We start from the raw sequence: 72,089 nt of genomic DNA, 5'->3' as shown, positions 1-72,089 counted from the left end.
GTATCTCCAAAGGGGTGTCAGATTTTGACAAGAACATAAAGAAATAATTTTTAAAACCTCTTTTTTCAATCTACTTTGGTGTCCTAAAGAATAGGAAGGCCAAAAGCTGTAGTTGATAAGTTTGTCAGCAGCCCCTAAAATGCAATCCATATTGCCCTGCCCTGAGAGGAGGTGGGGAAGTGCTGTCTGAGCTGCTAATAGGGGCCAAATAGTCCCTGAAGGTGCAGCTCTGCAAGCCCCACTGAGACCTGAAGAGCATCAGTGTCACCAGGAGCAGAGGGAGAGGGCAGCAGCCACATGTCCTGTAGGTAGGAGTCCTGTCCCTGGAAGCAGGAGTTTCCCTGCTCGACCTGTCAAGGCAGGGTGCTAAGGCACAGAACAGTCTTTGAGTTGTCCTAAAACCTTGACTCATCCTCCAGAGTTCCTGAAGTCAGATCATTTTGCACGTTTAGGCAGCAAGAAGAGGGGTTTCATAGTGCTCCTTGAATTTTTTATAACCTTCCAGCTATACTCGGCTATGTCATGGTTTCTACGGAATAAAGCGAAGAGGGGAAGGTAAAGATTTTGATAAATAACCTGGGCTTTGCATGTGGATTGTTTTGGGAGTGGTCTTTGGCCATTTGCCTAGAGGTCATTCGTTTTTAATAAACCAGCAAAGGCTCGGGACATATTTATGACTGCGTTCTTACAATCCCTGACGTCGTGTAAGCCCTTTTGTTTCAAAAGGTGCACCTTGGGAAGAAGGTGCCGGCGTAGTGGGAGGTGGTGAAGGGTGACCAGCACTTGCTCCGCTCCCTGTCTGCCCGGCTTTGTGGATCCAAAATGAGCTGTAGCAGGAAAACTCCCTAAATTACCAGTGGTTTTTGCGGACAGACTGTTACCTTTAGAGCAGGCTGGGATCGTTCCCATAACGTGTTAGGATGCTTTTATAGGACCTGTGCCCCCCAGCTCTCTGGGTTGGAAGCTGATGTCTCATGAAGCTCCTCACAGTGTCTTGTTTTGTTTCTGGGAGTTTGAAGCTCGGGGCGTGAAGACCGTGACCAGTGGCCCAAGGGATTCCCTGGGCTGCAGCCGCAGCAGGAACCAGTTGTTTTCTTTTGACAGGCTGCGGGGGCCCTGAAGGCAGCTCAAATCCGCCAGTTGACTACAAGCTACAAACCACAACCCCTCTCCACTCTTTTAGAGCATGTACCTGGCAGGAATATAAGCCCTGCAGACCCTAGCTGTGCTTTCCCAACACTTCTCTTGCATTTCACAGTTTGTTTGTTTGTTGGTTTTTTTTTAACCCAGGATTTGCCTGAAGGAGCTTGCTTGTATTTTGGATTCCCTAGAGGTGATGGCGGCAGCTCCATCTGCAGATTTCCCCTCCGGGAGTACCTAGAGGGAGAAATTTTCAGAGGGGTAGGAGATCTTTCATACTCCTTTAAAGTAACTTGGGTACCATCAGAAGTCTGCAGTCTGTTGTCCCACCCTACAACTGTTAAGAAATTGTGCATGAACCAGGTTAGGAACTTATGGAAAGGATGTTTTATCCCTGAAGCTGTCTGTGAGATTGCTGTTTTCATGTCCAAGAACACTTCCTAAAAAGCATGGCTAGAAGGAATTTTAGAGGAATTTGAGCTGGAAGAAGACTATTTCTTCACTTTGTTCTGTGAAAAATACTAGACCCCAATGGTCTGTTTTGTCATCCCAGTAGAATCGTAGAATCATTTAGGTTGGAAAGGACCTTTAAGATCATTGAGTCCAGCCATTAACCTAACACTGCCAAGTCCCCACTAAACCACGTCCCTAAGCATCACATCTACACATCTTTTAAATATCTCCAAGCATGGTGACTCCACCACTTCCCTGGGCAGTGTGTTCCTATGCTTGACAACCCTTTCAGTGAAGAAATTTTTCCTAATACAGAATCTAAACCTCCTCTGGCGCAACGTGAGGCCATTTTCTCTTGTCCTATTGCTTGTTATTTGGAAGGACAGACCGACATCCACCTCACTACAACCTCCTTTCAGGTAGTTGTAGAGAGCAATAAGGTCTCCCCTCAGCCTTCCCTTCTCCAGGCTAGACAACCCTAGTTCCTTCAGCCATTCCTCATAAGACTTGTGCTCCAGACTTTCTTTTCTCCAGCTTCGTTGCTCTTCTTTGGACATGCTCCAGCACCTCAACGTCTTTCTTGTAGTGAGGGACCCAAAACTGAACACAGTATTTGCGGTGCAGCCCCACCAGTGCTGAGTACAGGGGACAATCACTTCCCCAGTCCTGCTGACCACACTATTTCTGATACAAGCTGGGATGCTGTTGGCCTTCTTGGCCACCTGGACACACTGCTGGCTCATACTTAGGCAGCTGTCAGTCAACATCCCCATGTCCTTTTCTGCCAGACAGCTTTCCAGTAGGTTCAAGGAGAGCAAGGCTGAGCAAGTTGCTAGCACAGAGCCCGTCACCACACTACTGCTTAAAAACCCCTTCTTTTTCCAAAACATGCAGGAAAAGTCTTGAAGCTCCTATGAGAGGTAGATAAGTATTACGGAGATGTGTTCTTGCAGTGATATAGTGAATAGATGCTGTAAACTAAGGACCTCCTCTCTCTCATCCTCCCGTTTTAGGTAGATTCAAACCTTGTTGAAGAACACAAAAAATAATAATAAAACATCCCAACCGTACATGCCACATATAAAGGTGATTTGTAAAGCCTAACACTTGTTTATGGATATGGCCAGACGCTATGGATCCTCCTACATCTGATGTCTGACCTCTCAACCTCTGTGGAAGACTGAGAGTTTTCTGTAGGCTGTCTAATAGACAGCAATGTCCCCCAAACGCAGCAGTCCAAGACCTGAGTCAGCAACTGTTTTCCTGCTCTACCAAAGGCTCTACTTAGCCTACACCACCAGGCCGGAGGATAGTTGTTATTGCACTATGGTGGCTAGTAGGATGTCTCTTCAATCTGCTCCATGATAAATTCATACAAGGGATGGATGACCCCCACCTCAACTGTGGTGCATGATGCCTTTTACTCTAAAACTCTTATAAAACTACTGAAGAGATCTAAACACAGCTGAACATCTCGAATGGATGGTGGATGCTTCACATTCAACCTACTTCATCTTATAGTTAAGCCCTACTGAGATCAGTAGAACATGTATCCTGCAAGAGGACAGAGGGGCAAAATGTGACATAGCCCTTATTGAGGGATTTACCATGTCCATTTCAGCAGGAGAAGAGAAAAAGACATTTGCTTATTGTTTGGGGCTTCATCATAAACAGATAGGTCTGAAAACCATTTTCCCAGTGCTGCACAGCTACAAACACAATATTATTTCTAGAAACCACCCATGGCCTCTGTGTTGAAAGATGCAGAGGGGCCTCAGCATGAGGAATGTCAAATTCTCGTGTTCCAGACTGCGGTTTCCTTACACCTTTCCATTTTGGCATAAGTTTGCAAAGCCACTCTCCATTTTTAATATTTAAAGGTTAGCTGACGCACTAAGCATATTCTTGGGAAATGGTGTATCTGCAATTCCAACAGGCATAGCTGAAAGTGGGGAAAGCAACGCGGTTGTATATCTCACAACAAATGGGGCGACAAGCCTCGTGAGCCAGGAAATCCATTTTTGCCTCGCCTAGGGAGGAAGTCTTACTTTTTGCTTCAAACTATAAAGGTGCTGGTTAAAATTAGATGATTCATGTTGATTCACTACAGGTTTAAAAACAAAAAGCTTCTCTGACCAAATTCTTAGTGGGCAGGAGAGGCTTCTTTGTTAAAAACAACAAAAAAATAAAAACAAAAAGCACAACACACATACACATTCACACACGCTTAAAAGTTACTGTTTTTTCCCTGGAAAATGTGGTTTCTCTAATTGAGGGTTGTAAAAAAGCAAAAAACCTTTTCAAGCATCCCACTCGATTAGTCATTCCAGGGTGGGTCAGTCTTATCATATCACGTGATGTCCAGTAATGGTGATGCAATAAAACAGATGCTGTCCGAATTTTGTGCCATCAGACAGCAGCAAAACTATGCGTATCAAACCACCGTCCTTTTCTAGAAATTCCAAAACATCCCGTCTTTTCCAGGCCCTGTGCTTAATAGTCTCTGCCTTCCCAGACAAACTAAATACGTGATCATTTCTTCTGGGGCAGCACATGACAAGAAGGAGGCCCAGACTACTGGGAATACAGCTGGATTGAAATCCTCCTTGTGTACAGAGGGGTACTCCACTTTCTCAGAAGAAGAGGTGGGAAAAAATAGGATTTCCATAAATCGATTACAGTATGGCAATCTATACTGTCTGGCAACCAGCACTGTATGTAAAATTTCCTACTGAGGCAGGATCAACCCACTTGGTGTTTCCGAGACACTGTATTATCCCTAGAACTTTTTACCCAAGGAAAGAAGGATGATGACAAAGTGGTATTAATTCTGTTTCTATTTTGTGTTTTTCTCATCTAACTGGCAAGTGGATACATAGAAAGGAAAGGTAATGTGCTGCAGTGTCAAAGTCAATAGCTAATTTATTTAAACATATTTTTATTAAGTAGCCCTCTACGATAGTGAATGTGACTTTGAGTGACTAGTTATAATCAAGTTTTATCCAATAAATGAGTGGAAGCCTGATAAAAGTGTCACACCTCATGATTTTATTGCCACAAAGTGAGATAGTGTCAGCAACATATGAAAAAATATAAGGATGCAGTCAGAATGACTAGCACCAAGCATAACGATCCCTATAAATCAGACTGCCCAAATAAGTGATAAGGGATAATTTTTTATGTTGAACCTGTTTTTACTTGAAAAAGTGCCAATATTTCTGCTAGAATGCGAAGCCTGGAAGTTATTCATGACTGAAACTTTTCTTCGTTCTCCAGCTGCCAACAACAAATTCACAGCAACGCTGTTGTCTCCCTTTAAACACTTTCTTGAGATACGTGTCCTGCCAAGTTGTGGATGAGTTTTCTACCTTTTAAGTGAAGTTCTCTAATGACTTCTGAAGCTGCTTTGGTAATTTAAGTGTATCTTCATGAGATTTTCCCTAGTGGGAAAATATGTTCCATCTCTATAAAATGTGTAGTCATGCTTTTTATAGCTAAATAAGTGGTACCAGAGACTAATTTGACTGTGTAATTAGAGCCTGAAGCAGGGTTTTCAAAATACAAATCCAGCTGTGGTGAAAAGACAGGACGTGATGGCAGTGGCCACGTGGCAAGTGCAATTGAGCGAAGAGCCCGTTACCATCGGCTTGCTGCTGATCAGAACTGGTGTACCCAGAGAAGAGACAGCCAGGGTCAATGGCTGCCTCCCTAAATAAAGCTTTGGAAAGGCACGTCACTATTAATGCTAGAAGTTTGCTTAACCACTGTAGCACGTACACATCAGAGAAGTCAACTGAGCTAAACACAACTGTGGCAGAGCTGAATCTTCCCAGGACTCACCCTCCATGCTTGAGTAGCTTCTCAGTCTTTTTGCTATGGGCAGCGATGGTGACCCTGTGAGACTGAGGTGTCAGAAGCTTGCTGTGAGACAGCTCTGTGCCCTCCAGCATCTGATGAAGCCAGAGTGTGGTTTGTGGGAAACAATTCAGGAATACAAGACATTTTGAAGGTTCTCCAAGTGCTGGCCCAGGAGGAGGGCTTGGGACTTAGACTGGAAAAGGCCTGGGGTAAAATCCAGCAGTGACTGGTGGAGTTAACAACTTGGGGAAGTTGAGATTGGGGCAATATAGTGTTTGGCCTGAGTAAGGGAAATAGGGAAACAAACTTCTGTCAGGTTTTCAGTGAAGTAGCTGAGGAATCCTAATTTGCAACAGACTGACAGTGAAGTGTGTTTAAGGACTGAGGACTGGTGGAGGAAGCCATAACAAAACCATTGCTTTTCACAAGACAACACCTTTCCAAGGTGTTCAAGTTTTCCCAGAATCCAATATTCAAAAAAGCCTCAGCAAGGCTTGCAAAAGACCTACAATGTCACCGTTTGTACCCTTGGCCTGCTGCTGGCTTTCATGCTCATTCCTTTCTCCATCAGCATGACTTAGAGCAGCTGATGTGTGAAGACTGAGTCTGACCTAGTTACAGTCTTGAGGTGCTTTGAGAGGCATGCCCAGACTGGATACCTGGGAAAGGACTGTCAATATTGAGTCTCCTTGGCCAATATCTCAAAATGGAAAATGTCCTTCAGTCTCTGCAACCATGTGCTCCCAGGTCCTCCTTAAAAGACACTTCCCATCCCCTGCATGATGCATGATGCTCTAGCATGGCCACTTGGAGCAACTGAGCAGAAAACAGAAGTTTTCTGAGCTAGGACTGAGCTAGGATGGAGAGATGCAAATGGCATTTGGAAAAGGAAGAGCAGGAGCTGAGACTTGTTGATTGAAGACTGAGAGAGAGTGGAAATATGAAGATAACTTCCCTCCAAACAAGAAATTTGAACTAAATATATCAATTCCCCTTATACAACAGATGGAGGTAACTTATTGCAGTCAGAAATGAACACTCAATCCTTAGGCGTTTACAGGAATGTGAGAGGCTCAAAAGCTCCATAATATTTTAGTCTACAGCCTTCACTGGAGACAGCACAGACATGCAATGGTGTGATGCTTAATTTGGGAAGGGGTTTGCATTTTATTTGAGAGAAAAAGTCTAGGGGTATTGTAAATGCATCGTGTGGTAGTGATGTGCATTGTCTTTTACTCGTACGCTGCGTGTTTAAGCAAGGGCCGCTCTGCATGCACCTTGTTAGGTTTAGCTTTCTGATTGCAAGGCTGAATACAATGAAGGAGTAATTCTGGAGTAATTTATTTTAGATGCTGCCATGTTAAATGGTTAAATAAATTATCAGCTTCAGAACTGGTCATGTAGCACATGAGGTCAGCAATGTCAATGCTGGTTTTACTTGGTTCTCTGTGATATTTAGTAATTTTTGAACTTTCCTGCCTGAAACGTTATGCGTGCAAAGAACTTTAGGAGAAGTTCTGGAATATAGAAACATTCTGTTGGGTAATTTGGCAGAGAACAATAGTACTGTGAGGGAAAAAAATGCTTTTCTAGGCTTGAAAGTAGCCATCGTTAACAGGTCTCTAATCTTGCACAGATCTGTCACTTGGGCAATGTAGCCATAAAATTGAGTTCCGAACATTTGAATTCTGATATTTCCATTTCTTAATAACTCAAAGTGCTTGCCAAATGTAAGGAAACTTAAATTCCAAAGATGCTGTGATGCTGTGTCAGAGAAATAAATCATTTTTCAATAGATGATGTCTAGGAACAATGCCTGCAGTAATCTCAGTGGGAGGCTCTGAAGGCATATTTTTGATAACTGAAGGCAGACACCAACTTATTTCACATAGGTCTTCAGCATCATTAAGTTTTCCAATGCCTGGTACCTACTTGGAAGTAACCACGGCTGTTTCATCTTGCTTTCTGTATTTGCAGTGTGGGATTATCTACCTAGCTTCATCTCCAGCTCTCAGTTGCAAGGCTTGTTAGTGGCTGACACTTGTCAATTTATATGTTTGGAGGATGTTAGCCAGTGAGCTGGTCATGGATTAAATCACCCATCCGTGTCTTCTGTGTGCAAGGACTCACAGGGTCCCTCAGGCAGGAAGGGACCTCAGGAGGTCTCTGGTCAGAGCTGAGATCAGACGATGTTGCACAAGGCTGTGTCCACCTGGCTCTTGAAAGCCTCCAAGGTGGTGACCTCTTCCTGGTAACCTGCTCGTGCAGCCCAGGAGGCTACACTGAGGTACCACACTGGGTGACCCTGCTAGGCTCGTTTGGCCTGAGGAGCCAAGCTAGATGGTGCCATGCAGCTGAACACTTGGACAGTGTTTGAGCACAAACATTCAGACTTCCCTCATCTTTGGGTCATGAGACCTCTGGTCTCATATCATTGTTACTGTTTACTTCCCTGTGGAAAGATGTCTTGTGGAGGGTGAGCCGAGAGCTACGGATTTTCCCTATTGACCTAAGGAGTTGTATTTAAGATGGGAAAGGCATAGGAGTGTGCTAACACACCATGGTCATGATAGTAGCATCGCACATATGAAGCCTGTGTGGGAGAAGAAGAGATTTCACAGAGCCAAAAATAAACCCAACTTCTATTATCCATCTGCTAGAAGTGGCTTGTCCTTAAGTTTTCCACTCTTAAAGCTGTGGACTTGGACAGGCAACGGAGGAAATCTTCCCTTCCCAGAAATTTTAACCAAGCTGGATGAATTTCTGGGAGAGAGCTTAAGTGGCTGACACTGATGGGAAAGATAATCAGTGCTAGAGTGAATACTTTGCTTCACTGACTCAGATGTTGCTCAGTTAATGTTACGTCCAGCACTTGCAAGATCCCGGCACAACCCTTGTGGCTTTCCCCATTGGTTTCCTACAATGAATACCAGTTCCTGGTAGGATCAAAGTGGAAGCAGAAGAAGAGAGGCATACACTGACAGAAGCAAGTCATCTGGGCCCCCACAACTAAGCTTGTGCTCCGTGATAAAATACAGTGAAGGAGTATGGGCTAAATGATCAGAGGAGGCAGTGAGGTCTTCAGTTCTGGAAGCTGCAGACAAAGTAGGCATGAATAAATTCAAGCTGGAAAGCAGAAGGTGTCTAACTGTTAGAGTAGGGAGATCTTGCAACACGCTATTCACAGGAGCTGCAGGAGGCAAACCAACGTGATTATTTTTAAGATGGAGCAACTCTGTGCTTGTGAAAAGGAAGTGTGGTAATAAAAGGACCTGGCCTCACTGCTCCAAGAAATCCTACTGCTCTCTTGGTCTGTAGGAAAAGTGATGGTAAGAAAGCTGCTTATTCATGTAGGGGGAAAAAAAGTAATTTTTCTATATTCTGGACATGTATTATAATGGAATCCTGCAATGTGAGTGAGTGAGGCAACATTCATAGCTTCAAATGCAGAGTACTCCATCAAAACAAGGAATGCTGCCTCTCTATTTTTGAATTTGACTTGTGGTTAATGAAGCCTGGGGAACATTTCCTTTGCCCAATTAAGCGTCAGTTATAACCAAATGTTTGAAGATAAGTGTCATGTTTCTGGGTTCGTTGTTTTTTGCAAAAAATCCCAACAACAAAACCTTTCAAAAACAGATGCATTGCCTTTATCTGCTATTGAATAAGCAAGTCTTGGATTTTGGGGTTTCGGCTTTCATGAGCTGTTTGTGCTGCAATAGCTACCAGCATCTAAGACACATCAGGTGGTTTCATTTTGGCTCATGCATATGTATAAAATCCACAAATGTTAAAAATGTGACTGCCAGAGCACTTACCCTCTCCTCTCTCACTGCTAGCCCTGGCCCACTTTAAGTTGTGCTGCAATAACCTCTCTATATTTTCGTGTGAGTGTTCAACAAAAACTCCTTTATGTCTGGCTGACCTTCCACTGTGAGTGGTCTTCTGCAGCCACTGAGCTAAAAATTGGTGATAGGTTACTTACTGTCAGGGTACACTGTTGGGAACTCAATTTATTTCCAATCTGAAATACCAGTGCAGGTAGTCCTTCTACAGAAGGTCTACCTGGTTACTGTTCAGCACAGCTATTAGTTACCTTTCTCTGCTCTTAGTTGTCCACCAAGTTGATTTAATTTCCAACTGTTAAAGACTTTGTGGGCAAAGTAAAAGCAGTAGGTGTCATATATCTTAACCATGTTTCTTATAATACTCATAAATAAGCTAGGGAAGCATGGTCAAGATGAAACGAATATTCCGGGGGGGCCATAGCTTCTAGAAAATCATACCATCTGCGAATGGGGCTTAATCTGAGTTTGATACTGTGCAATATTTTCATGAGTGACCTGATGATAGAATAAAGTATTGCATCAAATTTGCAAATGACATCAAGCTGGGAAGGAGGGTGAGGTTAAAACTCAAAGAAATCTTGCCAAATTGGAAACAAAACAAAACACTTTTCAAAAAGGACAAGTGCGGGGTGTGCAAACACTGACGAGTAACAACTGGTTAGGCAGCACGTCAGTAGGAAAGGGACTACAAGCTGAATGTGAGTCAACAAAGCTGTAGAGCTACAACAAAAGCAAAACTGAGCTGCATAAACAAGAAGACGACCTGTAAGATATATGGATGGAAAACCCCAACCATTATGTTACCACACAGCCGCAGCTGAAGCTCTGTGTCTAGCTGGGGGGACTGCACATTAAGAAGCACACAACTACTTGGAAAGAGTCCAGAGAAGAGTAGCAACAAAGAGCAGAAGCCTAGAAAATGCAGTCTTGCAGGAAAGATTGAATTTACTTGTGTTTCTCCTGAAGAAGGGATGGCTAAGCAGGGACATCACAGGTTTCTAAACAGTGAAACACTGCTGCAGTGGTGAATTTTGATACCAATAGGGTAAGATAAATGACTGTGGGCTAAACATCAGGTAGAACACTCCTAGGAGCATGGGAAGCAAAGCATGGGATAAACGATCAGAGGAGGCAGTGAGGTCTTCAGTTCTGGAGGCTGCTAGGAGCAGATTGGCTGAATGCTGACTAGGAATGATGCAGATAGAGCTGACCCAGCCATGGGGCAGCAGAGATGGGTTAGACAGCCTGCCAAGGTACCATGCAGCCCTGCCAGCTGGAAATCACTGACCTGGTAAAACAACACTGGGAAGTATGGAGGAGAGCGCGAAGCAATTTTAAAAAAGAGCCTGTACCACTTCAAAGAAACTACAGTTTCACATCTCTTTCTTGTACCTGCCTGGAAACGCTGGGCAGTTGTGCTGTGGGAAGATGAAGCTGCATGATGCTGCTTGAAAGCAATTGCCGGAAAGCAAAGGTTTGATACTTACCATCCAATGGCAGCAATAAAAAGTTTCTGTGTTAGTGTCTGGTTTAGTGTCTCTCTTCTCACCATTGTAATAGAACCAGGAAAGCATTTATCCCACATCTCAGGTTGCAGCATTTGACCTTAAGATAAAAAGAGAAGCAGAAAGAGGAGATATGGACTTCAGTTTGAGTTGGCTTATGTCTCAGAGTACATGCAAAACAAGGCATCTATGCCAAAAGGGCCCTGAACTACCTGGAAATCAGGTCCCTTCATAACTTTGGAGGCTGTCATCAAGCATTACCACTACATTGGATGTATTCAGTGTGCTTGAGATCCTTTCAGGTACCATTCAGGCCTCTCCTAACAACAACATCCGTCTGGGGGTTATGGGGAAAAAAATGCAGGATGAAAACTAGCCCTGTGGAACATCGGGTCAACGGATTCAGGTACTCATAGCTAGACGTGGTCCCGGTACCAGTTTTCACTGTTGCTATTCCCAAAGGTTTTGTTAGGCAGGGCTCTCATGGTGTGAAAGGACTGAAAAGGGGACATTTTCATTAGTAAATCCCAGTAATACATCTTCTAGGCCATGTTTCTGTGACATGTAACATGTAGTGAAACACTGTCTCTCAAAAAAGCAAATGTGCACAACCACATAACAGGGCCAGTGCTTATGGTGAAACAGCTTTTGATAATGCCTTGGGATAAAGCAGTATCTAAAAACTGTGGGGAGTTGATGTGAAGAATAACATGTCTAATAGCTTTTGGTTAAAAGTACTCCGGTGCTACAAGTATCCGTTATTTTTTATAATATTTTGATGGTTTGATACACATGAGATGTTTCACTGAGGACTGGAATTGTGCCTTTGTTGAAAATTTACTATGAACATCTACTTATCAAGGTTTTACAAGGAGTAGCTCTGAAGTTTAACCTCCATAATGCCTATGAAAAGTCCTGAAAAGGCAGAACCCGATCTGAGTGTCATCAAAAGTTGCATAAAGACATTGCAACATGGAGGGGTGGAGGTTAATCACAGAACGATATTGTCTTGGGGTCTTCCTTGTCCATTGCACCACAGCAGGCTACTGCAACACGGATGAAAGAGATTTCCTGCCTCTCACTAGTTTCAGTCTCAGCAAAATCAGCAAACAAAATTCTGCAGGGAAGGTATTGCTGAAGTGGTCAAGATACTAATGATCTAACAGATTTATAGAGCTGCATAAGCAGGTTTTTACATAAGATTTCTGGGCTGAGAAGGCATGCAAACCCCTGGAATGCTTTCATTGCAACCAGATGGTACACAAGACAGTGGAAATGTCAAGTGGGAAACCATTAAGAGAAAGAGGTCAAATATCAGACACTGAGGTGGTAACATCTGGATGTTTGGTAAGCCCCTGTAGGAAGAAATTCAGAGGTCTCTCAGAGGGAGTGCTTCATTTTCAAGGTAAAGAAGATGACAGAGAAACTCCTTCATTTCTTACACTAGCAAAATCAAGCAAGTTTTTGTTACCTGAATAATGGTTCTTGTCATGATCAGCACCTTCTGCATTCGAGTGTTGAAATTTTCCATCTGATTGATGATTAACAGAGTAAGGCTGACAAATCTGTCTTTCAGCTCCATAACACACTGTACCTCCTAGACCTTACTATGGTGATCTCTCCTTTCTCCCTGCTTCGTTTTAGAGTAGCAAATGCAGAAAACAGTGTTCGCTGTAGTGCCAGAACCGAGTTTAATGAATTTACAACTGCTAATGGAAAGAAACCTTACTTCACAGATTTCTGTGATCAGAAATATGAGATGATGTGAATAATTCTGGTTGCCCATTTGCCCCAGCTTATGTTGCTTGACAACCACCTGGACAACACTCGCTCAGTGCTTGGAACTTGAGAACATTGTCACATATTACATGACAATTGCTGTTGACTTCATTCTCCTCACACCAAGGCATAATGAAAATTATTTCATCAGCTTGAAGTTTGACAGTGATTAGACCGAGTGTCAGACCGACAAAAACCGGAAACACAATGACCAGAAGTGTGTAGTCTTCCAGGCACATCTGGCACACTTCTATTTCATGCAACTTTTTGAATTTGCTGCAATGCAGTTCCTCTGGGGAACTCTCTACATATGAAAGACATACTTTTTTGTTGGTAACTTGAGATAAATCCAAATATTTTCAAAGAATATTGTCTTTTTTTCAAATGGGATGCTAAACCAGAGACCACTCACCTAATCTGTCGTGGTAGATTTGGGAAGCCAAGGGAAGCCTGTGTCAATCAGGTCTCTGAGGTCCCAAATTATATTTAGTTTCCTAACTTCATGCTGAGCCAAATAGGAAATCAGTTGCCTAAATAATTGCTCTTCTTTTCTTTCGGTAAAATCTCCAGGCTTTTTAACAACCACATTCTAGGTAATGGAAAGATTACAAAAACATCCTTTCATATTAACACACAAACCCGTCTGCAGATGGCCTGCTACTAATTATTTGGATAGCGGTAGCACTATCAGACAGCAAGTCCTTTGTTGCAATGTCAGTTAAAATAACTTCCCTCTCCCAACCAATCCAAATGTACTGATCAAAAGAAATAAATATATCTCTGAGGAATATTTCTGATGCCTCACTTGGATATGCTACATTTCTCAACAGGTATCTGAAGGTGAAGTCCTTAATGTATCAGATAGAAATGAATAGAAAGAGACAGAACGAGACAGAACGATAGAAGGAGACCAGTTTCTTTAAGTAACTGGGAAGAGAAGGGTCAAGGGAGGAAACATTTTGTTGTCTTGAAGTTGGTTTGAAGCAGTTTTTGAAACGTTTTATGCTTTAATAATATGGCTGGAGGAGTGGGGAGTTTTCACCTAGAATAAAACTGGAAGAATGATTCACTGCATGTCTGCAACTGTTCCTTGATCCCAGTTAAGTTCGACACCACTAACACCTATGAGTCAGCGGAGGCTCCTTGGGATGGGCTTTGCCTGCCCTGTTTTGAGCCTGTTACAGTCGGATCTTTACCCAAGGCTGGAAATTGCCTTCCAGCATTGGCTGTGTCAGTTTTTCCTACCCACTATCAAATACCACCAGCCTCCACTAAGAGCAGGGATCTATTACTACATCTCATGATCTCTGTGATGCAGCTGTAATAGTCTATACTTTACCGTTTGTGTTCGGACCTCAATACTGTTTATCGTCTCTCTGTAGCCAAGATAACAGATGTTCCCATAGGGACTTGGTGACACGATGTTGAAGATCAACATCTGGACTGGTCAACATAAAAAAACATCCTAAAAAAGGATGGCTGTGATAAGCAGCAGCCAAGCCATGGGAAGGATTTGCATCTTCTGCTTGAGTATCCCCCACGCTCCTTGGATTTTCATGTGCTCTGTGCTTAGGTTTAGCAATTCTGCTTCAAAAAAAGATTTGATGTAATTTTGGTATTTGACTAAGTAGAAAATAAGGGAGCTCTTCCATATATGATGCCATGTTTTTCACGTCTTACAATACGTCTTTGTCTTGTTTGGTTCCAAGATTACTCAGCCTCTGAGCTGCTCCAGCTTTTTATCTTGACTTGGCCTGTAACTCCCTAGACAACTGTTACAACATTTAAATTTTTGGCTAATGAACAGGCTTCTATCCTCTGGAGCCATTTTCGAAAAAATGTGATGAGCAAATGGTAATGGGAATACTTGGAAGCACATATGATTGATGTTCTTGCTACATTTATCCAGAAGTAGAATATTTTACAGTAGTTATCATTATTTCTTTTAGTTCTATACCTAAACTTAGTTGCTTGTTTAATTAATTAATTAATTAATTTATTTATTTATTTATATTTTTATTGGGTGGGTGTGATGGTGTTATTAATGAATGTCTTACTAAACAGTCTTCTCTATCCTGCAGTAGGATGTACTGCTGGCTGTTTTGCAAAACTAAATTTCTGAGAACCATTTTTCTCCAGATTTAAGTATCGGCCACCACCTCCCATTAAAAATCTTTTATATACACAACACACGGGCTCCTTCTTAAAAGATAAACATTAGAGGAAAATATTAGCAAATAATTCAACAAATGTGGAAGAAAGATCAGTTTAAGCCATTTGCCAATAGTCATAGCAAGGCAGCAACAGGTCTGGAACAGAAGATAGATTTTTTTATGTGAAAGCAAGTGTGGATGTGTCTTCCAGATTTCACTTCAAAGTATTCATTGCAATGTGAACTGTTGGGCAGTTAGTCCAGATAAGAAAAACAAGTTTTCAAATAAGTCCCAATGTCATAGTGCTTGCTCTGCACTTATGGATTGTAGCAAACTACCACCTAAACTAAGATGAGCTTTGTCAGTACAGAGTAAGGTGTCTGGGAGGCATTTGGCAGATGCTTAAGCAGCTCTGCAAAGCCCTTCAGAGGGAAGATTGTCTGCTAAATATTTTCACTTTGCAAAAGGTGATGAGTAATTTTCCATGTCAGTCAGTCTGAGTAAGCAAGCTCCACGGTGATATCAGCTGGAAAAGCAACGATTAAGGGGTTATTTAACATCCATGTCAATCACATAAAGTCATCATTGCTGTTGGTGATCACAGGTTTCCCATATAGAGGAATGATTTTGTTTCTTATCTGTTAGCTTCGGACAGAATTACTGCATAGGACTTCACTTGCATCTGATGCTTTTCCTGAAGTGGAAAGCAGCAGAGGATTCAGGCCAAGGCTTGGTACCAAAGGCTACATGCCCATGTGCCAGGAACTGAAATACTCATCTGTCGAATGCTTTGTCATATTGGGTTTTGTTCATAAAGCCTTTAACGGGTTTGTAATTATCTTGGTCTCTGCCTCTTCCTGGGCCATGGGGTTTATAGTCATGGTCAGAGCTGGATTCTTGTTCACTGATAGATGATACAGTTTTCTTTTGGAGACAGGGAAAAATCCATTGGCATTTGGCTGTCTGGATTTCCTGACGGTACAGGGCAATTCTGTTGCATCTGACTTCAGGCTATGCACTAATTTTTTAGCTGCTGTTTCTGTATTTATTATTGACTGGACAAAACCAGAGTTTCTAGAATAGATTTTTTTTTTTTAAATCAGCAGAAAAAAACATGGTTTTGAAATGCTTATGGAAAAGCTTTATATTTGTCTTTGTTGCTTTTAATTGGCTTCAAAATTTGCAATATCTCAAAGCCTGACATTGAGCACATCCTGCCTGAGCTTGCACTGTCCTTGAACTTCCGGCATGTCTTCAAAAATGAGGGAAAAGTACATTGGTTCCTACAGTCATGCAACAATTCAAACAATTTTTTTGTTTTTTAAATAACAAACATACTGTTATTTAAAAAAATGGTACAGGAATTATTCCCATCTTGTCTTGTCCCCACATGTAGATGTAACACTCTTAGCTTAAATTCTCTTTACCAGCCTCCAGAATTCTAACTCTGAAAGGTTATATCTTTACCAAAGCATGGTCTTACAAGAAAAATTGTGGTCAAATTCAGAAAAACAGTTCCTGTACTGCAGTCTGAGGTTTTCAGACTTTTTCAGGCCTGGCCACCCGTCTCTCTACTCCTCTAGACCTTTGAGAGGAAAAGATTGGAGCACATCTTGGGATAAGGTCTTTTAACCTTTAAGGTAATTTTGCCAGTGCTGTAATTACTGTTCTTTAAGGTTGCACTGTGAGATAATTTATTTGCAGGAAGTTTTGGATGTCTCCATGTTAAAATATTGGTTTTGTTATAACAAAAGACCTCATGCGATTGTTAAACTCGCAGAAAAAAAAAAGATTCAACAAACTGGTTTGTTTTCAAAGAGTACGTAAAAATAAAGTTAAAATATTATCAAAGGGCTATTTGGTAGGAATTCAAAAATACTTCTGCCAAGAAAAATACTTTTGGAACCTGATGGCAAGGTCAATATTTGAAGTTTTTATTCTTTAACTTTCTTAACAAAGTCTTCTCAGTACAAACAAAGATACCCTATCATTAGCCATCCACTCGGACAGTCTTGCTGGATTTTCTCTCTCATAACTCTGAAGAATGATCATAAGTCTTCATGAAGGAAGACAAAATCTTAATATGCCAAAAATGATACAAGTGAGCTGGAGGTGAAACATTTATTCCATCAAAGGGTCCTGTTTTAAAAATAAATGGCCTTTTCAATGACGCACAAGAATTTCCCTCCAGACCGGTCTTGAGAAATGTAGTGGCTTCATCTCTGTCGTGGTTTAGGTTGGAGACCTCTTGGTAAATAGTAAGTTTTTTTAGTTTTCATTCAATTATTCCTTCAGATGCAGTCTAATATCTGTAGTAGTCCTTCTAGGGCAACGATAATATCACAGTAAGTGCTCTATCTTCAGTGCAGAAGAAACAGATTTTAGGAAAGGACATTCAGTGACATCTGACTTTTGCTGCCATCTGACCTGCGACTATTTTTCCCTCCAGAGTGGGACAGCAAAAGGATTTGTATTTTATCAGTCAGTAAATCTCCTTTTAATTCTGTTGGCAGATACAATCCTTGAAGACATCTCCGGAGGGCTGAGGGCACGCACGTCACTGCCAGCCCTTTGTGGCCAGGGTACAGGCCAGCAGAGGAGGGGAAAGTGAGATCCTTCACAGAGTCATTAGAAAGTGCACGTCGTCAGGGCTGCTCAGCACCTCCCTCTTCTTTCAAAATGATGTGTTACTTGAATAGCGGTGGTACTGGTGCGGTGGACACTTTCTGCATGGACCAGCATCGTTCTTCCCATCTGTTATGGACTTTCTCCATCTAGGTCTTCTAAAAGGATGCTAAATGCCCAAAGGTTTTATTGCAAATCTGTGAATACCTGTCTGCAGCCATGGCACCAAGCTGCATAAATACTGCCGCTGTACCAAAGGGTTTAAGTGCTTGTTAGAAAATATCACTATTTATTCTAAGCACAAGGACAAATATTCAGAGGAAGCCTAAGCATGAGCCTTAAGGTGCTGAGGAGTAGCTCTTGGTTTCTTGTCTGCTTGGGGACAGCTGAGCTACCCTGGCCGGGAAGGTTGGGGCTAGAGTTTATTGCCTTGTATTGCACAGTATGGCAATTTGTGTCTGGCAGTGGCCCCGCAGCCATGGCAGACTCGGTGGGGCACAGACCCACTGCAGCCCGGGGAGAAGCCTACGCTGGAGCAGAGATGGCTGAGCCTGAGGGAGCGCGTAGGGAATGAGGCTCACGACAAAGCAGTGGCATCTGAAGTCTGTGGCAAAACCCACAGTGGGGCAGGTGGTAGCTCCCAAAGAACCCTAAGCAATCTGATGGGTCAGGATTGCATCCCGCGGGAAGGACTTATGTTGGAGCAGTCCCGTGAGGAGGGGATCCACTGGAGCAGGGAAAAAGAGTGTCAGGAGTCCTCTTCATTTGGGAAAGGAGCGACAGAAACAACGTGTGATGAACTGAGCTGCAGTTCCCCATTCCCCGTCCCCCTGCACCACTGGGGAGGAGGTAGAGCCGGGAAGAAGGGAGGGGTGGGAAGAAGGTGTTTTTAGTATCTGGCTTTGTTCCTTGTTGTCCTCTCAAGTAACTGTTAATAAATTAAATTGATTTGTCCCCAAGTCGAGTCTGTTTTGCCTGGGGCCATGGTCGGTGGGTGCTGCAAGGCTGGGGAGGGACTTTTTACAAGAGTGTCCACTGACAGGACAAGGAGAAATGGGTTTAAGTTGAAGGAGAACAGATTTAGATTAGATCCTAGGAAGAAATTCTTCGGTACGAGGGTGGTGAGACTTTGGAATAAATTGCCCAGAGAAGTTGTGGATGCCCCCTCCCTGGGGGTGTTCATGGCCAGGTTGGACAGAGCCTTGAGCAGCCTGGTCTAGTTGGGAGGCGTCCCTGCCCATGACAGGGAGGTTGGATAAGATGATCTCTAAGGTCCCTTCCAGCCTATGCCGTTCTATGATTCCATGATTCTCATGTCACCCCTCAGGCTTCGGTTCCATTTCTCTCCCCTCACCGCACTGCGGGAGAAGCGAGTGGCTGAGCGGTGGCTGAGCTGCGGCTGGGCTGACCACAGAAGCCGGGCACATGGAGCAGGCAAAGGAGATGGGTGGCTGCTGGCCTCCACCCCCTGAGGTCTGGCTAGAGAGCAGATGGAGCTAGGCTCTCCGAGGGGCCCAGGGAAAGGCCAGGAGGCAACAGCTGGGATTTGCAGCAAGGGAAATGCTGGTTGGACATAAGAGGGAAAAAAAGATCTCTGGGAGAGTGGTGCAGCCCTGGGAGAGGGAAAGCTCTGTACTTGGAGATGATTTCTTTGGAGGAGCTCAAGACACAGCTGGGCATGGTCCTGAGCAACCTGACTTTGGAGATAGCCCTGCACTGAGCTACCAGCAGTCACTTCCAGCCTCAGCTATCCCATGGGTCAATGACTCTCAAGTAAGATATCCAGATACAGTAAAGGTGTAAAGACCAAATAAAACGTTCTCACACCCTTCAAAAGGAGAAGGTGAAAGAAGAGAAATGGCTCCAGAAGAAAGGTTTGGAAAAGAAATCTTGTTCTGATTCTCAGGTTACAGAAAATACTTCTGCAAAGTTCTCTCATGGATGTGCTTTTTTCAACATGCAGTGAGAAATCAGTTGTCTTCTGAAAGGTTTTGGTTGAAATCCTTGAGTCGGCAGCAAGCTTGACAATAGTCAAGCAGCTGAAAGCTGTTGCTATCTAGGCAATACAGACTCTGGAAGCCACCTCCTCTTCCAATTGCTTATGATATCGCAGATTTCGTTTTCGTTTAAGAGAAAGTTCTTGCTAGAAAACATTCACTGTGTCTGTAACAATGATATTATAATAAGTTTAAATGAGTGTAATTTTCTAAAATCCTCAAAAATGTTCTGCTATATTTTTTCTCTGCAAACTTTTTCCAAGAGTAGATCTGCCTTTACTGCTTTTGTGTGTTCTCTCCCTGAGAAAAAAGTAATTGTACTGAGACAGGAGGAAATAAAGCCACTCATAAGTCAAGTGATGAACTTCTTAAAGCTGAAAATACTCTGAAAAGAAAACAGGTAAATCGCTTCCTAAACTGTCGTATAAACAAAACTACCACCATCTGTAAATCTCATGTTAACATAAGGCTTTATGAACATCAGATGAGACCTTCTAGTCCTCTGCTAGATACACAAACATATTCAGTTTTCTGGATTTGAAGTCCCACCTAGAAAGGAAGATCATGCTTGGTAAAATGATAATTTAAATGCAAATTAAAACTCTTTATGAAGGAGTCCATGAGTAATGACTTTTTAAACTGCTTAGGTTTAAAATTCCTCAGCAACAGTGGTTAAAATGTTTCAAGTGCTAAATTACAAGTTAGCTTCCCAAACTAATTCAAGTGGATGGTACAGTAGATTGCAAACCAAAGTTTGCATCTTTTCCTTGAGAGACTGGTCCAAAGCCAGTTTAAGCTAACTGGGACCTTTCCAGTGAATTCGCTTTGGACTTTGGAAGACAAACGACATGTAAGTGCTTATGTCTTTTTAATCCCCTTCTGCTCCCGTGCAGGATATGCAAAGAAAGGGGAAACCAATGAGTGGATACAAGCTCCTGAGCATTGGGTCTCAGGTGCAGTAGTGACACGTGCTAAATATCCCATTTCAGTGCTGTGACAAATAGTCCACACAACCTGCAGCCAAGCATTGACAGCCACCTCTGTTACTGGATGTATGGTCCACCATTTCAGGCTGCAAATCTTACAGGGGCATTGGGTTATCCTCTGCAAGAGCAAAGTCCTTCCTTGGATCTGCCTCAAGGCTTCTGCAACCCCTTCACCTCCCTGATTAACATTCCTGCAGGAGACATCTGTGATGTGCCCAGGGTTTAGCTTCTCTTACTGGTAGCTCTAGGTGTCCATGTACTGGGTCTGAGCTCTTTGCTTGGCATGATCCCACTGCTAAACCTGACCTCAATATTTCCAAGTGCGTAAAATATAGTTGTACATCTTACCATGAAGCATGAGATTCTTAGCTCTGTCTCATTTAGCCACATGCAATGTGCTTTGAAGCCAAAAGGCTACCTGAAACTGAAAGATATTTTTGATGCTCACCTGCCTCATAGGTAGTAGTATTATATGGCAATCAGCCAGTTTTGCAATTCTTTTCTTTCTGCATCAACACAAATCAATTTTTGCACAGGTTAAATCCCAAGGCATAAAGGGAAGCAGGACAGAAGCTCTGGAGAAGCCAGCTTATTCATCCTGCTGCTTTTGGGAGCGGGGAGGAGAGGCAGAAGTGGGGTCTGCTGCTATTGGGAGGCATTATCCCCATCCACAGCTCAGGCACTGCAACTCCCACCCCCTGTTCAGCCCTTTGTATTTACACAGCATTTTACAACTGCGCGGAGTGGGGTTGTGTGTGCTTTAGGTGGCAGGGGCTGAACTTGGTGAAGTGAAGAATTTGCAATGTTTCCTGCCAAAACTGCTGTGTCCGCTAATCACGACGGCCTTGTAGTGTTTAAAAATGCATTACATTTTTAAATGGTTTTGCAGAGCTAGAGGCTACCGGATCCCAAGCGTTTCAGAAAAAAAAAAATAAAAGAAAAAGAAAAGAAATAATGCTTTGAAACACTGGACATCTGCATCCTATAATGGCAAAAATACAAGCTTGAAACTGCTCTCCTGTCTGCTCTAGCTCCAAGTAATGATGCACAGACCTGTAACAGTGAGAGTGTTTCCCAACAGATTTCTGGGGATTCAGATGAAGTTCGGTGGCAATCTTGGCGATAGATGCTCTGACGTAGTTGAAGAATTGATGAAAACGCCTGCTGTGAAACGATCAGCGAGCCTGGCCGGGCTCCTTTCACCAGAAACACTGGCACAGCCAAAGCCTGAGCCCTCCCCGCCGCCCGGTGCCGGGCTAATTGCTGCTCGCCTCGCATGACAAACTTCTCCCTTCTTTCTTAATGCAAAACTGCTGATTTGGCTCCCTTTCTCCACTTCGTTCCGAAGTTTAAACCCAGGGCTGGATGCAGTCCTTCCGAGGTTGCCGGCGTGCACGCTCGCTCTCAGCAAGATTTTGGTACAGTACCATCTGATTTGTGTGTATGATCTCTAAATACTAAATGTGAGTCCTAGCTCATTCTGAGATCTTTTGTTTTGTTACTGTAGTTAAAATTTTTATTGTAGAAGCCTGGGCCTAGTACCTCAGCTGCCATGCAATGAATGTTTATGGTGAACTTCCCTTCCTCAGCCTCCAGACTTACCCATTGCCTAAAAAGTCCACATCTTTACAGAAAAATGCCTGTGGGCAGACCTGGAGAAAAACTGTGAGTGTAAAGCGACATATACAATGAAAAATACATAGCTGACAAGGTGAAACTACAACACTTTGCTTTAAACAACTCTTTTCTATCTTAGCTGCTGGAGAGGTGGAGGTGCTACAACTAGCTACAGCCTAGTTTTGCCTAATATAAGGGACTAAGATGTGGGGCAGACGAGAGTTTAATTTGGAAAAGTGAGGCTGTGACTTTACTGGGACTGGAAAGCTGGTCATAATCAAGATGTTTTCTGGGCAAATACCTCTTATGAATTTCCTGTCCTTGGGTAAAACTCCAAATCTAGATAAAAACTGCACTACTACCTCCACTACACCATGAGGCTTTGGGCAATCTGGTGTAGTGGAGGGTGTCCCTGCCCATGGCAGGGGGGTTGGAACTAGATGATCTTTGAGGTCCCTTCCAACCCAAACCATTCTATGATTCTATGATTCTATGAAAAAGCTCCTCACTGCTTCAAGAAGCCTGCGTGTTTGCCTGTGGAGGTTGGGCTGGGTTTCAGGACCTCCTCCTGGTTGCTCACCCTACTCGAGGGAGCCACGTGGCAAATACCTTTCTGCTGCAGGGCAGGATCCAGACCTCACTGCACAGAGACCAGTCCTCAACAGTGCTTCCTTGCTTCAATATCAGCTATCTGTCAGTCTTTGGAGCAGGCCTTCCAGGAAGATAAAAGCACTCCACGCACCAAAGAAAAATCTATAATCATCGACACCGGGCACACGGACAGAGGAATGCTGTCTGGGCAAAATACAAAAGGCAGCAATAAAACATCCTGCTGCTGTGAAGCATTCCCATCCAGCCTCATGGAAAGCAGCCTAGAGCCAGAGAAGCCTGCCTGCGAAGGAGGTGGAAAATTTCACAAAATGAGGAAAACTTGCATCTATGCGAAGAATCTGGGTTCTCCCTCCCGAGCATCGCAACGGGCGATAGCCCTGCCCGCGGCGCGGGGCCTCGTCTCGGCCCACCGACAGGGACCTTACAGTGTCTTGCAGCATCTCCATCGCTCCACCGCACCAGACAAGCCTAGGGAAAGCAAACTCCCTGCGGGAAATTTTGTCCCCATCGGCAAGCAGGAGTGTCCGACCATGAGTTGCAAAGAAACAATTGCATATCTGCTGGCAAGCTCACGTGCTTTAATTTTAGGGGGTTTAAGCCACTCTCATTATATCTGGGAGCGTTCCTCTTGAAGTTTGAATGCTTGGAGCTGGCAAAACAGCCTCAGTGGATGATATTTGGCGCTTCATGTATTTTCCGTGCAAGGTGAGCCAAGAAGCCCGGGGCGGCTGGGGCTGGCCAAGTCCTCCTCCCTGTCGTGCAGACTCGTGATGTGCCAAGGAAGCCACACGAGTGGCTGCACGAAGGCGGGAAGGTGAAAGGAGGGAGAGAAAACCTTGGCTGCTCGTTTCACCGCTCTTCAAATGGCTCTTAACCTCCAGGAAGAGAAACTACAAACCTCACCCTGCATCCTGGCTAACAGGAGACCTTTCTACTCCAGCCCAACACATGATGGTCCTTTATTTGGATGCAGCTTCTCTCCCACCCCCTCACTGTCGGTGATGAAAACCCCTGGATTTGTCCCAGAAGCAGTGTACCTGACTGTGGAAAAGGACAACTGTCTGCTGTGGAAAGAGCAGCAGATTGGGCTGTGGTTACTGACCCTGTCTGCGGCTGCGGGCTCTGCCGATGGAGGAGCCTATGTCCAGCCCTCGCTGATGCTCCCGCCTTCCAGAGGTGGCTGGCAGATGTTGCGGATGTCTTTGGCTGCCCTGAGTGTCCCTCGTTCAAGGCCCTGCACAGAATTCTCTCCTCTGTCAAGAGGTTTTTAAAAAAAAAAATATTTAAAAAGCAGTTTGGAAAATACGTTGCTTAAAATCAACCCCCATTTAAAAAAATTAATTCAAGATGTTGTCACTTCCCAGGCCAGGAGACATCGGGAGCACAATGCAGGAAGCCTGTCCAGCCCCTGCACTCTCCTTGGACAGGGAGAAGTTACTGTAGCGTGAGATAAAAAAGATTTCAAGCACCCAGACAAAATTTTCCTTTCACTCTGTGCAGTGTATGTGTAACCCAGTCTGTGCCCTGCACTGGCCAGGGGGATGGAAAAGAAATTCATGGTCCTTTTTCAGTTATACCTCTATGAACGCACCTGGTTTTGGACAAATCACACAGAGCAGCATATACCCACGCTGTGACAAAGCCTATTTCTGCCATGTTGCCAGTCGAATGTGGCTAACGAGGATGCCATGGACCCACTTCAGCCCCTCCGGGCCGCTCCCAGCTCAGGGCTGGGCAAGCTCCAGGCCAATTCCTGGTGTACCAGCGGCGAGCAAAGCCCTGCAGTAGCATCACACCTGCCCGCATGGCCAAGCAGTGCTGCAGAAGACCTGTCGGTGTCCGACAGCGTGGCAAAGAACGATGGAAAACGTTGGTGGAGAAACGCAGCAGCACAGTGCGAAGAGCAGATCCAACCATCGGCCTGTCAGGTAGAGGAGCAGCAGGATGCTGATGCCAAGTAATGCCAGGGGACAGTAAGCCAAGCATGAGAGACGTAGGAGTAATTAAATCTTTTGAGTGAGCAAGAATACTGCTCCGTGTGTTTGTTTGTTAGGTTGTGATACACACTGAGACGGAAAGATGCCTGTTTGCACGCTGTTATCCTGTTACCACAATATCTGTCTTCCAGCATGACAGTGCAATTACATTCATGATTTATTTTAGAAGAGGGAGAGGAGGAACAGCTTTTTTTCTTTACCACTTGAGGACCAGATCCAAATGTCTTTAAAGAGCCAACAGGCATCTTTGCAGTGTTTTCGTTAGGTTTCAGAACTTGCTCTGACTGCAGTAGAACAAACTGGCATTATTACATAGGCAGGTAAATCTTCCATCACCTTTAATTAGCAGTAAGTTGCAGTGTGAGAGAGACACAACTCAGATTTGGGAGTTGATATATTGTTTAATAACTGTCTGGCAACACTGGGAGGTATGTGATTTTGGATGACTCCCTAGAGCTGAACATCCCAGAGAGAGGAGAAATATAAATGGGCATCTGCTGTGCATAAAGTGTTGCTTCCAAGAGCCTCTTCTTTTCCTTCTCTTCTTTTGTTTCTTGTTCCTCATTCCCTTAGCCTGCCCAGCCTCTCCTTTTTCTCTTTTATTCTGTGGTTTTTATTTCAGTGACCCAATGCTCAGTGTGTAGCCTACGTACCTCAAGGTGAACTTTTTTATTATATGGTTTAAGGCAACTCAAATTTGATCTTTCTCAATTTTTTAGCATTGCAGCTCTTTTCAGTGTCTTGTAAGTCAAAATATATAGTAGTGTAGTGTGAAATAAAGGCTTATAAGACACAAGCAAAGAAGTACAAATTCCATTCTCAGCACATATTTTAGTAGACAGAACCACTTGTTCATTAACTTAAGGAATTGTATAATTTAATAACTTGTAATTGTCTATATCTGTAAGTAGAACTTACAGAATTATTTTTTCTCAATACAATCTGTATGCATTTCTGAAGAATAACAAAAATGTAGTTTACAGAGTCTGAAACATTTTAAAATAACTTTTGTATATAGAATATTACAGCATTGAAGCTGGATCTCCCAGGATCCTCTGCAGAAAGGACTGTATTTCCTACTTTTAATGTTACCAAAGTCTTGAATCTAATTTTTGAAAGTGAATGTCAGAAGTTAGGTTTCAAATGAATTTGCTGGCATTTGAAATATTAATGTGTTGGGTTTTTTTCAGGGGTGAACATTTAAGAAACCACAGTCTTTCATATTATCTTACAAGTGCTTAAGTATGAATTTAAGAAACTGAATTTTGAAAGTTGGGTGACATCTTCTTGGCTTCATTTAACAATTTTTAAAAAGACTGTTGCCTGTAAACCAAACTTAAGAGCCAAACCTATACAATGACAAGGTTTAATTTCTTAAAGTGATTTGAACAAACAGAGGTATTTTCCCCTCTCACTTAAAGACAATACGTTGTGGAGATCAGCAAATACATGATATTTGCCTCTTAAGGTTTTGGTAGAAAACAATTGTTTTCTTGTTGAAGTAAAAAAAGTCCTTTGTTATCTTCATTTGTCGGAATATTTGCTCCATATTTAAGTAAATGAAAAGCCTGGCTACAGACTAAGAAGTTTGAATTTCTGTTCAGATAACAATGACAATAATATCCTGAGAAATTAGTTATATGATAAAGAAGGATTACAGAAAAATGCTTAAAGGCCTAGGAAATGAATGACTTCACAGTGTAAGATTTGTATCACTACCCAAAGGGAAAATCATAGCAACTCTTGTTTAAAATATGCAATATGAGGCAATAATACTTGCACAAAAAAAAAAAAATATTCAAGTTTGGGTGCCTAGATCTGGGAACTTTGGGCAATTTCCTTTAACAACAGTGGAAAACAGAGACAAGCTTCACATTGTCCAAGGCAGGTGTCAACAGTTACCTGTGTTGCAGCTGGATTGAAGAGATTAATATTTTAGTCGATGCAGGTTATAAATGAGCATTTTGAGAGATTAATTGGTCTCCTCCTTGAGCAGACTTCTCACTCAGGTCACATAGCTCACTCCATAAAGTACCTTTTTTAATTCATTGCCTCTAAGGGGAACTGAGACTGCTCAGTCACGTGTAGAGCTTTCAATGGTGGTATCTAAGGTTGGGTATAACGAATCCCACCAAAACTGTATAGATTGCACATGTAGCTTTGAGAATATCAGAGTGTTTTTTAATTGAGAAATCTGAATCTATGATCTTTTTTTTTTTCTCTAGATACTAAACTTAAAAATTCCTGCTGAACTGAAATATTTGTTTATTATCATTAGAGATACATGAAATGAGTCAGGAAGTCTCTGACCCAAATGCCTAATTGCTTACATAGGTTTTCTCCAGAAGACAGAAGTAAATATAATTGGGCTTTAAGTTATTTTTCGAAGTATGTGTTACTTTCCATATTAAATGTAAGGAGAATTTCTAATCAGTTACGTATGTCTGCTACCTGTGGCTGCTTTGCCCTCTCTTTCATAGGCACATCTGTGCTGTGCATTTCTCGCCTCAAAATCGAAATAACTCCTATTCAAAGTTTATTCCTAAATTGAAAATATGGGCAAAGAAGGTCAGAAAAGAAGAGGTTAAGCATAATTTCTAACACTTCAAATCCATTCAATCCATAAACAGCAAGGTGATTGGGTTTCTTAATTGCTTACCAGGACTGTAAAACTGTTAGTAAGGAGCCTCCAATGCTGGAAACTTGAAGATTATTAAGGATTATGACTGTCAATCAGAACTTAGATGTTAGAAATGGGGGTACAAAACAGGCCAAAGCTGTGTTGGCTCTGAAGAAGTAAGGGTTAGGAGCAAGACTCACTGAGTTTGTGCCAGAGAAATTCTCGTTTGAACAAATCATTCCACGAAATCCACTGTACCTTGTCTGTGTGCCAGCAGCTTTCACAAAGGCAAGGCATCACAGTGGGACATTTTCCTGCTCGCCCCATGCAGTCCGATGCTGAGCACCAAGTAAAAGCAAACATGCCACATTTCAGATCTCCAGTTCAGACTGAGGCATTGCATGCTGGGTGCAAAAACAGGGAGAAAAAAAGGATAGTTATGCCCAGGAAGGTGAAGATTGCTCTGTAGTTACCTTGATGGTCTTTGGTTAGCCTTTGGGCTTGAGTTGGAAGGTTCCTATTTGCAATTGTCTGGTTAGGGTTTGGGTCTTGTTTTGAGCTCATCATTCACCTTGAACAGATGCGTAGCTCAGTATCGTGATTTCCTGATGTTAGCACAGCATTATGCACTGGGTTTTTCAGTAGCTTATCTCAGTTTTGCTGTTCTGGTTGAGGTCTTCCACTGGCATCCTTACAGACATCCCTGTGGGCTGAGCTTGGGTCCTCTCAAGGCATTTGCTCCGTGTGGAACTCGTTTTCCAGGCTATTAACAGAGGATGCCACAAACTACATTGTCTGGAAACCTCAAGCAACAGGGTCCTCTTGGATTCACATGCATGCCTGTATGTGCACTACGACTTGGGAGGCTAAACGTTACCTTTTCTGTTTGTTGGGTCGGGACTATCTTTTGTGGTGTTCCAGGTGCACGGAGGTTAGATCTGTGGGGTCTGCGTGCCAAATGGGACACGCGGGCAACGTCACAGAGCCTGTGAGTGATGCTGAGGAGCACTGAGCTGAGCACGAGTGAAGAAAATACATTGGTGCAGAGCAGCTTGCGTGGCTTCTGAGCCTTGACCTTATGAAACGTGCTTACTGGCAGAAGGCTGCCGTTTGCTTCCGCTTTCCTGTTCTCTGGAGCCGTGTCTTGGATGGCAGTGAGTGCCACCCCTGTGTGGTCTGGCGTGTGCTCGTTAGTGGCTGCTGAGCTCCCGACAGCCTCCTGCCAGGAGTTCTTTAATTGCAGGATCAGAAGCCCCGCCTGTGCGCTGCGCCAGCGTGTGGTTTCCAGGTCTTTGATGGCGTGTGTTTATGCAACGGCGGACCGCGCTGGTGTCCACCGCTTACGTGATAACATCCTGCTTTCATCACGCCGGAGAAGGGCCGATGTTATGAGGTCACTTCACTGGTGTCATGTCACACGTCCCCCGGGGTTGTCGCACGGACAGAGCATCAAAGTTGAGGGGATTCATGTTTTGTCTCAGAGGGAGCTCCCCAGGGTCCCATGCCCAGAAAGGGCTGTTTGCCTGGATTTCCAGGAGAGCAAATGGTAGGTAAGAGTCAGCAGCTCACTTGGCATCAGCCAGTGGAGCTCTGCTGGATGCTGTGGACTGATACCAGTTTGCGCCATGTGAGGATCTGGCACACAGTCTTCTGGGCCTCCTGATTGCTGTGAGTCATCCACGTTCCAACTGAAAAATAACCCCATTTTAAGACAGTTTAAAAACATAAAATTAGTGCTTAGTCTCTTGACTGCTAGCATCAAACCTGGCCAAGGCAGCTATCTGTAATTCTAGGATGTCTTGAGAAGATTTATAGACCTCATGCAAACACGCTTTTCCATCTCCCTGGTGATTTAGCCTTCTTCCACTTACTTTTTAACTTCAGACCATCTTTAGATCCTGTGGAAACAACACCAAAGCTAAACAGAGAATGAGAATGAGCTCACACCATCTGCAAAGACTTCTCTCCTGGAAATGCCGTGTTTAACTTAGGAAGACCCCTACCAGGGCAGCAAGAGTTCAAACGAAAAGCTTTCTGTAATAAATGTATTTTAAGGGTGTATACAGTGATACGGAGCGTCACACTCGCTGATGTCCTCGCCAGGATTTTCTACAAAGGAACATCAAAATAGAAACGAGTTTCATGAGCAGAGGTCAACCTTTTTTAATGTTAGACTGAAACAAAGCTTTATAAGAGAAGAAAAATAGAGGAATACGATTGGAAAAACTTAATATAATGATCACAGCAGTGGTGGAAACTTCCAAACATGGTGTTATAACCATTTCGTGTAAGATGAACAGTCTTCTTGACAATAGTTCCTATGCAAATAACCACAGCAATAATGATTAGTGCTTCTCATGTTGACATGGTACATATATGTAAAACATGCATCTATAATATAATACGCTGTTAAGAGTGAGGGGTGAGGTGTTCTCAACTGCCATCCAAGAAGAGATCAAGCATTTTAGTACCATAAAAGGAACGTTTGCAATAGACATGTGAGTGCTTCACAATAGTCAAAAAATGGAAGCAGTGGGATGGAGTAACTGGAAAAACAAAGTGGCATGAGAGAGCTTGGAGCAGAGGCCAGCTATAGGGTGGGTAGAGAAAGAGGGACTGTAGACAGGAAAATACAAGCTTAAACTTCAACAGATGGCAGCTGAGCTCTGCAGCTACTGCAGATAACTTGACATAAAATAGTAGGAACTGTAGAGCCAACATGCCTGTGCTCTTCTGAGAACTGCATAAGCTTAGGACAACAATTATTCTTCTTAGAGTTTTCCAGTCTTCCAGAAAGATATTTCACAAGGGAAAATCAAAAACCACAACGAGCAATGAATAAAGAGCCCAGATTATTTCCATATTGGACCTGGAACTGAAGATATTTGATAGAGTTTTTCATGATGCTACTTCATGCCCATCTGCAGATTACAGAGCCCTTGAGGCTTCTGCTACTGAGCATTGCATTGTCAAGCTTGAATTGTCTGCTTGTCTGCTGGCAAGGCCAGAAAGACATGTGGCTGAAAGTCTGATCTGAAGCTGAATACTTTATTTCTGCTATCTGATGCTAAGCAATGGGTGAGACTGACTTCTCACGATGTATCAATGAAATAAAAAAATGGTTTCCTTGGAGTCCTCTTCCAAGAAAATAAAAAAATGAACTCCCTGGATTAATCTTCCAAGATCTGTCTGATATGAGGAAGTTTGAAAGTCCAGCTAAATTGTCCTCAGCTCCGTATTTGCATGAACTCACAGAGAGTTTAGGCTTCTACTTTTCTAAAAAAATGAGATAATGCAGTAGTCCAGGTGCTATTCACAGAAGGCTGTATTACAAGTATATTACTGTTACAACCCAATGAACAAGAGCTGTATTCCTGAAGGCATTCTCAAACTCCCTTTTTTAGCCCAGTTAGCCAATTGTGCTACTCCAGCAAGCATGTTGATGGAACCAGGTGTTTCTATGCAATAGAGGTCCTTGCTGCCTGGAAGCTATCCAACATTACTCCCATTGACAAGAAGGCCATGAGGGAGACCCAGGAAACTACAGACCTGTTAGTCTAACTTCAGTACCTGGAAAAATTATGGACAATATCATACTGGGTGCTATTGAAAGGTATTTGAAGGACAGTCAATATGGGTTCACAAAGGGAAAATCCTGTTTAACTGATTTGACATCCTTCTACAATAAGGTCACCCTGCTAGTGGATGAAGGGAAGGCAGTGGATGTAGTTTTTCTAGATTTTAGTAAGTTTTTGATTCAGTCAGTATCTTTCTGGACAAGTGTGAAGTGAGCAGGTAGATGGTGTGCTGGGCGAAGAAGTGGCTGCAGGGCAGGGCTCAAAGGGTTGTAGTGATGGGGCTCCATCTGGCCGGCGACCAGTCACCAGCAGTGTTCCTCGAGGCTCAATGCTAGGGCCAGTCCTGTTCAATATTTTTAACAATGATCCTGGGTCTTCTTTTTTTTCCCTTTTTAAAGATGGGGGCTATGTTTCCCCTTTTCCACTTGGTGGGAATGACTTCTCAAATATGATGTATAGTGGCTCAGCAACTTCATCCGCCAGTTTCCTCTGATGCACCTCATCAGGTCCCATGGACTTGTGCACCTTCAGGTTCCTTAGATGGTCTCAGACCTGATCTTCTACAGTGGGCAGTTCTTCATCCTCCAATCCCTGCCTTTGCCTTCCATGACTTGGGCTGTGCGGCTGGAGCTCTTGCCAGTGAAGACTGAGGCAAAGAAGTCATTGAATACCTCAGCCTTATCCTGGGTAGCCAGGTCTCCCATTTCCTTCCGGAGAGGGCCTATGTTTTCCCTAGATCTCTTTTTATCACTGACATATCTATAGAAGTTTTTGTTGTTGCCCTTGATGACCCTGACCAGATTTAACTCTATCAGGGCTTTAGCTTTCCTAACCTGATATCTGGTTGCTCAGACAATTTCTCTGTGCTCTTCCCAGGCTGCCTGACCTTGCTTCCATCCTCTGTAGGTCTCCTTTTTGTGTCTGAGTTGGTCCAGGAGCTCCTTGTTCATCCATGCAGGCCTCCTGGTGTTCCTCCCTGACTTCCTCTTTGTTGGGATGCACCACTCCTAGTCCTGTAGGAGGTGATCCTGGAATATTATCCAGCTTTCTTGGGCCCCTCTTCCCGCCAAGGCTTCATACCATTGTACTCTACCAAGGAGATCCCTGAAGAGGCCGAAGTCCGCTCTCCTGAAATCCAGGGTAGTGAGCTTGCTGAGCACCCTCCTTGCTTTTTTCTGAATGCCAAAATATAATATCTTAAACTCCACCATTTCATGGTCACTCCAGCCAAGACTGCCCTTAAGCATCACGTTCCCCACCAGCCCCTCCTTGTTGATGAGAACAAGGTCCAGCAAGGCACATCTCCTCCTTGGTTTCTCTGCCACTTGGAGAAGGAAATTATCATCCATGCATTCCAGGAACCTCTTGGATTGCCTATGTCCTGCTGTGTTGTCCCTCCAACAGATATCGGGGTGGTTGAAGTCCCCCATGAGGACCAGGGCTCCTGAACGTGAGGCTGCTCCTATCTGTCTGTAGAGGGCCTCATCCATTCGGTTTTCCTGGTCAGGTGGCCTGAACCAGACCTCCACTACTATGTCCCCTGTCCCTGCCCTCCCTTTAATCCTGACCCATAAGCTCTCAGTTGGCTCCTCCTCCATCGCCAGGTGCAGCTCCATGCACTCTGGCTGGGCTTTGACATAGAGAAATCCTGAAAACATGTAACTGATACAGAAAAAACAAAAACTAACTACAGAATGTGAACCTTTGCCAGAAAGAGGAAAGCAGATCAGTGACCGATGCACAAAGGCAGCTCTTTCTAGAGCAGACTCCAGAGTTTGAAGCATGTGATTTTCTCCCTTTTTTTGGTAATCAGTTTTTTTTCACATGAATTTCTATTTTGGCATTCGGAAAAAGCAAATGCCGAACATTCCCACACCTAGGTTATAATGATTTTTTCTCTTTTGTTTCTAAATTACTGTTTCTGTTGAGCCTTTGAGAAGAAAGGACTATAACCAATGTCCTGTAGCACTGAGGATGCAGAACCTCAGCTAAGGTGGCAGCGTGAGCACAGGTGAGGCAGTCACTGATTCCTGAAGAGCGAGGATGAGGATGAGTACTGATTGCGCACAGATGAAGAGGCACGTGGTGTTTTCACCGGTGTGACAAACACCCTTTTGCCTCCCAAAACTGGCTGCGCTGTGCTCCTTGGCCAGGGAGGCAGGAAAAGCGCTCTGGTGCTGCCCTGCGCTTGTCGTGCACGGAGAGAGCTGGGAAGTGGCAGCTCCAGATGGGGCAGCAAGCCTGGGGCCCTGCCCAGCACGGGCTGTTTTGCACCAGCAAGAACCCCTGGGGAAACGCAGCCCAGGGAAGAGAAGAGCCCGCTCCTGCTCCAAGCTTGCCCCGGGCAAGAGAGGCCGAGAGAGCCCGGCACGATGGTGCCTGGGAGACGATGCAAGAGCTGCTGCAAGCAGCGAGTGGCACAGCCCGAGGAGCCCCGGCACGGGCCGTGCTCGATGCGACAGAGGACGAGAAGCGACTCCCGGGTCCACCCCGGCCCACCTTGGGAGTCTAAGAAGCTTCCTCCCCCCGGAAGCAAGGCACGAGGGCTTCCTCCGTGGAGCAGGAGCAGCAGCCCCTGGCCCAAAATTGGCCAAAGCAGCCCCGGCAAGGGGCCATGCTCCGTGCTGCAGAGGAAGGCAAAAAACCCCCGGGGACACTTGCTGGCCCAGTGTGGGGGAAAAAAGCCTTCCTCCCCCCCGGATGCGGGGCACGAGAGGGCATCTTCGTGGTGCATGAGCAGCAGGTGGTGACCCAGCCAAAAGCGACAAGGGACGGGGGAGCCCTGACAAGTGGTCGTGCTCGATGCTGCAGAGGAAGGCAAAAAACCCCCGGGGACCAGGGCCAATCTGCCCCGGGGGAAAATTCCTTCCTGACCCCAACACTGGCGATCGGCTGTTCCCTGAGCATGGGAGCAAGACCTGCCTCCTCCTCTCTCAGGCTGCTCACGCCTCCCAGGAGATGCCCAAGCCCTGTTCTCCCTCAACCTGGAGCCATCTCTGGGACTTGCGAGAGTGGCCAGATGCCCCAACCTGATCGACCTCAGGAGCAAGATGCCTCGCCGTGCCTGGCAGGATGCTAGCGGGTGCTCCAAAGCCCTGGGACTCCTTGCAACTTCTTTGCATTCCACTGAACTGCTGCTGCCCCTGGCTGTGCAGGGGAAGAGGATGGCGAGCTCTGCAGTGCTCCTCAGGAAGGCGTTCCCTTGGTCTTCATGGCTGTCTGGCTGAAAAAGCCTGACAGCCTCGGGCACCTCCAGGAGTAGTTGGTGGTTGTCTCCTCCAGCAGCCCTGTGCAGCTTCTGGTCATCTTCTCCCAGACCTCTGCGAGTAATTCCACCAGCTCGTCCAGGACTTCCTCTGGGACGCCTTCAGGCTGCCCTTGTGCCGGCTCTGGAGCTCTGGCAGCAGGAGACGGGAGGGCGCTCCCTTTTATAGTGCCCCGGGGCATTGTGAGTGCTGCGTTGCCGGGTGCTGGCACTGTGACATGGGGTGATGGAGCCCAGCCCCCGTGTGCAGCCCACCCACCCAGCACCCCCCAGCCCAAGGCCCCTGGGAATTCAGTATTTTGAGTACTGAAAGAGTAAGGAAGGCAGTGTTCTTGTTTTGTACATTTGTGCTAAAACTTCTATGTACGTTCAGGTGAAAAAGGGCATTTAGATCATATACATTTATTTGGTTTTGATGCCAGAGGTGGAAGAAAGATGACTTTTAAAATGAATTCTGCAGGCATTTAGTGAAGCAGAGTGTTGTTGCTGGTGATGGTGAGATGGGCAAGGAGCTGGCTGGCCAGGTGGCCGTCCGACACCAAAAGGCAACTGCCTCTCTTTGATTGTCCCTCCGTGCCTGTGAGAGAGCTGCAAAGAAGGACCCAAGATTTTGCTTTTTATACACTCACCTGAAACCACCCCAGAGCGCTGGTGTGATGAAATCACCGTTGACGTTATTCTGATACAAAGGGACTTTGTTGTGTTGGTTTTTTTTTAATTAATGGAAGAAACTACGGAAAACAATCTTCTAGCACACACTTTGTGATTATCAGTTTGCAAAACTTGTGTTGTGCAGAAGCCTGCCAGGCTATTTCTATCCCGCCAAAGAATCTCCACACTTTGGTGCAAGCTCAGTGTGACGAGGCCCTCGCCTGTATCCAAATGTGGGTCTGATGGATCAGCAGGCAGCATGAGGCAGGAGACAAATTCCCTTGCTGTGAGTGCCCCCTGTCCAGAGGGCTTTTAGGCAAAGGACTGTCAGTAGGAAGGATTTCGGACTAGAGAATATTTTTAAGCTGAAACCAACGTTTTGAGTTAGGCCTGAAAACGAACTGGGAGCCAGTGCATTTTAAGACCGTATTTTTCTCTTTGCAAAGGGAAACGAAGGCTGAACTAGCACATCCTGAAACAATTAGCTGTAGCTGTACTAATTGCATTCCCGTACTGTGCTGTATCTAGCAGCAATCCAGACTGGAAGTAACAAATTCCTAGATAATTGCACGGACTGCCACATCAAAAACAACAGGTCATGTCTTTTAGCCAATGTAGATGGAAATTTTTTTGGAAGTGCAGGTGTTACTTGGCTTTTTTCTTTCTTTAACAATTTCTTGGCTTTCCTTTTCTTTTTTAACTATGGCCATCGATGGCTAGATCTGGGGTTTGTATCTCATCCCAGATGTTTTCCTATGAACGCCTGTTCCGCAGCAAGGTGCTTCAGCATGAGGGTTCTCAGTACAAAGCCAGGGCTGTTCACAGCGATTCTGCTCGCACCCTCGGGCTCAGGTGGCCCAAAGTTCATTGTCGCACCTGAGACACCTGACCGACACGTGCCACAGATGTCTTCCTCCTCCAGAGCCCTCTGACAGCCGCGTTTCAGGCAGCTGCTGTGGAAATAACGGAGGAAGCTTTGAAGAGGTGTTGTGCTTGGCTGCTCTTGCCTGGTGCTTTTGGCTGGCTGGGGCACAACTCGCCGTGGAGGCAATATGCAACATTTCCTTCTGCTCTTAAGAAAGATGCTCCAGGGAGGGAGATTCATCAGCAAGCACCACGTCTGACGTCATGCGAACGCCGCTCTGAAGTAGACAGCACCAGCCCCGTTCAAGCACAGTAGCACTTTGCTTCCTGTGGCTCCGTTTTCCCGATTGCCCGTTTCACTAGCCCACCTCGGGTGGCTCGTGTGATGGGAAAGGCAGCAGATGCATGGGAACATGTCCTTCCTTGCTTCGTTGTGGGCTTCTCCCTCTGATTATTTTTCCTTGTGTTTCCCAGGGCGACCATCTGTCCTTTCCCTCCACATCTGTAAGAGTGAGACTGTTGGAACAAATAATCCTAAGGACAATATCATTCTGGCAGTGTGAGCTAGCACAAGGTGGAAATTAAATGGAAGGGAGTTGGGCACTTTCAGTGTCCAAATTCAGCAGTTCAGTTAACAAAGAAAACTTTTCTTGGAAAGGAAAGAACAGGGTCAAAAGTGTTGACTGTTGATTTCCACCAGCTAGAGATGATGTGATGTTCCGGGGTGATCTTATTGCAGCCTTCCAGTACTTAAATGGGGCCTACAGGAAAGCTGGAGAGGGGCTTTTTACAAGGGCATGTAGCGATAAGACAAGGGGCAATGGCTTTAAACTGAAAGAGGGCAGATTTAGATTAGATATAAGGAAGAAATTTTTCACTCTGAGGGTGGTGAGGCACTGGAACAGGTTGCCCAGAGAAGCTGTGGATGCCCCATCCCTGGAAGTGTTCAAGGCCAGGTTGGATGAGGCTTTGGGCAACTTGGTGTAGTGGAGGGTGTCCCTGCCCATGGCAGGGGGGTTGGAACTGGATGATCTTTGAGGTCCCTTCCAACCCAAACCATTCTGTGATTCTATGATTTCGCACTCAATCTGTCCACTTCAGCGGGAGGTGCAAGTGTTTGGTACATCCTTGAAGTGAGCCTGAAAGGTCAAATCCACCAAAGCCTCCTTCCCAAGGAGGAGGTGAAGGCCCACCCAAAGCCTCCTTCCCTCCGTGGGGCACCCAAAAGCCATGTGCTGGTCCCCGGGGGCCATCGGGCACTGAGTGAGCAGCATCCACATGAGCAAGCCCTGCGGGTGCTCTGCCAGGCTGGTCAGGGCTTTCAGGGGTTTGTATTGCCTGAAAAGAAATGCTGATGTTTAGAAACCTTGAAATTTGGATTTGGTCCCCCATGTCTTTTCTGTAAACCCGTAAAACAGGCAGAGGAGGAGCAGGCAAAGATGGTTCTCTGTCATCTTCCTTTTTTTTTAGTGTTTTTTTTCCCTTATTTTATTTGGGGTATGGTTGACTGGTTTCTACCACACTGTTGCCATACTTTAATTTTGCTGTGGCTCACTTCTTTTTTCACCTTGCTCTTTCATTGCTGTTTTTCTGCTATTCTCACCTACATGAATCATGAACCTTACAGCTTTCTTGAACAGGATTACCAGCCTAGGCTGTCCCAGCAGACTGGAAATGGGGAAAAATGTCATCAGTTGGGTAGCCTTTCTCCCATGGAGAGGGACACTGCCTGTTGCTCGTAGGCAGCCCTGTGTTCAAGCAAGCCCATTCGACTAAAAAGAATCCAGGACAGATCCTGTGCTGGCATAAACCATCATCTTTCTTTGGAAATCTGCAGAGTACCAAGCATACATGCCAGCAGAGAAACCGCGTCCCTTTGACAGGAGAAGGTTTGGAGGAAGAAGCAATATCTTTCATTAGCTCAGTCGGTATGGTTGGAAAAAGTAGCAAACTTTAGGCAAGAGCCCCTCATCAAGCCCACAACGGAAGCAGCATCTTTCAAAGCTGAATGTCAGTTGAGAGTAGTTATTCAGAGTTCAGTCCTTCTGAGAAGTTGCATTATTTATTTGCTTTAAAGTAGAAGTTCTAAGGCTGAAAAACTTCAGCTTAAAGCTACAGATTCTTTTATAGATATAGTTTTTGTTTCCCTACAAGTCTTTGGAACGTTCCACATACCATTTCTTTAATTCAAAAGTCAACATTTTCTCTTGAGAACTAAGTTTTTCATTTTTTTTTGTGTAGAAGCATGCTGGGAGAAAACATCTCTTTTTCTCTCCCTCTACGAAGCAACTGCTCAAGAGTGAGCTATGGTCATGCGTATCGGATTTAGCAAACACAATGCAGGCTGCCCAGCACAGGTCCTGATTTTCCTTTGGAGAGGTGTGGGATATTCCTTGGGGTGAAGCTTCTACAGCCTCTCCAGAGCCCTCTCCCCAGAGGCTTAACGCTGTCATGGTACTTGGCAGTCACTTTGGCCACCAGTGACAGGATTTCTGCCGTCACTCCTCAATACTTTCAGTATTTTCCTCATTACTTTCAGTATTTTCCTCATTACTTTCAGTATTTTCACCAGCTGTGCTCTTACCAGTGCCAGCTGCTGCCAGGACCAAGAATGTCAATGCAAGTTGCTGAGTATGAGATATTGCAGTGATATTCAAGGGCTGCTACCTGGTACCAGGAGGGTGGTAAAAAACCCCAAGCTCAGCATCCCTGTGACAAATGGCCCCATCAAACTAACAGCAGCAGCTCTTGTATAAAGACAAAAGGAACCAGCTGAAGCAACCACATCAAAAATGAATTCTGAAACGACTCAGCGGTGGGAAGAGAGGAAGGACTTTTCCCACGCCTCTGCAAGCCCCACAGGAAAGTGGAGAAGACCTGCCAGACCTGTGCTTGGGGACAGCAAGGTCCCTGCTAGACCCTTGCTTGCCCTGGGGAGCGGTGGCTGGAGAGGGGACAGTGGGGACAGGCTGAGGAGCACTGTCTGTCCACTGCCGGATGGGGCAGGTGGGGTGGGCACAAGCCCCTGCCAGCCAGGCCAGGACAGCAGCAGCGGGGATGATGAGAGTGGGTATGCTTTCTCCACCAAAACCGAGTCCCTGCCCTGGCCTTAAGGATAATTTTAGTGCAGAGGGTAAAACCCAACCCTCTCCCTTAGCTTTACACGGGCTGTAACGCAGAGCTGGCAACTCAGCTGCTGCTGTTTCAGGAACGTCAGAGCTGTTTATCAGCGCTGGGCAAGCGTGGGAAAAACCCTGGCAGGAGTGGGACAAGCCCAGCAGGCTTTCCTTCCCTCTCCTTTCCTTTTGCTCACCAGCGTCAACGAAGCCCAAGCGGAGTCCAATTAATGGTGACGACCGCGCGCTGACCGCACGAGCAACAACCCCACGCACTGAGCGAGTTACACCCATGGGTACAACACACACACGTCGTTTTATTACACGTCGTAAGGCAGAGGCTGGGAACCCTCCATGACATTCGTGCAGCGATGCCCACAGGCCCAGAGCTGTCACCATCGGGAAGACAAGAGCAGGTGGAACGCAGAATTATTGTTCTCCCTTTGCACAGCGGGAAAGGAAGGAGCCTGGAGCAGGTTCCCATGGACAGAGTGGTGGGAAGAGTAATGCTTCTGTCCTCCAACGTGCTCAGCCTCCACTCAGAGGCAACAGGCAGCAGCCCTCCCAAAAGGCACGTCCATGGCTGCGGCTAAACAGACAGGTCACCACTCATTCATGCGCCCAAAACGGGCACTGCTGGGCTATTGGTCCTTACTTCAAACAAAATGCCATACTGGAACTATGTGCATCATTTCCTGCAGCAGGCAGTCGCAGGCTCTGTGCTGAAACAGCCGCATCGAACCACATGGATCTTTACCCTGGAGCACGGTAAACCAGTAAGCACGTCTGGAAATTCACCCCAGCAGCTTTGCAGCAGCACCTCGTCATTCTTACTCTACATATCTGTCGCTGTTTTCTGGGACTACTCGTTGGATCACAAACTTTCCTCCCCCTCCCCTTGCAAAGCAGTAAATGTTTTGTAAGTCAGAAGTGTTTAAAGAGCCTTCCAAGCTCGCCTCATTTGTTGCTACACCTAAGTGCAGATGTGAAGATTCAATCTATACGTGCCCAAGTCCATACTGGACCCCTGGAAGGGTAGCTGAGACAGACCTCACAATCGTTACAGTCAGGGACCTCTCTCTTTTTGTGTGGCTGCTCTTTTCAAACCTTTATTCCTCACGCTAGGGAGCAGGCAACTAGCTGATGATTTTCATGGTGATTTCATGATGATTTCATCCTGCAGCCTGCCTCTGGCGCCAGTTTGTGGCGGAGGATGCAGGAGATGCGCCAAGGCCTCTCATCAGTCAGGATTTTGGGGCACTGGCACGTGCACCGAGCCAATGCTGCTCTCACTGTTGGTCACCTCCATGTAGTTTGGTGAGTGTTGGTCAGGTGTGGTTATGGCCGGCACTGGTCTTGCACTTGATGTAAGACTGCTGGCAAAATTATAGAGGTTGGGTCCAGATCGGATCCACCAGGTATTTAGGGGCTGAATTTGTACTGAAGTAACCGGAAGCAAGGGACGTAAATGCTATTTTGGAAGCGGACTCCACTGACTTCGGGAAGTAAAGAGTGGTGGGAAAAGAAATGCAATGTTGCAAGGAGTAAGTGCGAGCACTAGAATGAAATGAACTTCAGGGTGGAAAACACACTAATTTTGTTAGAGTGTCTCAAAATAAGAATATTATGCTGTTTAGAGATTTCTTGACTAAAATTCACTTGGACTACAGATTACTGCATTTCTTCCCACATCCTTCATGAAAGTTGGCATGCCCTCGTAAATGGCAGCACTTCCATGGTGTGCAGCATGGCTTCAGGCAGCAAAATCTGGCCCTAATACTAGAGTTAAGCAAACTGTTAAAATAGGAACTGAACCAAATGCCCAGATCTCCTCCCCAAACTCAAACTAAACCTGTTCTGAGGTTCAGGAATGTTTGGTTAACTTTAAGTAAAACAATGCTGTGTTTCTACACATCCTGCTTTCAGCAAAGCCTCCAAGTAGAAATACAAAAATATGGCAGGCAGATCTATGTTTGCACTATTTCTGGCCCAGCTGAAACCAGGAAGCACTGGAAATCTCACAGAACCAGCTCTGTCACACAGGATATCCAACTCCGAGGTACTGCCACTGTTACCCAGCAGAACACAACGTAACTCATGTACATACCAATTTATTATTAATCTTTCAACCAAATTCCCCAGCCCATCAGACACAAGAAAGACCCATATTTCCTTTACCATGGCAGCGCACTGTATGGCTACTTTGAAGTCCTTTTATGCTCGTTCTTATCAAGTCATGGGCATAAAGACAAAACGTCTCTCGTGGTACACGACAACAAACCACAGCAAATGATAACAAAGATAGCAAACCAGGCGTCCCCATTTCGTGCTTCGTATTTGGTCCGTGGCTGATTTAAAACACGTCATCAAAAAACTTGGGTTTTGACATCTCTTTGACAACAACTCCGTTTATTGAATTTGCAGAGCATAAATACAGAGACAACAGCATTGTTTTAGAGGGACATATCTAGCCATATAAAATTGCCCTGTATGTCACGGTGACATTTTTTAAGCACTTCTGTGTACCAGACTTCTGCAAATTCATATTTAAAGGAACATCTAACATTATTGCTAGAAATGATATCGCTGTCAGCAAAACATCATACAAACACCCTGTTTACCCAGCTATCTGCTGTACCACAACAGTCATCCCAAATGATACAGTACCACGGCTTCATGTTTGCTAGCCAGATTTATTATATTTTCCAGATTCTAACAAGACACAGATATTAAGAAACGCGGGTTATTCATTGCCCTAATGCGAACAATATGCAGTTAGCTTTAGGTTGTCACCAAACATACAGCAGGTGAGTACAGAATAAATGCACTCTAAATTCATGGAAACTCCATCCTTCTTTCTGCTAGTGTGTTTCAGTGAAACGGTCATGTCGGAGAGAAAATTTTTAATGAACTACTTAAATTTTAGCAGGTATGTGTACAGGCTTTCATTAGGCACAAGGCAAAATCAAATGCCATTCTGACCACAACTGTGAAGGCAAAACAACCACTGTACCACTTGCTTGCGTACAAAAACCTATGAGCACACAAAGCACTAAAAGCCTGCCCAGCATCTCTCCTCCAGAAATGGTGCAAGCTTTCAGTTTTCCGTCAGATATGGTACTATTGGTCAGTAAATTATAGAATCATAGAATCACAGAACAGTTTGGGTTGGAAGGGACCTCAAAGATCATCCAGTTCCAAACCCCCTGCCATGGGCAGGGACACCCTCCACTACACCAGGACTTCCTATCACTGTCAAATTGGATCATTTCTCTTCACTAAAAGCATTCCTGAAAAAGAAATCTGTTTGTGGGGGAAGAGTCCAACAGCCACTGAGGAAGTGACAGAACTTGGTAACTCTGCCCAAAACCACACCAAACTTCCCTGTGTTGCACTGCTTTCAGCCAGACAACTTCTGGAGGAACTACTACCCAAGACATGTAAGAGGAGGAGAACCTGGATTTAAACATATTTGCCAACAATAAATAAAATGCACGTCTAGACGTACAGAATAACCCAATTAATTTCATTTGGTAAAAGTGCAAAACCCATCACCACTCCACACTTCGGAGGGCGTGAAGAATCGGTTCGAATTTTCTAAAGCAAGATACGTGCACTTCCCCTGCTTGTTTTTGTTAAACTTTCACTCTGTCCACCGGGAAAGGACGCGATGACACGGTTGGAAACGCTGGCTGAACAGCAAATATGGCAGGCACCAATGGCGTGGGTGCAAAAGGAAGCAAGATTGTCATTTCTGCTTAGACAGCAGTGCCTTGCAGTCAGTCACACCAGACAGGAGACATCTAAAACCTCCTCCTTGCCCTCCCATTCCTCCTCCCACCTCCCCACACCAGTCACACAGCTCTGCCCTTCCCTCCATCCGGATCACCAGGCACTGTGTAAACGCTGATTTAGCCTTTGCTAATTACGCACTAAGAAAGGCTTTTTTTTCACTTCTACCTGGAATTATAAACGTGTTTCTACACTCTTTGAGTAAGGGCATTTGAAAATAGTTACAAAATATTAAAGCTGTTTGGAGTGCAGTAAATCTCTTTGCATAGGTGAAAACTAGTATTGCCTTCAAAAGTGGGTGCTAAAGTAAAATACGGCCGAAAAATGTCTCACTGCACCCTACTGGAACACTTCACCAAAAGTGTAGTAAATGCAGGAAAACTTTGGCTTACTCTTTCAGTGATGTCCCTTTCCCTCCTTCCCTTCCTTTTACACCATTCTCCCAAGAAACAGAAAAGTATTTTTTGCATGACAGCTAACATTACATGAATAGAGCTACTCCAGTTTCTTTTCAGAAAGAAAAAAAAATCTGCTCAAACATTATACTACCAGCTTCCTGAAGGGCAGAAAGGAAAAAAAAAAAAACCCACAAAGTAAAACAAACCCAAGAGAACAAATTTCCATACTTTTGATGCACATTGTTTAACACGGTGTATTTTTTGTTTAGGGAGGAGGTCTCACCCAGGACACATTTCCTCTTCCCTCAAGTCCCCAGAAGTAACAACAACAACAAAATCTAGCTTTTCCTTCTGGATGTTACCATTATTGCAGTCTGCTTATATTCTGTCTTCTGAAAAAAATAAATAATGAAACCTTTGCAAAAGGAATATCAGCCACAGCTTAAATAAATAGTAGCTATAAATATTATTCTTAGCAGTAACTATATAATACTGCAAGTGCATCACTGAACAGATTAATGTGATGGAACAGATCTTTTGTGTTACATATTTTACTCAGTTAAATGTTTATGTTCTCTTTCAAGTAAAAACTTCCAATTCCCAAAAGAGCAACAAGAAGCTTGAAAAATCAGGTTAGACGTCAGCAGCTGACTATTAATAACCATCCTCTTGGCTAATATTTGTTTGCCCGGGGCAGTCCATGTCCATAATCAGCATTCATCCCTCATCTTCCTCGGCTGGGCTGTCTGGCAGGTGCTGGGAGGGGTGAACACCGAAGGGTCGGCAATGCCCAGCTGCAGGTCAAAAAAGCGAGTGGAGGTTGTCACGCTGTTGTTCTTCGTATAGGTTTCCTGCACCGGGTAACAGTCTTTGACCGTGTAAACGCCGACCCAGGATTCCACTATAACCAAGGAGATAAGTGACTACTTTAGATGACAAGAACAAACGAACGTGTCACGATGTCAGTCAAAAAAAGCAGCCGTTCCTCAAGCAAAGCCTATGGGCTGGAACCTTGCATCGTTCTATGTTCATAGCAACACCAAGAAAAGCCACAAAACTGGTGTAGTTTGGACACTGCAATGATCTTAAACCTGAACTGATTGACACCAGCACTGGTGCCAAGCACATTTAAATCATGAGACCATCGTGGCATCAGTACGTCACCTTTCAAGTGGACTTCTCCTGAAGGACCAACATTTCTGCTCAGTCTCAAACTTAGTTTCTCTCATCTCTCATGCCACTTTCATGTCAGCACTTGACTCCCTTCATCAGTAAAGCAATGATGTCTTCCCAGAAGGCAAATTTTGGTGCCATCAGTTGGGGCAGCATGGGGACATTTCACCTTATGCTCTGTTCTTGAGAAGCTGAAAGGTGTGATTGCTGAAAACCTGGGGTCCGTTTCACAACGTTGGCCCTCAACACCACCTTGGACACCCTAAAACACTCAGTTCCCCGAACCACACATGACACCCAATTCCATCCTGTGCACAGGAAGTTCTGCACTCACCTACCCAAGGAAGCTCTTGTCCTCTGCTGTGCTGGACACTCCTCTGCACCAGAACTGACAGCCATAACATCATGCTTCCACAGCTTTTGGTCCTCTATAATCTTAACTGTCATTCTCCCACTGATGGTACTCACCTCATCTTTAATCCACATAAACACAACCTTGCTTCATCTTTTTCCATCTTACTGACTCAAGCACAAAGGGTTTGCCTCATTAGATGAGGAACACTCCCAAATACAACTCCAATGCCTCCATCTCTTCTTTTAACTCATTCCTTCTTTCTACCATCATCTATTCATATCATCATTATCATGTTAATTTTTCAAATTCCTATTCCTCTCAAACATTTCTACTGGTTCATTAATTATTTCAAGAGTACACTCAATGCTGATCTCCTCCATGTTTGTGACATAGCAAGTCTGTCCCTTTTTTTAACTTTGGTTTAATTCCATGACGTGCTTATCTCAGAAGCATTTCCTTGTTCTCTTTCCCCCTCGTCCTCTGCCATCACCTCTACTTTCACACCACTATGCTACTTCTGTAGTCAATACCATTGAGGTGGTTTCCTTTGAACACCCTTCACTTTTCAAGCTCTTTTAGTAACCCCATACACCTCTCCTGTGATCTTTTTTTACCCCTTCCATTGTGCAACACTTCATCCAGTTATGTATTTCAGATTTCTTGATAGCAGAACCTCATGAACTTAAAATACAAAATTATCTACTGTGATCATAAATCAGTTCCTCTGAGAGATGACTGTAAGAAACTTCTCCACTCCCAAGGAGGCTTATTTTCTCTCACTCATCAGCAACCAAACATACTTATTTTCTGTCATTCCAATATCGTGTCATACGCTGTACCACAATCACAGTATCAGAAATAGTGAAGCTGTGACATGAAACACACACACAGTATCTAAAGAAAGGGTAGCATTTGAACACACCTCTCCAGGGCATCCTAATATACCAAAAACATTCTGACCTCAATGAGTTTGGTTTTGAGTACCCAGAAATGAAGGCTTCTTTTCCTCAACACCTCTTCTATAAGAATTTGGAATTAAAAAATAAGGTAAAATATGATGCCACCAAGGTAGCCTGTATCTCCACTGAAACCTTTAGAATTTGAACAGAAACATAATTTCTAGAATGCGACCCAATTTTAGCTGAAAGGTGGATGGGTCTTTGAGATGTTATTTTTATGAATGATCATACAGAAAAGCACTGGAGATACAAAATACTACAAGATAAAAATTGCACACCATTAACTGAATGTATATGGACATTAAGATTCATAAAAGTTCCAAAAATACTGGATCGAGAAAAACAAAATTCTTGGACTAAGTGATAATTCGCCTCTTGTAGAATACCAGAGGACACATCAACCTACTTACAGAGGTCTATCAATCTTATCCTTCATTTCCTACTTCATTCTTTCTACTTTTATTCAAGAAAGAAATATTTTCCCTTGGCTAAATGCTCATATTCATAACCAGCCTATATATTAGGTGACTATAACCATAAGTATTGCATTAGCTGAATAACGCCACAAATTTCATGGGGGTTTTAAAATTATTTTTATAGTTGTCTGGGTCATCAGAAAACCATAGATGAAATTGAAGCCAATGTGCTAATAAATTTCTATGCATCCAAAACCTAACATACTGTACCTTGGAAAATTCAGCCCACTTTCTTTTATGATGCAGGTGTTCAGCTGCCAAGTGCAGAACTAAGCCTTGTGAGCAGATGTTTCTTACTAGTGTAGCGGATAATAAAACTTAGGTGAATATTAAGGATGTTCATTGCTGCAGAACCATGTATTGGATGTTCTACGATAACATCTGATAGTGTGTAGACACACACTGGCACCTGCTTGGTTTCTATTATGCACACTCTAGTTTGAGTGTGCCTCCTAATTATATCACCAATTTTTCTCTAGATGAATTTTGGACACAGGCTGAGGGATTCAGATGCAAAATGGTGCTGTTCCATGCCAAAACCTGTATGATATGAACTAAAACACAATCAAGTTCCTTGGACATATTTGATCCTGCTGAGATATGAAACATTTTCTTTATAAAATACATTGATAATAAAATGACATGCTGTGCACAGGGTGTATTCAGTATTTCTTCCAGAAAACTTTATAGAAATATGGAAAGCTGGGGTGAAACATGAATAATTTAGTTTTTCCCTGGGTAGCAGAGACACTGATTATTATTAAGATGAAACAAAAGCATGCACATACGTTTCCTGGCTGGTTTTCTGTCAGACCATTCCTGTACCATAATTTGGTCTCCAGGTCCCCCAATGTAGTACTGATCTTCGTAAGTTGAATTGGCAGGAATATCATATGGATCCCATGGATCTGTCAGAGCAATCTTCGAGCAAAGCTTTGTAACTTGTTCAATCTGAAACATTACTGCATCTTTATAGAGCAATATATACTCGAAGAATCTGAAACATTAAAAAAAACAATAGTTAATATATACAATATTTTTCTATACTAAGCAAGGAGCATTGCTGATAAGCAAGCTTGCCGTTAATTTCTCAGTATAAGCCCATTTTCACTTGCATTAAAACTTTGCCAAAATTTGAGAAAGGCTAACCGGTTGGGCTGAAATTTCCCTTGCTGAAAGTTTGTCTCAGTCGACTCTTTCCAAAATAAATAAATCAGAGCGAACTGGTTCAGCCATTTCTGAGAACAACAGAACAACTTTTCTGAGAACAACTGAGAGAAAAACATGTCATTATTCCTAGTTTTGGGGTTTTTTTTGTTGTTTTGTTTGTTTTGCTTTTTTTTTTTTTTAATAACTGTTTCATTAAAAAGCTCTAGTGCTTCTATGTTTTTGAGAAAGGACTTCAAATTTGGCAGGTGAAAAGTTTTCAAGTTTAAAAGGTGCCCGAATTGGCTAAGTTATCAGTCTTTGAAAAAAATCTGCTTGCATAGGCTGGATAGATCCTGTTCCCCATAAATCTGGTAGAGCCTTTCTCTGTGTTGGTCAGATGTGGTATCTGCCACCCTCATAGATGCTTCTCCATGGAAACCCACGTAGCTTAGTGGGACACACCAATGAAAAGGGAAGCACATGATCTGAAGTGTAGAACTGAGGGGCTCTCCCTCCTAATGGCAAAGTTTCTCTCTGGAAGCCACCAGACTCAAAGAAGTAGTGAAAGGAGAAAGCAGAGCAGCAAAATAGTAAGGCAGAGATAAGGAGAGGTGTGAAGATCAATAAACTTGAGAGGCCAGAAGGTGAGGTCAACAAAATGGATAGTTAATAAGGATTTAAAAGCAATCTTCTAGAGACTCTGAAGTGACCAAGCCCTGCTCTTAGGAGAGATGATAAACCTCTTCATGGACGTTTTCACCAAGTTACTACTTGAGTTGTAAGTTACAAGTTGAGTCCACCACAAACACCATGACTTTGCTTCCGTACCTATAAGAAGGAGGTGGTATGATCCTTACCTTAAAACTGAGGACAGAAACAGAGAGAAACTGAAATCAAAATTATGAGAAGTATCAGCTGATTTTGAACAGGCAACCAGAAACACCACAGGCCAGACTCCTCCAGCGTACTCAGCACTGTCAATCAGATGACGAGTTGTCCAAAGCACAACTCAAAGCATCCTCACGCATGCTCTGCACCTTTGGCAAAGGAGAGCTGAGGGCCGCTCTCTAAACCCCCCAAAACTGTGCACTCATTAGTAGAGGCTTCCTGTGAATATCTCAGCTCAAGTCTTTAGCTACAGTCTACTGCTATGCAGGGACTCGAGAGGAAAGGAAGGCACGGTATTAATTCCCTCCAAAAGTTTCATCTTGCTGACGTGTAATAGTGCCTCTTTCCGCCTGTACTTCCTTGCTTCATTCATGATGCTGCCTCCTTTTCCTGCAAAACAAACAAAAAAAAAGGCTTGGGTGTCCTTTACAGTGGTGTCCTCCACTTGACAACCCTGATGCTAGCCCCTAACCGTATTCATCCCGAGCCACCAGCAGGACAAGGAGCTGGTGGAAAACAGTGCACAATCCATGGCATTGAAGAGATGATGCACAAAAGCAAGAGGGGACCTTCACTGTGGTATTTCCCAAGTCCTGCGTGTTTCTCTTCACGTTCTTTTGGGGAGGATGTAAAGTTTACATAAAATAGGGCTGACAACAAAACAATTTACAGTTTTCATTGTTGCATTATACAATTGCATCAGGCAGGAACCACTTCACTCACCCCTGACACAGAGGCATTTAAAGGTTGCCCTACGAGAAATGTCCAAGCATGATCAAAAGCATCTGAGCAACATTCCCACCACTTCTTGAAAGGATCATTTATCCAGTATGTGCGGAAGCGTAGGCAGGCTAAATGGCATGAGCCAAACTAAACAGTGATGAAGAAGAAGGTAGAAGGGGACAAGGGGCCTGACACGAGGTAAGCCGGGGCACACCTCTCACGCATGACCGTCTTCCTTATCCTTTTAATTATAAATTATTTTGTGGAATAAACGTATTTTGTTCTAGATTTTGTAACCTGAGAATTGATATCATTGCATGAGGGACATTTGCCTCCTTTAGTCAAGTGAAACAGTAGCTCAATTTCCATCTAACGAATGCATGTATTTAACTTTCAGCACATGGATAGCCACTGTGACTTCAACAGATGACCTGAACACTTGCAGAAGGAGGGCCACAACCCAAAAAAGCTTACTTTCTTGACTTGGCCATCTGCCATGCAGACAGCAAGATGTACATCATAAAGCAACAACAATGACACCAAGAATTAGAAAAATCCAAACAAATCAAGCTCATCACTAAGCATCTCTGTAGCACCCGTTCTGAGGAGCAAGAAGCTCCACCACCTACATTTTTTGCTTCTGGGAGAGGCAGAGCATGTGGAACAGCCACCAGTGGCACGATTTGGTGCGCTGCTGGGATAAGCTTGGTGGCACACATGTAGACTGGGGACTGCAGAAAGCGTGGCTCTACCCAGCACACGCAGCAGAGCTGGGTAAGCAGCCAACATGATTTATACCGTCATTCAACCCGGATGTCCCTCACCTCCAAGTGTTAAAGAGAATTCCTCCTGTGTGCGTCCTGGAAATAGCAAGCCCAGAAACCTAAGATCATACAGGATCCGAATTTAACTGCATATGAAAGGTGAATGGTTAAGTTGTTGCTTTATGGAGGGAACTATTTACCAGCCAAAATTCATAACAAAATGTGCGTGAATATAAAAATGACAATCTAGCATATTTTAAAGCAAAATATTTAAAAATAATTTCCTTTTTTTTTGTTTTTTTTTAACCAGCCAAGTTCTAAGTATACTGCCTCTATTTGTTTTAGGTAGCTGAGACTTCACTGGCTGCTTGAGGGGAAGCACACGGTCCTGAAAATAGATCTTGGCAAAGAAATAGAAGAGGAAATGATTTTTGATTAGGTTTGTTGTTTGGTGTTTTGTTTTTTTTTTTTTCAGAAAAAGAAACATATTTGCAGCCTATGCCTACTTCTAATATTATTTTTATAATAATTTCATTCCTTAGACTGTAACTTCAAGAAAGCCCCAACCTGTTCACTGGGCACCTTCAAACAGATTTGGAGAAGTTACTTGGACAAGTTACCCTATTTGCCTGACTGAGATTATTTCCTCTCCTTTCCTATTCTATTTCATCCTACCCTGTCCTATGCCTCCCACCCTTTCCACACTCTGCCGTTAACGGGACTCTCTCATGGCCCTTAATACTCTCTTTGTGCCTGAAAATGGATAAATTCCAGCACATAAAGACACATATTTTTTGCTCCTATACTTTAAAGAATTTCTTAACACTGGACCATATCCTGCACAAATAATTCCATTGACTTTGCTGGAAGTAATCGTGTCAGACAGGTGGGATACACACTGTGTGCAGTACTCTCTTCTCCCAACCTAAGGAAAGCATTTTTCCAAACAAGAGTCTGTCTGAATTCAATGCAAGGGCAGAATACACGTCCACACAACCACAAGGCGAAGCACTTGCGTCGAGGACATGCTGTGAGGAGTGGGTGTGCATCCAAGCATTGTCCTACCTTGGAGATTCCTCCTGAAATTTGGGGACATAGTTAGAGATGCCCAGGTAACTCAGAGACATACTCTCAGACCCTCCTAAAGATTATACAGGAGCTGAGTTTAACTGCATATGAAAGGTGAATGGCTAAGTTCTTGCTATTTATTTTTTTGATTGCCGTAGCACTGAAGAGACACTAATCAGGGATCAAGAATCAGTTGTGCGAGGCATTGTATTGACAAAACACAAACCCCCGATTCCTGCCCCAAAAAGCAACAGAACAATGGCTCTTGTAAAACAGACTTTCTTTTCCCACAAAGGCAGGAAGAGGTTTCACGCATCCAGAGCTTTAACCTGTTGGTGCAATTATCCCAGCTGCAGCTATTGTATCCTTAAAACTCCCACTGGTGGTAGGCAGGATTTATATTACCTAGTAATTATTATACAGCAACTGAAAAGTGAAAGTAAAATTTTATGTATGATTTGTATCAGAGATATTGTATTACTCAGCAGGGACCAGTATTTGATATTTAAGATATCAAGTTGAGGTCACTGCCAGTACTCCAAAGCTAGTTTGCTTTCTCTTTTGAGATTATCCGAAAGCTTGAAGCATCTGTCTGCCTTTGTTGTATTACCTAATTCTTTGCCGGTTCTGTTTGTAAAAAGGCATTTTTAAACACTATGAAAGAAGTTAGAAACACTTCTAACCAGAAGGAATTTCGCTGAAAATATCCCAAACAATATCTCTGTTCTAGTGAGCATGGACAGGTTTATCTAAACGTGTAATTCCTGAGTTACCTTGCATCCTCTTGGTAACATACTCAAAAAAAAAAATTCATAACAATATCACTGTTTTTTATACATTTCTTATGGAAGAAAGATGTACTGGAGAATGGGAACCTTTACTAGAAGGATGACTACAAAACCTCATCTTCTCAGCTCTTCAGATTAAGAACATTTTCAAGGGAGCAAAGCTGCCGAGCAGACATGCAGACAGTTGATAAACACTCATCAGGTCAAGGACATTCATCTGCTTTTGGAAAGCTCTGGCGAGCTCGTTTCAAAACTGAGAAGCATTCGTTTTTCAGTATATTTCTGGGAACTCCTTTCCTCCTTCCCATGAAGTTTTCGGTAATTTCAGACTTGTGTTTTTCTTCTGGTATATCAGACCTCAACAACAACAGTAATTTACCATATTTGATCTCACATGTTTGGCAGTGGTGCTGGACTATGGTATATTGTACAAACACAGTATCGTGCAAATGCATGTGACAGCAAATGTAATCTGATAATGTGTAAATGCAGTATTTTTTAGTCTGACTTAAATCACTCACAGATTGTAAAGGCCTTTTTTTTTTATTTTCAAGGCAACCAAGCCCTCTGTATCAGGTATCTAATTAGCAAGGTATATAAGGAACCTCGACAGCGCTACCGGTTTCTGAAGCAGAGAGAATTAGGTAGTTTTAAGTCCTGTTAATTATGAAGTTCATGTAGAAAGAGAACCTTAAATACAGGAATCGAAAGCTGGAAAGTCAAAGCTACACCAGCTAAAGGATGACGTATTTTTGCGACTTTAATCACAAAACTCAATTGTGTTATATACAGAAGGGAAGTAAATAACTCAATTGAGAGAGTGGATGCTCAAAACTGAGATGTGAAAATGCTCTTCTGACTGCACCAGCTCTATGAGCTTGGGAAAATGTAAGAAAAAAGGAAGCAGAAGTTTAACATGTAGAGAGAGCCACAAAAATCACGGTTACCATGACTGAGAATGTCTTCAGAAAGAAAAAACCAAAAACAAACCAAAATGAAAGACATACCTGTGTCCCTGTTTTTAATTTGACCTCTAATCGTCAGATTTATCTGGAGTTTTCACCCCTTTCTCTGACTCAGGCAGAGAGACAGGATATTAAATTGGATCTCAGCTCTACCCCAGTATAATAATATCTGTTTTACACATCAGAAAGGCATAGCAGAATGAGGTCCCTCATCATAAATAACTAAACTTAATCAATCTCCCTTTTCCAGGCACTTACTTTGGAGTAAAAGAAGCATAAAAAATAAAAACTAATTTTTCAGCTAGGACTGGGCACTGCAGCTTCTTACATGTCTTAATTTCCGTGTATAAACACAGCAGGATGTTCAGATACCATGAACAGAGACTATATGAAATTCGGGAGAGAGAGAGCTACATTGCTCTTCCTTGAGGTTGTAAATCCCATCTCGCATATACTTGGCCAGTTAGTTGCTTTTCAGTATGCATTCCTGTATAAAAAGTAATCACAAAGAAGCCTAAGGAACAGATTGCCCAATGGAACAGATGGGGAGTAGGTCCCTATTCTGATAAAGCAAGCTTTTCTTTCACAGTGGAATATTCCCTGGAAAAATTTGCGAGGATATACGCTTGTACCAGATTACTGCCCCAAGATGTAATGATCTCCACCTTCCATCTGCAATGATTTCCTTAAGAGGGATGATTCAGGTCTTTCAGATATCTGTCCAATGTAAAACATAAAAAACACTGGATCTATCCTCAGGGGAGTGTGGAAGTCAGGCCAGCTAGGATACTCAGACAGCACAGTTTGAAAGCTAAGTACACTTTAACTTTTTAACATCTTTATCCAAAGATCTGAGCACAGCTTATTTTTAAATAAACTTTGGGAAAGATGGGAGATTCACTTCACTGGAAATAAATGCAACCTGAAGTCCTGGCACTGCACTTCATTCTCCCTCCCCACCTCTGGTGTAAAAATAATGCTTTATTTCATCCAGAAATGTGGTCTTTGTGCAGGTCTTTTTCTTCCTTCCTCAGCAGCTATCAATCAAAAGTAATGATGTTTGCTGAGCACATAGATTAGTGGCTCGATTCAAATCCAAGGAATTGGGGAGTTAAAAGTCCAGGCGGACCCGACTGAAAGTGTGCAAAATAAAAGGATTACAGAAAAGAAGGGAACATCTGTGTGAGAGAAAACCTATCTTTAGGGACAAATGTTAATTGCTCCATGGTTATAAAGTGAATGGCACTTTGAACCCACATCCTTTGAGATGTAGTATAGTACACAGTAATGATTTAGAAAGGCAAGTTTACAGTCCTGGGTTGATCAGGGAGGTCATTTATTCTGTTCTGCTTAGCCCTGATCATGTCAGAGTGTTAAAGCTGTTCCTTGTTTTGGATGCCACCCTTAAGGGAACAGACAAACAGACTGGATATAGTCCAGAGAATAGCAAGACTGGTGGGATGTTTAAATTCTTCTATGAAGAAACTAGGCATGTTTAGTCTACAAAAGGAAGACTGAGGTAGGACACATGATAAGCTGCCCAGTATATAAAAAGCTAAAAGAGAATACCAATTGTTCTCCATGTTACCTGAAGGTAGCATTGGAAGAAAACAGCATCACCCTCAGCAAGGAGCGTTTACGTGAGATCCTCTGAAAACGTCTGTATGTGCAAGTGCTGCCGGTTTCCATGGAATCTTCTCAAGCTCCAGCTTTTACAAGAACTGGTAAGAAAACTGAAGGTCAGAGACGTCCCAAAATAGCTTTGCTTCTCTGGGATGGACGAACAGGTTATATGGCAGCTTCAGAGACCTTCCCAGCCTTACGCGTAGGTGACTAGAGAACACTGACGGCTGCTCGTCTCTTCTGGTAACAGACAAGCTTCATCACTTAGTCCTGACATATTACCAGTTTTATTGCTTGGATCCTTGACACTACCTGTCCAAAGGTGCCGGACAACCTCCGGGGTCTCACCTTCTCAAAAGCAATGGTGCCAATGGCAGAGGGCAGAGCCTCCCTCTTATTTCACACTGACGGTTCACTGATGATCCTCTGTTCACTTTTACAGCTAACCCTAATCACACCATCACATTGCCTTCAGTGTCAGAATGAGTTAAAGACAAATACTGTCTAAAATCCAGACTGGGGAGATAGGATTCAAATGCTTCATGCTCAGCATTCAAAGGGAATAATTAAAAGGTCAAACTATCTGCTAAAATTGCTCTTCAAAAACGTGGTGGTTTTTTTTTTTTTCCTGTCCTCTGTTGAGTTATTGTGCTTTTTATTATTACAACTGTCCCGTAACCCACAACATCTCTGCCTCTCGTGGGGGATGTCCAGCAGTCACCACATATATACTGCTTATAGGAACCCTCCATGAGCAATAGCCGTGATGTGTCACGAGCAACTGGCAGACCTCACTATGTTCTTAAAAATCAGCTGGACTGCAAATACATAAATAATTAATAGATGAACATGAATGTCAAAACCTTCCTCTTCAAACTATTGAGTACTTGCTTTAGGGAACACATTGGCGTAGTCGATGCAGAACCATTTCCCAGATTATCTGTTAGTCCATCACAGAAACACCAGTTGCTGAAGACACAGCAATCAGCTAAAGTAAGCGTGGCTAAGAATACATTTCTATTTTTAAGAATGTTTATAGCCATTTTAATTGTATTAAAAACCTGACACACTTATTTTTCATTCAAGGACAGTTCTAAGAAGCAGCAGCAAGGAGGGCAAGACCTGTAAATAATATTGGTATAAATATACTGCATTGGCACAGCTGAAAGTTTTCCATTACTCAGGAAAAGGTCACTAGACCTATTGAACATGTTTAGACTACCCATGCTGCTTAAAACACGACAGAAATAGCTTTACCATTTAGCATCTGACACAAATACAAACTGAAGCCCTTAGCAAACAGGTATACCTACCTAATTTTGGGGTGTTTTCTTGACACAGAGCCCAGTGTCATACATACACTGCCAGGGAGCCACAGTTTTCTCTGAGCTTTTCTTAATTAATAGGAATTCAGAACTGCTGTACATACCAAACTTATTCTACTTTACCATTCCTATAACCGTAACAAATATGAAAATACCTCTTGTTTTTAAAGTACAAATGACTTCATAATTATTTAAAATCTACAGTGTCTCATGTTTGCATATTGCAGTTTTCTTGCTGTTTCTAATAGCATTATTTTATATTTATATTTAATGGGCAAGATTTTCAAAACTGACCAATGATTTTGAACAGCTTCCTATTTTGGATGTAAAATGTGAAGATAATTGAAAAGGGCAAATTTCCAGAGGGACGGTATCCAGTATTTCCTAAAATTCAGTGTGTCAGTGTAACCATTGCAAAATCGAGGTGCCCAACACTACTAGACACTTTTTTTTTTCTATTCAAAGACTGCATAAGAAACCCCTGAATTCTCTCCCCAGAGAAGTGCATCCACAGAAATCACTTTTCTCCCCACCAGATTTTCCTTCCCATCTTTCACGTTTCCCTTGGCTGTTAAGAGACAATTGCTCTTTCCACATCCTAACAGCAGATCCCCATGTAACTGCTGCTGTTTACAATTTCCAGCTACTAGCTATGTAATTAGAGATAAATCTGGCTGTATAACTCCTGCTCCAAAATTATACATTGATCTGACCCAAAGCCCTGTGAAAGCAACCAGCAAAGTTTCACTGACTTTTACAGATGTTAGAGCAGGTGTTTATTAGCCGTTCCATTCAGAGGAAAAAAGAAGGTGAAAAACGTTTAAAACCTGACACAACTATCGACTTACTCCAAATGGGCAATCTGAGGAGATGCTGGAAGGCAAACATAACATGTTTTATGCACTCTCAACTCCTCAAAATGTATTTCCACAAGTTTAAGTCGACTTTGAATATTCTGGCTTTCAATATGTTTCTTGTTCTCCTCTTTATAGTGTTCTGGACTTTGCTTTTGGGCAAAGTAATTAATTATCTTTATATCCTTAACTACAAACACTTAAATTATTTGAAACATATTTTTGTCATAAAAAACCCTCTTTGGGGCCTTTTTTATGTCGACATTTGCCATAGTTAACTTCAGAAAAATCCTGCAACTCTGAGAGGATGGAAACTCAGAAAAATGAATTCACCTGTGGGAAATCTTTGCAGCACTTTCATTTATCCATTTGTTTTCTGGTCTGCTGTATCTCCTGGGATACTTGTTCTCCCAGGTCCTCTGCATGGCGTTAACCCTGTAGTTGGGCTCATTCAGGGAAAAGGAAAGCAATTTCTGAGAGAGGGAGCTGGTAAGGAGAGAAACTCCTAGAGGAAACTCACTCTGGCCAAGACAGTGATTCGATTGCCGCTCACCTCTTCTTACAAACAGCATCTGGGTGGAGGTATGCCCAAAGCCTTGAGCAAGCCTGGGGAGAAGACCCCAGGTCTTCTGGGGTCTATCACACCCAGAAGTGTGATATATCACTTTTCTTTTCTTTCTCCTGTGGGTCCCCTTCCCAATAGTGTCCCCAGCACGCGGGACAACCCTTCCCAGCAGAGCTGGTCACCCTCCATCAGGATCAGTGGACTTGCTGCTGAAGCTACTGGAGGAACAGAGGATGGAAAAGACTTTCTGCACCAACGAAGAGGTCCCATCTTTTTCCAACCTCTCCCAGCCCTCTACATCGCAGGAGTATCTCGAAGGCATAGTAGCCGGAGGCTGCTGTGATCAACTCTTACAAAGCTTAACTTCTACGTACACTGCTTCAGTATAAACAGTTTGGGCTTATGATTTCAGCAGATTTTTGTCTTTACATTTGATGCTTGTTCAGACACTATGCTAATTTCCTAGCAAACATCATACACATATTGCAATGATGAGACGTCCTTCCTCTTTTCATAATATTTTAAGTGTTGTTTTCAAAAATACAAAAATGACCTATGGATTTTTACAGCCTGAAACTGCATTCAAATATTTAGGAGAGATGGATTATGAAGACCAGACCAACTAGAAATGTGTGTGTAACAATCACAAACAGCAGATAACTCATTAGGCTGACATAGAGGAGAATACTGGATACTAAAAGAACACTTCCATGGTTAAAAAAACCAAACACAAGCAGGACATTGAACACATCCAATAATGTTTATAGTTACTATTGCTACAGTATATAAGCATCTCAGTTACCATATATATCCTGCAGAGACGTAACAAAAGCTTTGTAAGTGAATTTTTCCATTCTTTCAGCAGAAAGAAATCCAGAGAACCAAACTGTGTTTCAGACGTGGCTAGACTTCCAGAACACAGTGAGAGAGGAGATCCCACTCGACCCACCAGGGATCCCTTTACTGGCCTCCCACTAAGCAGTCACTTGGTAGTGCCTCAAACAGCAGCTCGTGCCTCCTGTACGTTGCTTTGACCTTGCTTGACTGTGTTAGCACAACCGATGGGACAGGCTGGGTACCCTGAAAAAATCTGAATTACACCCAATTCTGCCTTCATCTCTGACAGCCAACTGCTTTCTACTTCAGAAGACCAGATTACTTACATTAAGGATTTAGGAACTTAAAATAACCTGCCCATGAGGTATGTATGTTGTGAGTTCACCTACTCTTAAAGGCAATGTAACTAATCAAAAATTAAGACAAATATGTCAATAAACAAAGAATACATATAGATGTATTGAGAACCAACATCCACATGCTTACATTTGGTTTTGGAGACAGGTAGCCCAGAAGATCAGTTACAAATACAGCAAGACTTTCATCTTCTGCTATGTTGAGGCAGTTAGATGGTCCCTTACAGTTTCACTCTTTGATAACAAGGGGATAAAGAAAATGCAAGGGGTGTCTCCACTCTCACATCCTTATCTCCTTTTACTCTCCCTAATTCTTTCTCCCCTCTATAAAAAAGTGCAGGAGATGTCACACCTTCACAGTTTACCAAGCACATGACGCAAACTTGTCCCTTTCATTCTATTCTGTGACAGAGAAGGTAACAAACTAGTCAGACTTTGCAAATCCGTGTGTGTTTTAGTGCACGGGTATTTAAAACGACATGAGGAGGTGCCCCAGTCCCCAGATGCCACCACAGATAAGAAAAAAGAAATGTGTTTCTTCTACAGAAGACATAGGCCAACAAATCTGGATCTAATTAAATAGTGATACATTAATTTGGGAACTAATTGTAGTAAGAATTCCTCATCCTGTATGGAACTCTGCTTTCCAAATAATAAACATCCTCTGAGAATTCCCATAAGTACATAGCATGAGTAAATTTTCCAGTGCTGGCTGCCTAAATAAAAGTATGGCAGAATCGTAAGTTTCCTGGCAAGAAAAGTATCTGAATATGATAAAACCACAGTTGCAAATGGTATTAGGAGATACCGAAAGAATGAAAAATGAGATCTTTCTTTGCTGTGTTCACTGCATCGACTCTGTGCCCCATAAGAGTGTCTGAAAGCCTTTAGCACTGCTATGCACAAAATCGCCCTTGGAAAACTTTGGGGAAAATCTGGCCATTCCCCCTTGGAAACATTAATTTCTGAAATGACAGGTATCCGTACAAACAGCAGGTTTCCATGCAGACAGACTACTTAAGGAGAAATTCCCAGCTGTTCAGGAGCTAAACACTATGCAGATCTCACACCAGCTTTCCTGTGTAGGGCTCCACCAAAATAAACGGAAAATGCCAAGCACATCACGTTTTTAGGAAGCCTCTTATCTCCTGAGCCACCTGATTTTCAGATGAAGCAGCAATCTCACCACGAATTCCCACAAAGAACCGACAGGAGGAGAGCAGATGAGGCTTGCTAAGTGTGAAAGTACCTGCACTGATAGAAAAAAAAAAGATGGGCAACATCAGAGACTCAAACCTCTGTGGAAAGTCTTGTCCTACAAGACAAGACGGTTGTCTTCATTGCTGTCTTACACCATTTCTTCTCTGCAGCTGGTCCCAAGCTCAGAATAAGAACAGAGCAGAATGAAGGCAGAGGTTTTTGTTCTTTATCCTGCTGGTAAGTGGTACCATTCTGTGGAGGTGGTTTGGAAGACTTTTTTTCTCACCCCAATTAAAGCCTTAAGAAAAAGTAAGCTAGTTCTTAGGAAAAAAAAAAAATCTATTAGAAAACAGTTTGTTCCCAATAGACAACCTGAAATACTAGTTACAGATGATATAAAACTTTTCCTGCTTTAGTGCTAACTCCAGTAAAGCAGTTGTCAGTGTGTTTTGAACATACACTCAAAAATATGAAATAATATTTGGCAACAGCTACAAAGGGAGCAGATTCTGAAGAGCACGTTACTGCACAAGAAGTCAGTCGGCAAGGGTCAGTGAAGCCATTTTTGGAATGAATTACTTGTGAACTATTCAACTGACCAAAAGGTAAATATGCAGAGCGTTATTACAATGTTATTTTTTAAACAGAGTCAAGAAACGAGATTTATCATAAGTAACCTTAATACGGGATGTTGCAATAGATGTGGTAATTTTGGTCTTCTGCATTGTTTTGCATCAGTCACAATATCACATTTCCGTATGAACTGTCCTCAGGATAAATAAAACATTTAGAAAATAAGATATCCACTAAGTATGCAATATAACTTTCCATTTGAGAAAGGCACATTAGTTTGATGAACTTAAGTATAAGCCACTTCTTGGATATTTCCTTTGAAAAGACAATTTCAACTCCAATGAAGAGATTTCTTTTGTTTGTAATTTAGAGAGGAGCTAGAGCAAAACAGTTTCAGCCTTCTAAGATCCAAAAGAAGGCAGCAATCAGGATTTTCACTACTATTCCAGAATTCTAGAAACCTTATCTGCTTTTGTACCTGTAGCTTTTAGATGACTCTTTGGGGACATTCGGCTTGAATCAGACAGTTATGCAGCTCTACATGTTTTTCTCTTAAGTTTTGAATCACGTTCTTTTTTTTATTTATTTACGAAAAAATGCAGATAGAGCTCCAGATTCAGAATTATTTGACATCTATCAATGGTACCTGGTAATTCAAATCTTCTTAGCTGCCAAAATTTTACAGGTTGTTTTTTTGTCAGACAAGAAATTAAAAATGTCCCAAGATCACTCAACCCCGTGTTGTTTTACATGCAAAAGAAATAAGATATACCCGTGCAGTGTAGCATCTGCAAATATTACCAGTGACTTTTACATCACTCTTCCAATATGGCAGCGCATACCACTGACCCTCATCCACAGGGATGACTGACTGGGGTGATTTCCAATCTATTTCCAACCCTTCTGCTCCTCCAACATGGACAGAGAGGCAGCAACACAGGGGGATCCAAGTGCCAGACAATTATTAAGGCAAAAAGGATCTATTCAGTGGGGAAAGGCGGACAGCTGGATGGAAGTTCCCTCTGGGCTGGATTTGGCCCACAAAATATAGTCTGGATGATGCCAGAATGAAAGGGTAAATTTCATAAGGAATAAAAGGGATGAAATAGGCTTTCATGGAGGAATGAATAGCTAAGTAGCTCCTGAGACATATGAAATCTTAGTAGCCAAAGACTGAAAAATAGTAATGACTACAGTGTGAGCACTGTACAAGAAGAAAGTGCCTGCCAAATTCATGTTTTGATGCCAGCAGTTCTGAAAATCGTGAAAATCTGAAAACAAAATCTGAAAAAGTAAAAATATGGTCATTGCTAAGTTATAGGAACAGCCCTACTGACTGTAAGGATGTTGCTAATAAAATTCTCCAAGCAAAAGCAAGAATTGGAAAAATGACTCTTACCTTATTCACTTTTTGTGGTACAAGGGAAGCATCTTCTAACAATCAAGTGAGACATAAAGCCAAATGCGTGCACATAACCTTCAAAAGAATGATTAAACTGATTCTCAAATAAATGTTTGTCATGGATCTACATCTATAAACGATTTTTTAAAAGTACAAGTTTTCAGATGAAAACAACTGATTCTTTCTTTCTTACTACCACCTGTCATAAATTAGGTTTTAGACAAGGACACTTGTGCTGCTGTTGGAAACCTCTAATTTACTGCTGGGTATGAAAGTATAAAAGGTACCAACTCCAGAAATTAATACACTGCTGAAAACAAGGACTGTCTTGCATGTTGAGCCTCCTGTGCTTTCACACATGGGAACAAACTCTTGGCAGAAAATCCTACCCTTGACCTGTGACTCTCAGGTATCAGACAGTGACCATGATATAGGCGAAAAGTCATCCTCTGGAGCCTTGGGAGGACACACAGCTTCTCTGTGTGGAATCTAAGATCTCTTGTCAACATACATGCATCCCTCCCAGGGCCAGAAAAGTGAAGCAGCAAACAAAAACAGCTGAAAGAAACACGTCTGCTTGGCAGAGATGAGGAGAAGTTTCACTGGCCAGTGCTACCTTCAGGTTATGCAACGCCATGCCGAGCATAATGCTCCTTATTCTAGGAGAGCCAAAACATTGCACAAGGTGGCCCTGTTCCACCCAGACAGCACCCCCTCCCCAGCACGCCAGACACTATATCGTGCCTTAAAAACACTTGGGAGAGAAAATAATTTCCCGTTTGAGTTAAGAAGAGCAACAGGTAAAAATACTTTAAGAGACAGAACTCAAGTTGCAGAGTAAGCAATTCCTTGCCAATCTACAGGCAAGGCCAAGCTGAAGGTCATCTGAAGACAGCGATGAAGCTGACCAACAAGAGGGTCAGGAGTTGGATTGTTGCTGCTGCAGCTACACAGATTCACAGCCTGAACATCAGTGGCCAGGTGGCCACAAGTCCACTTCTCCAGTAAGCAGCCCTAGCACAACAGGCATGGGAAAAGACTCCCTCCTCCAGTCCTTGCACGGATCTGATGCGTAAAAACCTGGCTTGAGAAGAAAGCCTTGTCCTATTTTCTACTATATTGATCCCTGAATTGTCGACAGTACATTTCTAAAACTGCATCGGTTTCTAATCTCACAGTTATTTACACACCTCTTATTTCTGCTCTTACCTCTTGCCCACATCTGGCCACCATGGCAAGCATTCTTCTTTCCCAAAGCTCCTTTAAATTTAACCATCTCCCATGGTACATGACAGACAAGTGTATTTATGCTTTTTCTGAATAAATTTGCTACACCACTGTCCTTTCCTGCATTGAAACATCTAACCATGTCGAGTTTAGCCATTCGCTCACAGCAAAATGAAGAGGATGGAAGTGTATCTGAGTCCTACCTTTCAATTTTGCATCAGCTAATGAGCTGGCACGCAGCTAAAGGTGTAAATCAGTATTATTTCACTGACACTAGTCTATGAAAATGTCATCCAGCTGAAAATCTGTCCCACGCAGTTAATAAATGAACGAGCCTGTCGATATGCAAGACAAATCAGTTCTCTAGCTGGAGAAGAAAAGTTTCAGAGCAGGATGGCCTCTGGCAGGAAAAAGCACAAAAAGATCATCCTCTGAACTACAAAATAATACACTTATAAAATACATACTTCTCTTGTCACATGAACAAATCAATAGCGACACTAAACAATCCACAGCAATAGCATGAGAATTAAGTACACTACTGAACAAATTAAATGCAGGGAAAGTTAAAAGAAAAAAAAAAGTCTCTGTTCTTATAATTAAAACATCCTGCCTCCTTCCTTGAACATTTCCTCTTCTCTAACTGGCAATTGCCTACAAAAATTCATTCTTGGAAGTGCTGGCAGAGGTAGGGTGCGGACCAGATTCAGAGGCACAGGTTTTATCACCACATCTTCCAGGTGCCCTCAGATGAGACCAGATTGAAAGCTGTCCACCACAGTCATACCATTGCTGCCATCAATAAGGCCAGAGGCTGAATGATGGTTTCGTTCTTGGCAGCGTGGACCAATGCCAGGAATTGAGGTCAAGTTTGAACTGGAAACGAAGGAATGTATTTCTTGTATATACCAGTCACGTACGTCACAAACGTGCACCTAACATAAAGTCCTGGGACAAGATCCCTGTGCCATAGGCAAAATTATCATCAACTTCACTACATTTGCAGTCCTGAGTTACAAAAGTAAGCAAAAAAGTAAAGGAAAAGTCTTTTTGCTCGTTAACTCGAACTCTTCAGCTTTTCAGTATGCTCTCAACTGTAACACATGCAGGAGTCATATCCCAAACCCTTCTCTTCCCACTATATCAAGGAAAATACAGTTCAACTGCATGTGGAAGATAAACAGTGGGACTGAAAAATTCACTGTGTCCCCTGGTCTTATAGCTCTCTCCAAATTCCAGGATGCAGTAATATCTCCTAAATCCTGCTCCTGGGAACACATCACAGCTTTTCCCCAGTGGCTGGAACAATACTGGAGCAAATTCCCTGGCCCTGCAAGGAAGGGAGCCCCGGCTCAGCCCAGGGACAGCTGCAGCCACAACAGGAAACTGATGGATACGCATCACTGGGAAGAGACAGTGCCCTAAACCACCCTATCGTGTCCTGCACTGTAATTGCGACGAACCAAACTGGGATGGGAAGACATGGAGAGCTTACAGACAGGAAAGATTACAGGGAGTTGGAGTGCACATGCTAACCGCACGAACGGACAAATTTCTGGAGGCAGTTCAGTAAACATCCCCTTGAATACCTAAAACTGTTTTAAATTACTGGCCCTTTTACATTATGGAGACCTGGATCCTTAACTTACACAGGTTACAATTGGAGCACTAATTCATCAACTGATAAAGTGCCCTCTGGAACGTTTTATCCCTTGGATTTCTCTGACAGCAATGTGCAGTCAGTTTTTTTATGAGCTCACAGGAGTGTAAGATCAGCCCTAAATTAGAAGATTATGATTTCTGCTTCAGAGGAGATACTTTTTCAGACAAACGGCATTTGGTCCTGTGAGAATAGGTGTGATGTTGCCAGTCGTGCCATCTGAATTACATCAGGCCTCAAACTGAATGAAGCCCAAATTAAGATCATGAATATAAAGATTTCTTTCATTGTGTTTCTTTAGCTGTGCAGTCATGTCACCATTGACTGTCTGTGTGCTGTCTGCAAGCACAGAACAAATGATGAACTTGAATCCCTCTCTCTAGCCATCTCCACTCTTAAGACTTTACAAAAAAAAAAAAAAAAAAACAAACTTTAAAAAGTCCCTGAAGAAAAATGAGTGATCTATCTTGTGAAAACACTGGTCCTCTGGTCTGAGTTACAGAAATGTAGGTATAATATAGCTTCATTACAATCCTGGCTTTCCTTACAAGTTTTTACCACAATGTCCAATGGTACAAAACAAGCCATAAGTTTCAATATAGACACGTGTTATCCCAAAGAGTTCAAACAGACAAGCGGGAGGAAGCATTTCCCTAGCTTTAAAGGGTTCAGAGAGATAAAAGGCTTAAGCCAATATCCACTAGTATCAACAGCAATATGGTGCCAGTGGCTATCACTTAACAATGGGTTTTTTTAGAAAAACAAAACTTCTTGATGAGGATTTTTATTTTTTCAAGAACATCCAGTCAACAGTATTTATAACCAGCGTGATAGTAATGACCACGGTTTCTAAACACACTGACCAGCACTGTGGCTGATTATCAATTTGGGGTCACTGGACACTGCTTATCTACATTTTATTTCCAGCTTTAAAGAGTTTTGTGGATCCTGTTCTTTCAAACTGAAGAGTGAGTTTATTTTTTGCAGTTTGGGTGGGTGCCGTGTTTCGGTAGCATATGACATGGCTCCAGAGCACTCAGCACAAACCAGGGCTTTGAGAACACTACACTAAATAGAATATTCCATCTCAAAGCGATGGATCTGCTTTATTCATACTCAGTTATCTTTTTATTTCTTTGGTTGTTTTTTTTTCCCCTACAACTCTGACAAAGATGCTGCTGTCCAAGGAAGTTATCAAAAGCATAAACCACAAGAGAGCAAAAGCCTTGCTAAGCCAACGGTTCCCTGCTTCCTCTTGATGGAGTCCACGGCTTGCTTCTTGTACAGTGCTCTTCTCCAAGGAACCGGCCACCTTGGCAGGGAGCATCACTCAGGGACTCCGTAAACCAACTCGTAAATTGGCTTATGATGGAAATGCAAAAAGTTGAGGCTTATACAGCCAACCCTCTGTAGCCCAACGGCACACAACGCTCACTAGAACAACTGCGGCATGCTTCACGCTATTGCCTGGCATCCAACTGCCAGCCCGCATCCATCACAGCAGCTTTCCAGTGCCACCTTTCCAAACTCACAGCTGTCACCAGCAGCAGACACCTGAAAGAATTTGGCACCTATGGGAGGAAAGTAAATGCAGGAGGCTTGAGTACCTTCCCTTAGTTCTTATTCTCAAAAGTGACTATTTATATACACAGCAGCCTATGAAGCATTTTCGATCCCAAGAACTCCTGTTAGATTTAGAGAAACTGCTGAAAATTCAATTCTACGTCTCACTGCAAATTAAAGGTCTCAGAAGTCTGCACGCTCTACATAATCTTAAAAAATGGGGCTTGGGTTCCTGAGTAACTTAGCCAATTCTGAAAACTTTACCCATGACCATCGTTCATTCCCCTAAACGTTAAGCTGCAGAAACCACTCCCAAAACCAAGTCTGGGAAACAAATTTGCAGTCGCTCAGGGTAGCTCAATACTTAGCCTGTTGAGTCACCATACTGACCACAGAACGGATGGATTATATGATTTTAATAGGTCAGACATTGCTGGTTTTTCCTTTACAATCACACATCCTAAAACAACTAAGGACTAGTTGAGATAAGTCAGACACGCGTGCCCACACTCTGTTTACTTTGAAAAGTCATCACCTCTTCTCCAGAGGACTGCTGTTCCATTTGCACCTGACCATACGCTGCTTCTCCTCAGTCCAGGACTGGGATTGACACATGCATGCAAACAGCCTGCCGCAACAACAGACGTATTTCTCTAAACACACAGCTTTGTTGCTCCTCCCTTACTAGCAGCTTTTGGTGCCAAGTGAAGGAGTTAATCCTGCCCAGAACTGTGCTGGCCTTTTGCAAGTACAATTGAAACTAAATCACAGAATCCCAGAATGTCAGGGATTGGAAGGGACCTCAAAGGATCATCTAGTCCAATCCCCCTGCCGGAGCAGGACCACCTAGATCAGATCACACAAGAACGCATCCAGGCGGGTTTGGAACATCTCCAGAGAAGGAGACTCCACAACCTCTCTGGGCAGCCTGTTCCAGTGTTCTGTTCCCCTTACTGGGACGAAGTTCTTCCTCATATTTAAGCGGAACCTCCTGTGTTCCAGCTTATATCCATTTCCCCTTGTCCTATCATTGGATGCCACTGAGAAGAGCCTGGCTCCATCCTCATGACAGTCACCCTTTCCATATTTGTAAACATTAATGAGGTCCCCCCTCAGTCTCCTCTTCTCCAAGCTAAAGAGACCCAGCTCCCTCAGCCTTTCCTCACAAGGGAGATGCTCCACTCCCTTCATCATCTTTGTGGCCCTGCGCTGGACTCTCTCCAGCAGTTCCTTGTCCTTCTTGAACTGAGGGGCCCAGAACTGGACACAATATTCCAGATGCGGCCTATGCATTATCAACACGCAGTTCTGGTTTAAAATGAACATTGATATGATATCCCCAGGCTGGTTTTCTGCTCTTCAGTCGTGGTTGTTAAGACAACAGCCCTAGCAGTCTCAAATCCATAGGCATCCCAGTATGCTGTACACTGTAAAACAGTTCATGGAGGCTCCTCTTAAAATACAGAAGAGTGAAGCGAATTTTCTTCCTCCTACTGACTTTCCTGACCAACGTGGAAATGTTTTTCTCCCCACCATCGCGTTTCTCATAGAACAAACCGTCACTGGCTTCCCCCGAAAATCACTCTGTGAAGAACAGTATGGAAGAGAAGGGGGGAAACTCTAAGAACAGGGCATGTGACAAGTAACACCCTAGTCCTCAAACACCACCTGTGTGATTTCTGCTCCGCTCCCCACTTCATGTTCTTCTTCCTTCACAGCTGAGCACTGATGCCAGTTGAGTGGCTTCACCAGTCCCAGGCAGTGCACTTCTTGCCCTGTTTCTCCAAGAAAATGAAAGGTGATGCAGGATACGTGAATTTCTGGCCACAATGCAATCAGCAGGATTTTTGGTTGTCCTGGTTTCAACTCGGACAGAGTTAATTTTCTTCTAGCTAGAGTAGCTCTGTATTTTGGATTTAGTATGGGATTTGGTATGAGAAGAATGTTGATAACACACTGATGTTTTTAGTCGTTGCTAAGAAATTAAAGACTTTTCAACTTCCCATGCCTTGCTAGTTAGTGTACAGGTGCACAAGAAGCTGGGAGAGAAACTGATCCAAACTGGCCAATGGAATATTCCACACCATGCGACATCCTGCTCAATATATAAAAGAGAGTCAACCAGGAAGTTCTCTCTCTCTTCTGGGATGGTGGTTTCGGGATTTCTCTCCTCGTGGATTGCTAGCTGGTAACGGGATGGGCATTGGACAGCAAGTGGCGAGCAACTGCACTGTGCATCACTCATTTGTATATTCTATTATTATTATCATTATTATTTTTATTTTACTTTATTTCACTTATTAAATCGTTCTTATGTCAACCCACGAGGCTCCTTCCCTCTACCTCTTCAATTCCCTCCCTCATCCCCCCCAGGGCGGAGAAGGTGAGCGAGGGGCTGCATGGTGTTTGGTTGCCAGTCAGGTTAAAACCACGATGTTGGCTTAGACCTTTGTAGCACCAGGATTTCTCACTGGTTTGCAGTGATGTCATATTCAAATCTGAACTGGTAGATGTTATCTTAAAAGGAAACACTTTTGCCCCAACAGCAAAACTGTGCTGATGACTGTCACCTATTTTGTGAAGTGTCCTGAGATGGTGGCCAACAGAGGGTTGAAGAAGAGTGAGGAAGGATTAATATACAGAGAACACAAAAGGAAGTAACTCCATGTAGTAGGCAACACAGGATTAAACAACACGTCCCGTGTTTATCAGGTAACATGACACAGCTCTGCCTCCAGAGCTCTAGGGAATAGTTTCAACTGCTCTTCTTTCACATCATATAACAACCCTACTGGCATGACCTCTTCCAAACGGGAAACGGCACAATTTACTCAATAAAAACTTCTGTTCGTTTTCTTTTTTCTTCTCCTGGTTATCAGCTGAACACTACCCGAAACCAAAAGAGAAGACTGTCCCTGCCCTCCTTGTCTATTCCCAAAATTTTGACCCTGAAGGGGAAAGAAGCAGGGGGGCAAGACATGCTGGAGAAAGCATAAGATGCAGAGTGTAAATAAGACTAGGGCTGTAAAAGAAACGAAAAAGAAACTTCAGTAACGAATCCAACTGGAATAGGTTCTCTTCTAAAAAGCTCAGCCTAGGATGACCATCGGTAGTTTTCACACTCTAAGCTGGAGTGCAGGCAGTCAACAGCATGACCCAGAGAACGACAGACCCAACAAGCTGGTTGAAACAACCATCGGTGACTGGTTTAGAGAACCATCTCTGGTTGGTTGTACAGCGAGCGAGGTGTGTGCTCCAGCAGCGGGTGACAGTGCTGCAGCCGGCCGACAGGGAGCGATGGGTGGCCTGTACCAACATGGTAACGGCATCTCGGGTGCTCTTGCAACAACTGGCGAGCAAAGAAGTGATGTCAGTGAAGCAGTGATGGGATATTTACCTTATGGTTACTCTTCAGGAGTTTACTTAAAACACTGGGTCGATGTAGGTATGAAAATGCCACATAGCAAATTACGTGGATTTGAAACACATCTCTACAATAAAACCTGGAAGTTTCAGCTTTTCCTGTGGTTATGAACCTGCAAGCCATCCCACACAGGCAGATCTTTGTGTCCCTGATTAACCTCAGTCAACTAACTCAAGCAGGGCTGTGTCTGATTAAGGTCCACATTCGCAAGCTTCAGCAAACGCTTTGTGTAAAAAGTTGATTGTTGGCCAACCCTGATTGCTGCATGTAAGTTACATCTGATAGGAGCAAAATGTGTCAGTTGGTGAGAATTCAGACTGAAATTTCCTTAGAGAACAGGGCAGCACTATTTTTCTTGTTGCTTTTGTAGTCACGGCCTCGGCGTAATTACCCTTTTCTTGCCAACGTCAGAGTTGGGGAGAGGTTATTTTTCAAAAGGCAGGATAAATCCCCTTGCCTCGAACTTCTGAAGGCTTCAGCTTATGACTCACTGTGTCCACAGTGAAATGAAGTTGTGATCACAACTCCAGACCCGATTCAGCACACACTGAAGTCAACGGGAGTCTTTCCGTTGACTTCAATGGAAGCCGGCTCACGCCCTTAGCAGACACTAGCTGCACACGTAACAAAACCACCCTCCAGTTTTGCATGGCAGAAAATATGGTCAGTCTGGAAACATCAGGGATCCCGGAGGTCAGAGAGATTGTCTATGACAAAAAACTAATGCAGGAAAAACCAACAGAGAGATGCTTCAAGTGCACCTGTCCACGCTCTGACTCTTTCTAGCACTATCAGCCCAGACGAAACTGCATCCAGAGCAAATATTTATCAAAAATGTTAAAAGAGCAGATCTTGGTAAAAGCTAAAATCTAGCCCAGAGTGGATAACGTAGAATAATTATTCAATCTTAAAATAAAGTTTTCAAATAAAATAAACATAAGCGTCAAGAAATGAGCTCAGTACAACTTAAAAGCTAGAAAAGGCTTGCATCAGACTTTGTAGTGCAGTTTTAGGCTTGTCAAACTTGAAGGTCAACCTAGGACTTCTAAAACAAGGAGAGTGTGACACAGACAGCATCTATGTTGTATGTTAACAGGTCACCAACAAACAACTAACTATATGTTGCCTTTAATATTTCCCTAATAAAGAAAAAAGCTCACAATGATGGAAAGCTAAGCTTGAAAATGAAACTCATAAAAAAAACCCCAGTTTTAAGAGTGTTTTGGGACTATGAGAGAAAGGACTGAGGAAGAGTATATACTTTGGAAAGATTAAAACAATGACTATGTGACATTGGTAAGAAATTGGTGGTTGTCAGGAAACACAGCCAGGAGCAAAAAGGAATATCGATCTTTCAATAGCAGAAACAATTTAGCTTGGATGATACAGCATTTGTAGGCTGGTCATCACCTTGGCTCATCCATCCCCAGGGCTGATGCACAATCTGAACAATTTTTAGGTGGGAGAGGCGGAGGTACAGGCAGACTGGCTACCCTCACACTGGCAGGTACATCTTGACACGGTGTCTGAGTCACTGACGCTTGGTCCCCAGAAATGTCTCATTCATGAAGTCCCGTGAAATCATCACGGGGCTGATGGTTTCTTCCACCCAGCCTGTCAGGGCCCAAGCTTGGCAGGTTGAGGAGAAAAACAGGAGGCCCTTCTTCAGCCAGTCAGCTTTTTTCTAGACTTATTTTTCGGCAAATCAAGGCATGCACAATGACGCAGGGATTTTGTTGGGTTAGTCATGGGCCTAACAGACACATCCTGTATAAATTCAGAAGGAGGAGGTCCTCTGGGGCTGGGCAGCCTGTGCAAGGTGAATGAGTACACTGCACCACAGGTGACAGATGCACCCTGACACCCTGCCCTGACTTTGCACTTGCAGGACCCAAGAACGACCAGAGAACTTGTAAAACGGGAACTCGAACTTGTTAACAAATCACTGGGCTAGAAACCTCCCCCTGTGACATTACTTCTGCATTTGAGCGTAATCTCTTCATTATACTGGTTACACCTCACATCTGGGGCTGTAATTTTGGACTCGGTTCCCATTCCATTAAAAAAAATATAAAATAAAAAAGTTGGGAGAAAGGAATTAACCCCAAGGGTAAAAAGCTGACACTGCTGGTAATAAATCTCTCAAGATATATAGATACAGATATATAGAGATAGAGATATATAGATATAGATGAGATAGAGATAGAGAGATAGATGATGTAGATATAGATATATAGACGATGTAGATATAGTTATAGCTATAGCTATAGATATAGATGATCTAGATATAGATATAGATGTAGATATAGATATAGATATAGATATAGATATAGATATAGATATAGACAATGTAGATATAGATGTAGATATAGATATAGATATAGATGATGTAGATATAGATATAGATGATGTAGAGATATAGATATAGATATAGTTATAGCTATACACACATATACATATACATATACATATACATATACATATACATATACATATACATATACATATACATATACATATGTATGTATATATATACAGAGAAAGAGAGATACAGAGCACGGACATAAGTCATATCGGCGACAGGTTTTCTATCGCCGCCTGCTTCCAGCAGCTGCCTCCCCGCAGCCGAGCCCAGCCGGCCCCTCCGCAGCCCCCGCCGCCGCCGCCTCCCCCCGCGCTCCCCGTCTCCCGCAGGGGAGGGCCGAGACCCCCCCTCTCCCCCCCCCCCTCCCCTCGCTCCCGCTCGTCCCACACCCCCACCGGGAGGCGCCTCCGGGCTCCGCGCCGACCGTCACCGCCCCGCCCGGCCCGGCCCGGCCCCGCCGCGGGGTCCCGCCGCCGCCGCCACCTACTTCTTGCATGGGATGAGCGCCTTCCTCTCCTCCAGGATGCGGAGGCGCTGGTTGGGGCCGTCGTAGGAGACGGCGGCCCTCGTGTTGCGGCCCGTGCCGTGCTCGTAGGACACGGTGCGCCCTTCCCACTGCCGCGGAGCCTGGCACGGCTCGGCCCCGGCCGCCCCGCCGCCGCCCCGCAGCAGGAGGCCGCCCAGCAGCAGCAGCAGCAGCCGCCGCAGCCCGCCCGCCGGCCGCGCCATGCTGCACGCCCCGCTCCGCGCACGGCCGCCCCGCACGGCGCGCAGGCGGGCGGGCAGGCCTGGGGAATGGGGGGGGGAATAAGGGAGGGGGGGCGGGGGCGGCCCGCCTCCAAACCCGCATCGCCGCAGCGGGGAGAGGCGGGTTCTGCGCGCACTGCTGCACGCAGCCGGGATGGGGAAGCAGGAGGCGGTGTGGCGATGGGGACCCTCGCCTCCCCGCTCCG

At 43.6% G+C, this 72,089-nt stretch overlaps 1 protein-coding gene across 1 annotated transcript; it reads right to left on the bottom strand.

The window, feature by feature from the left end:
* Positions 1-43,564: 43,564 nt before the first annotated feature.
* Positions 43,565-71,865, bottom strand: EPDR1 (ependymin related 1). The gene is made up of 3 exons (XM_086614970.1): positions 71,624-71,865; positions 46,606-46,814; positions 43,565-43,755 (listed from the first exon to the last, which is right to left on the bottom strand). The coding sequence occupies exons 1-3, from the start codon at positions 71,863-71,865 to the stop codon at positions 43,565-43,567; spliced, it is 642 nt and encodes a 213-aa protein (XP_086471096.1).
* Positions 71,866-72,089: the final 224 nt, after the last annotated feature.

Source organism: Tauraco erythrolophus, chromosome 7 (genome assembly GCF_009769465.1).
Source record: "Tauraco erythrolophus isolate bTauEry1 chromosome 7, bTauEry1.pri, whole genome shotgun sequence".
NCBI classification, from domain to species: Eukaryota; Metazoa; Chordata; class Aves; order Musophagiformes; family Musophagidae; genus Tauraco; species Tauraco erythrolophus.
The sequence above is the reverse complement of the archived record's forward strand: the minus strand, read 5'-3'. Positions and strand labels throughout refer to the sequence as shown.

Coding starts and splice junctions, on each gene's coding strand:
- EPDR1 (XM_086614970.1), bottom strand. CDS start 71,865: ATGGCGCGGCCGGCGGGCGGGCTGCGGCGGCTGCTGCTGCTGCTGCTG. Junction 46,815..71,623: donor GCGCTCATCCCATGCAAGAA/GTAGGTGGCGGC, acceptor TTAATGTTTCAG/ATTCTTCGAGTATATATTGC. Junction 43,756..46,605: donor CAGAAAACCAGCCAGGAAAC/GTATGTGCATGC, acceptor CCTTGGTTATAG/TGGAATCCTGGGTCGGCGTT.